This window comes from Peromyscus eremicus, chromosome 5, assembly GCF_949786415.1.
Source record: "Peromyscus eremicus chromosome 5, PerEre_H2_v1, whole genome shotgun sequence".
Taxonomy (NCBI): Eukaryota; Metazoa; Chordata; class Mammalia; order Rodentia; family Cricetidae; genus Peromyscus; species Peromyscus eremicus.
In genome coordinates this window covers 77,783,890-77,855,978 of record NC_081420.1, presented here as the reverse complement: position 1 = coordinate 77,855,978, position 72,089 = coordinate 77,783,890, and the positions used below count along the sequence as shown (strand labels likewise).

Genomic DNA, 72,089 nt, shown 5'->3' with positions numbered 1-72,089 from the left:
GAGTGTCATCAGTTTTGGAGATAGTTCTATGCGGTGCCAAGAAAAAGGTATATTTTGGCGTAAAATGTTCTGTAGATATCTGTTAGGTTCATTTGGTTTATAATGACTGTTAGCTCCAATAGTTCTCTGTTTAGTTGTTGTCTGGCTGACCTGTTCATCAGTGAGAGTAGGGTATTGAAGTCTCCCACTATCAATGTGTGAGGGTCAATGTATGATTTAGGCTTTAATAGTGTTTCTTTTACAACTGTTAAGAATTGTAACATCATCTGTGGATTTTTCCTTTGATGAGTATGAATTGTCCTTTACATCTCTTTTTATTAATTTTGGTTTGAATGACTACACCAGCTTGTTTCTTAGGTACATGTGCTTGAATTTTTTTTCTCTTTACTCTGAGGTAATGTCTATCTTTGATGTTGAGGTGTGTTTCTTGTATGCAGTGGAAGGATGGATCCTGTTTTCACATCCATTCTGTTAGTCTGTGTCTTTTTATTGGGGACTTGAGACCATTGATATTGAGAGAGATCAATGACCAATGATTATTAGTTTCTGTTTCTTTTTTAAGGTGGTGCTGGTGTGTGTGTGTGTGTGTGTGTGTGTGTGTGTGTGTGACTAAGTGTGTGTGTGTGTGTGTGTGTGCATGCATGCTTCCCTTCTTTTGATTTCACTGGTGTGAGATTATTTCTTGCATTCTCATGAGTGTAATTTACATCCTTGGATTGGAGTTTTCCTTCTAGTGCCTTCTTTAGGGTTTGGTTTATGGACAGATATGGTTTAAATTTGACTTTATCATGGAATATCTTGTTTTCTCCATCTATGATGATTGAAAGTTTTGCTGAGTATAGTAATCTGTGTTAGCATCTGTGGTCTCTTCAAGTCTGCAGGATATCTGCCCAGGCCCTTCTAGCTTTTAGAGTCTCCATTGAGAAGTCAGGTATAATTTTAATAGCTCTGCCTTTATATGTTACTTGCTTGTTTCCCTTGCAGCTTTTAATATTCTTTCTTTCTTCTGTATGTTTAGTGTTTTTATTATTATGTGGCAGGGGGACTTCCTTTTCTCATGCAATCTATTTGGTTTTCTGTAAACTTTTTGTCCCTTTATAGGCATGTCTTCTTTACATTAGGAAAACTTTCTTCTATGATTTTGTTGAAAATACTTTCTCAGTTTTTGATTTTGTATTCTTCTCCATTTTATAGTCCTATTATTCTTAAGTTTGGTCTTTTCATAGTGTCCTAGATTTCCTGGATGTTTGGGGTCAGGAATTCTTTAAATTTAACATTTACTTTGACCTATTATCTATTTCCTCTTTTGTATCTTCAACACCAAAGATTCTCTCTTCCATCTCTTGTTTTCTGTTTGTGATGCTTGTGTCTGCAATTCTGCTGGCTTTTTCCATTTCCAGAATCCCCTCAGTTTGTGTTTTTCTTATTGCTTCTATTTCCATTTTCAGATCTTGAACAGTTTTATTCATTTCCTTCAACTGTTTGTTTTTTCTTGGCTTTCTTGACTCTTCTTAAGGTATTTATTCATTTCCTCTTTAAGGACCTCTACCATCTTCATAAAGTTGGTTTTAAGGTTAAAATATTCAGGGCTTTCTGTAGTAGGATAGCTGGGCTCTGATGGTAACATATTGCCTTGGCCACTGTTGACAGTATTCTTAAGCTGTTGTCTAGGCATCTAGGTTTGGGTCTAGGTATCGATTTTTTTAGTTTGTCCTTGTTAGGTGAGTGTTTTGTTCCTCAGTTTCTGTTTCCTCTCTGGTTTTCTGGCAGGTGTAGCCTGTGGTCTAGGAGGGGGTCTCCACCTGAGTTGGGGGCTGGGACTAGGTGAGGAGGGGAAGGGGGATTGCAAGTAGAGTGGGCAGGCACAGAGAGAGTGGGGGAGATCCATATGCAGGTAATCTATCTGGTATGATCTCTGGTCAAGCAGGGGGCCTCTGCCCAATTTGAAGGCTAAGACATGGTGACCTTATTTCATTTTTTTAGGTAGGAGTCTCCTTTAACAGTCTAATATCAGAGGTTGGTTATACAGTTTTTCTGGATGTATCTGTTACCAGGACTCTGAGACATTTATATCATGTCCCTTTAGTGAAAGGGGATAAATTTCTACATTATTGTTATTCAAAGAGGAGGTTAACTGTAACAGACAAAGAAAGCATGGAACCCAGGACAGGGAAGTAGAGAGTTCTCCACCCACAAACACCCCACAAACACATTTAAACTTCTTACCAGGGCAGACTCCTACTGTTGCTTTAGAAGTGACCTGTTCTTTGATAGGAAGGCCTTACAGTATATTCCAGTCAAGTCCCAACAGGTATTTTAAGTACATTTTGATGACTTGATATTCAAGTCCAAATGAGACATTTCGTGTCTTCTTTCTGAAAATAGATGCCTTTGACTTGAGATAGATACAGAGCTGACATCTATAATCTTTGGGCATAGGGACATCAGCACCTGTCACACTAACAGAACATCCAGAAAATTGAACTTCCAAGACTCAGACAAAAAAATCTCACTTCCTACTCCAAACTGTGGCCAACTTTTTTCCACAGTAACAAGATGATTTGGCTTCTATGGCATTGATGTCCATTGGTATGGTAGTATGCAAACTTATCACCTCATATTCAGTTGTCTTTGGATAACAGATACAGCTTTTACACAGTGGACCATAGGTCTCTGCAATTCTATGGATCCCTTGTCTTTCTGTTTCACTTTTCCCAAGTCAGTCAATCAATTCCTTTTCCCAAGGAATCAGAGAATTCTTTGACTTATACGGGAAGTTCAAACGCAACTTCATGCCTCAGTTCACTCTACAGTATTACTACTGGATTGTTGCCTTAAATGGCTGGTTTAATAAGTCCTGTTTTATCCTCTGAATTCCAGGGTGACCACATTTAAGCTTATGTAATGCCCAAAGCATGCAGCAAAGCACTGTGAATGTTGAGCATCTACACCTGCTGAGGCACCGTGAATACTATGGGCATAGGCTGAAAAACACAGAAATGTAGTAAGTCTTGGCAACTGAGTTTATAACTTGGCCAATGGGCCATATCCCAACCATAGCTGTACCTACAGCAACCCCAGATAAACCCATCTCTGATACGAGTCTCTGTGAACCTCTTGTTACTGTTATCCTGGGCCTCCTGATCATGTATGCATCATCGTACTAGACAACTTCTTCCTCAAACTGAAATAACTCTTTATCTCTTCTAATTCTTCATCTAGACCTTCATTAATAGCTTCATGAACTGTCAATTCAATGCCACAGGGGCTGAGTGGTGAAAACACTTCTCCAGCAGCATGGAAAAACTGCCACAGAGGATCCTGCACTGAGTCAGCACTGAGTCCTCTACCTGTTGCCTAAAAAATATTTTGTTTTCTTAAAGAAGCATTAAAAAGTATATTAGAACAGGCAATTTATTATTTGATAATGATCTAATATAAACCAGTTCCTTTGAGGAAAGAGGACACTTTCCATTCTATTCTCAACTACGTTTTCCCTATTTCCAGCTCATAGATTGAATTATACTTGTGTGTTCAATGTGTCTTCAAACACAGCTATTGCTTCATGAGCTAGTAAAATTATTTTGTGTTCTGGGACAGGTCAGAATATGCAGACCAGGCTCATCCTCACTCACTATGGAACCCTGGCTGACTTGCAACTTGTGGGATGATACTTCTGCCCTTGCATCCTGGGTGCTGAGATTTTAGACATGCGCCACCATGCCAGGCAGCAAAGCTATTTTAACAAGGTTGGTCAGGGAGTAGAAAGGAAAGTCTGATCCCTCAATATGCAATATTAGCCTTAAAATCCCTTCAATTAAAATTTATAATAAAGAAAAAACAGAATTATCTAGATCTAGAACAATACACATCAGACATGACCTGACAGAGCTTGGGTTGAGGTTTAAGCTTTATCAAAACCCTTCCCCTGACACATTTAGATTTGTGCATATTGTTGAATATAAATTTAATCTCAAAAGTAAACACAGGGATGGGTAAACCACATGGGAAATCTCAGTGTCACATAGATGAATGTAGTTATGCTAAGTACCAATGTTGCAAATTATCAAAGTGCATTAAAGAAGATGGATAGTTTAATGAAAAGAAAAGGGAATCACAAGTGTTGCTAAACATTGGTAAAGTTTAGGAGATACTGAATATTCACTGGGAAGTGAGTTGACATTTATTCCATTTAACATATTATAATTTACAGTCAAATTTTTCAAGTGTCAGGTAAACTGATCATTTCTATAAATCTGAAGAAGCTTGCTTCATTTTGAAAGATCCTCCTGAGAGATTTACAATATACATTTAAGCAGATTCAACTGTTCAGCATTTGGAGGCTATTTTTTACATAATTATTTTTAAAAAGATATGTTTTTAAATATGCAAAACAAGAGCCTTTCCCTTTCTGTACTTATATATCCCTTTTCTGGGTGGATTAAAACTGAGGTAGGATTTCTTGCCCTCCCAATGACCCTAGTTCCAGAGCGTTAGAATCTAGCTTTGGTGCTGAAACTTGGCATCAACGTCTAAAGCTCAACACCAGCTAATCGCTTTTAGTTTATTTCTAGGCTTCCTGGAGAGCAGTTAGCACATCCATTCTGTGGCTGGGAATGTGATGCCAGGGCCTGTCAGGACACTGCGTCCCTCAGTCCCTCAGGTGACGCAGTTGGACAATCTGTCTTCAGGAGGCAGTGGTGGGCAGTGCCAAAGAGGGAAATTCAGAAATAAAAGAGAAAGAAAAAAAAAATCACTGCTCTGGCATGAGTGGACATCGCTTCACTCTTAGGAAATTCTCTATGGAAGTATGAATTTCTCTGGCCAAAATTGAAATTTCAGTACGGTGGTTTACCACCTTGCTGCATTTCTGTGTGAACACTTTAAGTTAGAATGAAAAGACAATAAACAGATCACTTGGCAGTTAGGCACACATGACAAAGAAGCCGTGGCTTCTGGTCCATCCCCCTCTCTTTGTTTTTCTGGTTTTTCTTTTCCTCTGTGTTTCTTTCTTTTGCATCTTTTTGCTATCTCTCTCCATTGGAACTAACACTAGCAGTAATTCAGAGAGGCCCAACTTTCATGTGCTTCTCTCAAACTCACTTATGCTCTAGTTTCTCACTATTTTCACACTCACTGTGCTCATACTTCCTATGTATTAACATCAGCTATTGTTTGCAATCTTAACACCTATCTCAATGCTTTGGAAAATTTGGAGGTTAAAATATTCTTTAATAAGAGATATTTACTAAAGATTGGATGCTGGTTCTGAATTGTTTAGTAAATAAAAATTTATCAGACATAGATACCCCTTCCCAAGAATTTAATCACATAATTAACCCAGGTAAAGGCAAAATCTAGAAGGAAGATCATGGAAAGGGGATTTGACTGGTTTATTCATCCACAGAATCTCACATCAACATACTGAATCAATCTTGGAGCCTCTGCTCCAAGAAGACACTTCTCAAGTTAGCAGACAATCATTTGGAGTCCCTTAAAGATCTTTTAAAGGGTTGGAAAACTGCTTAAGAAAGATTCCTGTGTAAGAAATATGTTAACTCATCCTTAAAATGCCTCTCCCTCTAAGATGGACTTGTCTTAGATTCTTTGTGGACTGTATGGATATTACTTGCTTAATTTCGTTTTTACTTTCAATTTTCTGAAAAGTCTCTAAAAAAATATGGTCAATGTATAAAATTCCATCTTGAAATTTGACCAGGTCACATCACGCAAGTTTACAAGGCATGTACCCCTGTTTACAAAAAGCAAAGGAAACAAAGTGAACCCAAAATGTGTCATGGAAGCAGAGTATTGATTTCAAAAGACAAAAGACCCCCAATAGGATGGAACAGAAATGTGTTCAGCGCCTGCGCTACCACATTCAGTGTCTTGAGATGAGAGCGGAGAGGTCACCATCACAGAAGTCTGCTTTGGGTACACAGCCTATGACAGGTGAAATGCTGTCATTGTGGAAGAGAATGTCAACACTGACTTTAAGTGAACTGTTTTTATTTAACATTCATTTGAATTTTCTAAAACTACATCTGAAAGAAATCTCAAGTTAATGTGACTGACATTTGCTCACTTGTGAAGTTTGCAGAAGATCAGAAAAAAATAAAAATAAAAAACCTCCTTCTGCTGTTTGGTCTCAAAGCTACAGGTACTTATGTGCATGGTGATGAAACTACTGTCTGCTTTGGCGCAGGACCTGACGAGGCAGTTCCTCGCCTGGAAGAGCCGAGGCACAGCGGGCTTCATGTGCTGTGGTTTGACTGTGCAATGCCTCCCTCCAGCTCATGGCTCCAGAAGCGTGGTGGCAGCTGGCGGCTGGAGGGAAGTGTGGAAGCTGTGGGACAGATGACCTACCTGGCAAGTACAGGCTGTGAGGGGAAGACTTTGAGGGTCATACCCTGTCTCCACTTCTGGACCAAGCTCTCTACCTCCTGCTCAACCAGAGGGGCACAAGCCACGCTTCATGCTTCTGCAGCCATGCTTTCCCCTCAACTGTTGGACTGTACACCCTTAAATGAGACATGATGAGCCCCTCCAAGTTGCTTCAGTCAGTTATGTGGGAGCAGTGTTGACAAAAGGAATACCAAGGGCACTAGGCTTTTATACAACCGGGATGTGGGCGTGTGATGGGTGTGAGGTACCACAGGTCGGCTCATACACTTCTCATATAAAAAACTGATGGTTCAGTCTGCTGCTGGAAACTAGTTCAGGTGGTTCCTATGCATCTTCGGCACATGACCTTGGTGGTATTTTTAGTCTTATTTCTTCATATTCTATACTGTAAAATGCTCTATGCTCATCTTTCTGCTCCAGCTCTGAAATTATCCATTTTATTAACCAGTTTGGACTTCATATATATATGTATAAAGATCATGTAGACCAGATAGCTTAACCAAACATTTGTTCCTCAGGTTCTGCAGACTGGGGTTTCAGAAAATCACCAAGTCACATGGGTAAGAAACACAAGAGGAGTGAAGGAGCAAAAGAGCTACAAAATAGTAATAAAGAAATAATAAAATGGATTAGAGAGGGGTGGTGTAAGTAAGCCCTCAGGTATCTGTAATAATTTCGAATGCAAATGGATAACTGTTCAACAAAAAGAAAAAATTAAAAACAAATTTAACTCTGCTGCCTACAAGACCTATCTGTGCTTATGATACGCATATGCCAACAGTAAGGGATGGGAGCAAATATTTGATGAAAATAGCAACCAGATGAGATCAGAGGTGACCTCTTCATATAAAGTGAACATTAGGTGAACATTGTAAGAAGATAGATTGTCCTTATTTAATGATAAAGGGCACATTCTTCAGTGAGATATATGAATAATAAATGGAACAAATCATAATTATATGGCAAATACTGGAGCAACTAAACATATAAAGCAAGATTGGTGGACATAAAACAAGAAGTGAGAGGCAATATGGTAACAGTGTGGGACTTCAACCCCACCTTCAACATGGCTAACCAGCCATAGAGAACACAAACAAGGGAATGCTTCCCTTACAGTGCACTTTAGACCAAATGGTGCTGGTATGGGAATATGGATGTTTCCTTCCATCAGCAAAGGGGCACACATTCTTTCTACTGTACAAAGAATGTTCAAGACAGACCATATATCAATGCACAATAATAAACATATAATAAACTCAAGATTAAAATGGTGCCTCATATTGTTTCTGATTTCAAACAGTAGGAAACTGGAAATCAATAACAGAGTGAATGTTAGGAAATTCACAATTATATGAAATTAAAACAAAAAAAAACCAAACAAATGTTCCTTTACAGTTAACCAGTGAGTTAAAAAAGAAATCAAAGAAAAGAATGAGCCTGAGGACTGGTTCCACTGTACCCCTGAAAAAGAAGGGCTGGGAGCTTGGGCTTGGTGAAATCTTCGGACACCACACCAAAAGCTGAGGCGAGGAGAGAAGTGTAAACATCAGGAAGTGTGTTCTCCGTTAAATGGGAAAGCTTCTTCCCAGAAGGGAAATAACCAGAACAGAAGGCAACCTGGGATCACCTATCTCAGACGCAGTTAATGTCCAAATTTGTCAACTGTTAGGACTCAAGAGCAGAGTAACAAATAATCCAACGGATGACATGAAAATGATGACAGGTACATGAGAAGGTATTCAACCTTCCAAGCCATCTGGAAATGCAGAGTGAAACCACTGTGAGGACTCTGGGAGAGGGGTGCATGCCTGTGATGCCAGATTCAGCAGTTCAAAGGCAGCCTCAGCTATACAGTGGAATGGATGGGTGTCATCCTGGACTACGAGAGACTCTTTCTCAAAAAACAAACACCTCTCTCCCAAATAAACAAAACAGAAGGAGAGAGTACCTCGCATGGAAGAATGGCTATTTGGGAAAGACATAACATCATAAGTGTGAAGGAGTAGAGAAAAAGAAGCCTAGGACCCTGATATAGAGAATCTAGGTTGGTACAGCACTTTTGGAGACACCGTGGCTTTTCTAGCCCCGATGGATACATCTACAATGCAAGCCCTGTACTTAAGGTTCAGAACCATCTTGAAAGAGAGGGAAGAAAGATTGTAAGGGCCAGAGGACCAGGACACCTGCTGTTACACATGACAGGAAAGCAGCACCCAGAAAATCTCAACAATATGGCTACCTATACAAGACCTACCATAACAACACCACTTGACACGCCAGTGTGCTGGAGGAGATCTCACAAAGCACAACCCCTAGATGAGAAACTACAGGCAGTGAATGGCTACTGAGAGAGGTGGGATCAGTTTGCCCCAGCGACAAGCTCCATAACATATTGTCCAATCCCAAGTGACCCATGTACATATGAGAAACACTAAAATAGAGTCAGTAGGTTATATACATATATAATTGACTAGGTTATGAATCTGAGAGGAAGTGGGCAAAACACAGGAGGAGATGGAGGGGGACAGAGAGAGTTATAAATGATGTAAATACAATACTCATGTATGAAATTCTCAGAAAAATTTAAATTAAGTTCAGAGAGAAAGAGAGAAAGAGAGACTGAAAATGGAGCAGCATGTAGCCCCGCAATCCTGCCTCTGAGTTAGCACACAAGCAGAAGTCTCTGAATACAGAGACTGTATTCAGCATTTTTGGAAATGAGTGTGTTATAGCTACACTATACCAAAAAAAAAAAAAGTGCCACTAAAAACAGCTGCACATTCCCACTATAGAAACCATCTTATTTAATCTTACAATATCATGTGACAAACACAATATATACACAATAGAGACTGGAGAGATGGTCCCCTGAAAAGAATGTTCGCCTTGTAAGCACAAGGCCCTGAGTCTGAGCCTCCAAATTAATATATAAAAATGCCAGATGCAGAGCACACCCTTGGAATCCCAGCGCTGGGTAGGCAGAGACAAGCTAGTCCCTGAGGCTCATGCCCTCCCATCTGCCCGCCCACCTGCCTTCCTGCCAAGATGGTCATGGATTCACTCTCTGAAACTGTAAGCCTCCATTAAACACTTTCTTCTATAAGTTGCCTTGGTCATAGTGCTGTGTCACAGCAGTAGAAAGGTCACTAAGACACCATGTATGCAAAATTACAATATTATACATAAGCGTTTTACTCCCCAATAAACCCCATCTTCACCTATACAACACTGTGCCTAGTTCCACTCCTAATAAAACATCTTCATCAAAATAGAGGACAAATGATCACCTCTATCCTGAAATATCTAGACTTAATTGGGATTAATTTTACCTTTCCAGACATATCGTTAGAATCAAACCTTTGTACATGTTTGCATGCGAATGAAGAAAGTATTTACTCAATATCATGATCTTAGTAAATAATCTATGCTAAGTTACTGCATCTGTCTAAAATGCTCTCCCAGTCATAAAATCTTGGAACATCACTGCCCGTTCTTTAAAAGTCACATTAGATGTCACTACTGCCCAGAAAAAGGCCCCCTAGGTGTATGGTACAAGACACAGAAATGCCCAGTTAAGTTCCCTGTGTAGTGTCCATCATCTTATTTATCCCTCTGTTGTTTTATTTATGTCTGCTTGTGTCATTACTAGAATGTGATCACCTTGAAGACAGCACACAATATTCTCTACTATCAGCACGTCTTCAGTGTCTGGCTCGGGCACGCAACAGTGACATCTCAGTGACTGGGAACTGAGGGGGCAATAGAGATGACACATAAGGTGAAGGTGACGGGGACAGAATGTGTGGTGCCCACATGCCTACTTCTGACTTCAGCTGCCAAATGTTCACCTGTACGATAGCTGAGGCTTCTCTGCGGCTAAAACTAGTAAAGCTCGTCTTCCTCCAGAGTTCAAAAGACCCCCAGCAACTAACGACCACTGGACTGCCAGGTCCAGATGGGTCAGGAAACTGAGTTCTCTCACAGCCATTTCAGTGTCTGAACTATGTTAATCTACTAAATTTAGAAGGACAGCCACTGAGCATGCCTGTACCACCTGACCTTCCTGAATAAACAGTTATTTCTAAAGAGTCCTTGGCCCAATGGAGAATGGAGAGTGGTTGAGCCGCTGGGACCCTCTGCCCTCAAATCCAATCTGGTCCTGACTTTCAAACTCTCAACACACTAGTTGGCCGCAAATATTAAGTACAAGCAGCAACATATTGAATGGAAAGTATCATCACGGATATCCCCTCCCCGCCCCCCGTGGACACCCACACCCATCCCCACTCAAATACATTTATAAACATTATAAGAATCACTTATTTCAGCCAGGCAGTGGTAGTGCACACCTTTGATCCCGGCACTCGGGAGGCAGAGGCAGGCAGATTTCTGTGAGTTCGAAGCCATCCTGGTCTACAAAGAGAGCTCCAGGACAGCCAGGACTACACAGAGAAACCCTGTCTCAATCAATGAAGAGCTACTCATTTCTTAAACCACCCTTAGCAATTGTGATAAAATTCTTTCACAGATTTCTCTTCCCTTTTATCCCTCACAAATGGAATAGATTAGAAGTGGACATTTCAGAACCAGTAAGAGAGAGAACTGCTGTGGGATGGTCTGTATTTCAAATGTGTTGCTAATTAGTCAATAAATAAAACACTGATTGGCCATTGGCTAGGCAGGAAGTGTAGGCAGGACAAGGAGGAGAATAAAGCTGGGAAGTGGAAGGCTGAGTCAGAGAGACACTGCCAGCCGCCACCATGACAAACAGCATATGAAGATGCCGGTAAGCCACGAGCCACGTGGCAAGGTATAGATTAATGGAAATGGATTAATTTAAGCTGTAAGAACAGTTAGCAAGAAGCCTGCCATGGCCATACAGTTTGTAACCAATATAAGTCTCTGTGTTTACTTGGTTGGGTCTGAGTGGCTGTGGGACTGGCAGGTGAGAGAGATTTGTCCTGACTGTGGGCCAGGCAGGAAAACTCTAGCTACAGAGAACAGTTCATGGTATAACCCATGCAGCTGCCTTTTGTTTAACTGCAAAATTAATGTGATAGCAATCTGGCAGGCTGTGTAACCAGTTTTTACAGAAAACCCTGAACTTTGGAAGGTCTGTCAGAAACAAACCCAGAATGTATGTGCTGAAGTTAATTCTAGCTGCTGAAGTACTCTCCGAGAGCTTCAGTGTCCCGATGAAATTAGTAAATATTCATTGGATTACCATACTTTCATCCTAGGTATCAGAGGTAAACCAAATATACAAGCGTATTCGGCCAGAAAAAGACAGTGCATAGTCACCAAGAGGTGAAGATGTAACAGGTCCTAATCTAGACGTCAGTCACATAAAAAGATGAATGCTATTTTCACTCTCACAATGGATGCTGAAAGGCCATGCACCTAAGTGAAGAGTGGCAGTCACCAGTGATGAAGAAAGGGGGGGGGGGCGTGCAGATGGATGGACTTAGTTCATGCATAATATGTGCATGTATTGAAATATCATACCAAACTCCAAAGATGGATCTAATTAATACATGCCTGTCAAAAAATAAAACCATAAGGAAGTTACTCTAGATGCACAGTATCTTTGACCTTCAAAGAGTCCCCAGTGGACTGGGGTCAAATACACACACAATTTATCTGTGATGAATTACCCTGGCATTGACTTTGGTAGCAATTATACATTATATGTCAAAGCAAACTTTGCAGAGAGGGTTTTGTTATTTTGTTTTGTTTTCAATGTCAATATGGCTGTTCTTTGTTGTCATCTTGATGACATCTGGCACTAAGTAAAATCCAGATGTGGAGGGTACACCTGTGAGGGATTTTTGTTTAATTTGAAGTAGGAAGATCCACTGCTAGTCCAGATCTTTAAGGTAGAAAGATAGGGCTTTAATCAAGATCTTTTGAGCTGGGAAAAGACACATCTTTAATCCAGATCTTGACAGGGAAGACACACCTTTAATCTTGGCCTGTGAATCGATTTGAGCCAGTTTACTGACCCAGAACACTATGAATGAAGGTTCCCCTGAGAACGGACCTGGATAAAACATATGGCTTAGTGAGGGTTTCGTTGCTGTGAGACGACACCATGACCACAGCAACTCTTATAAGGAAAAGATTTGCAGCTGGCTTACAGGTTAGGAGATTCAGTCCATTATCATCATGGCAGGAAGCGTAGTAGCACGCAGGCAGACATGGCTCTGGAGAAAGAGCTGAGAGTTCTACATCAAAACTGGCAGACTGCAGGAAGAGACACTGGGCCTGGCTTGAGCATTTGGAACCTCAAAGCCCACCCCCAGTGACACACTTCCTCCAACAAGGCCACACCTCCTAGTAGTGTCACTCCCTGGTGACCAAGCATTCAAACACATGGGTCTAGGGGGCCATTCCTAGTCAAACCACCACACACCTGAAACTTTTACTGTTTGGATTTCTCTAGTGCTTCCACAGAAAGGCTTACAGCCTTTTACAAGGGTCACTGTACACCAGGGGAAAAGGAAACAATCAGATTTTCCCGAGTCCCTTAGATATCGGTTCTGAATTCATGCTGATTCTAGGAGATTCCAAGAAACATTGTCACCCTCCAGTTAAAATAAGGGCTTACTGTCAGGTGACTAGCGGCATTTTGGCTGATGTCCAACTCACAGTAGATGCAGTCAGTCCCCAAACTCATCCTGTGTTTATTTCCGCAGTCCCAGAATGCATAATTGGGTAGGTATACTTAGAAGTTGGCAGGATTCTCACGTTAGTTCCCTGACCTGTAGAGTGAGGGCTATTATGATTGGAAAGGCTAAATGAGAGCCTTTAGAGTCACCGCTGCCAATGAAAACAGTGAATCAAGCACACTTATCACATCCCTGGAGGAACTGCAGAAATTAGTGCTATCATCAAGAACTTGAAAGATGCAGGGATGGTGGTTCCCGCCACATTTTCCTTTAACTCTCCTGTCTGGCCAGCGCAGAAGACAGGTGGATCATGGAGAAGGGCAGTGGACTATCGAAAATTCAGTGAGGTGGTGACTCTGTTTGCAGCTGCTGTACCAGATGTGGTGTCCTTACTTGAACAAGCCAGTCAGCAGCACCGCTCCATGGCCTCTGCCTCAGCTCCTGCCTCCTGGTTCCTGCCCTGTTTGCCCTGACCTGCTTCCTTCAATGATGGACTACAATGTGGATGTGTAAGCCAAATAAGCCCTTTCCTCCCCAAGTTGCTTCTGTCATAGTGTTTCATCACAGAGATAGTAACACTAAGACGGTACACTTTGTACACCCTCCATTCCCCATCTCCCACCAAAAAAAAAAAAATATTTCTTGGCATGTTTTCTGAGTCTGACTTTTATAAACTACATCAGTTATAATAGAGGGAGAATAATTCTCTTAAGTAAAAATACCACACTTTTCTATTTTCCCCCTAATAAGCCCTTTCCTCCCCCTTCTTTTCCCTTCCCTTCCCCTCCCTCCTCTTCCCCTCCATCTCCTCCTTTCCCTCACCTTTCTTCTTTCCATGTGTCCCAGACTCATCTCCAACCTCCACTCTGTAGGCCAAGCTCTTTCATCCACCTGTTAAATATTAATATCAGGCATACCATATTCATCATACCAAGCTGAAATACTTTTCTGAACTAGGAAAGACTTTAAAAACAATATGATGAGACAAGAGATTAATAAAAGATCTGATATGGAGAAATTAGAGAAAAAGTAATGTCATATTTGGCCTAGAATGGAGAAACCATAAACATATGGGGAAAAGCCTGTCTTTATTGCTTTTCATTGTAGATAAGGGTCTCATGTAGTCCAGGCTGGCCTTGAATTCAGCATGTAGCAAAAGATGAACTCCACCTCCCAAGTACTGGAATTAGAGGCCTGTGTAACTACACCTAGGGCTTCATGAATGCTGGGCAAGCACGTTACCAAGTGAGCCTCAGCCATCACTCCTGTCAACTTTACTTCAGAATACACTAGTCCCCCGTCTTCCGGTAGCAAAGAATTAAATAATTGTTTCACTGTTTTTAGCTATGAAGGCAAGAACTTTTAGGCTACAATTGTTTTAGTATAAAGAACTAGAAAACCTCTTTGTTTAAAACATGAAAAATACTAACAGGTTAGATGGCTTTTTCCCTTCAACAGTTATATCTGTTTTATTTCGTTTTCACTCACATGTGAGCTGTGTGAGTGTTAAAACTGCTCTAACACAAATACTGCTCGGCTTTACACAATAGCATAGTTCTTTTCTTTGAAAGGAGCAAAGCCTAGAGTCCAGGAACCATTCCCTGCTGTGTGCTGTTCCTACAGTTTCATTTGCTCCAGGTCGACTGCCAGGGTGAGACTCTACACAGACTATCCTGCCAAGCTCCAAAGCACAGTAGACCTTCTGTAAGATTCTTGGAAACCAAAGGCACCAGGAGCTCAGGGTGTCCAGCGTTTGTACATTGTAGCCAGGCCCTGAAATTCTCCTGTCTCCAGAAAAGGCTAAGTAACCACCAGCTGAATAAACCGTTTTAAGCCAACAATGAAACTTCACCCAGTTCTATGAAGATACAGTGGGAGTCTCCAGAGTGGGCATGGAGTATACACTCATACAGGAATCAGAAGACCCAGGTAGGGGTCATGAATATTTTGACAAACACATAGGCTAAATTGAGAAACCACAAACTGGAGTTTCAGTTAAAAGAATAAAATAAAAACATGCTTGAGGGGTTGAGAAGACAGTTCAGTCAGCAGGATCCTTGACACATGAGAACCTGAGTCTAATCACTAAAGTCTAAAGAATCAGAAGCTCCACAAAAACAAACAGAAAACTTGCCACACAGGCACACACTTGTCACCCCAGAGCTTGGGAGGTAAGGACTAGAATACACCTGGAGCTCATATAGCAGAATTAGCAAGCCCCAGGTCAATGAGAGACCGTATATTTAAAAAAAAAAAAAAAAAAAAAAAACTAAGGAGAGGGTATCTCTAGAGGATTGGCACCTGAGAGTAGAACATACAACTACATGTACACACACACACACACACACACACACACACACACACACACACACACACACAGAAAAAGCATCTTTGAGCATTCATTTATGCGAGACAATTCTTTCAGGGTCAAGTGAACACTCTTGGGTATCCCTCATAGTCTCTAAAAACATTTGATACTTTTGATAATACCTTCTTGTTGGCTGAAGGCAATGAAAAAATATAGAGGTACTCATCTTTTGTTACCAGAAGAAATTCCCAGCATCCCTCCCATGCTCTCTAATTATATTCATATGTTGTAGCTGTTAATTCTACAGTGGTCAATTGCAATTCAGGTTCTGATTTCAGATGAGATTCACAAAATCCAACCCAGTGAATGTGGAGCCTTCTTTATGCAAGAGGATATTAGTGCCTGTGGTCAAGGTCAAAGTTGAAGCTAGCAGTAGCGGTGGCTGAGCTGTCCTGGGGACCTCTGAGTCAGTCTGGCTTTCTTCCTGCCATTGCTAAAGCAGTAGTCAAAAAGACACAAGCCAGGTGCTGCTGTGGAATAATCCTTCTGTACACTGTGAAGATGTGTTGCTCTCACTGTTGGTAAAGAGTTGACTGGCCAATAGCTAGGCAGGAAGAGGTGAAGTGAAAGAGCCAGACCGAGAGGACACTGGGAAGAAGGAGAACAGGGTCATGAGGAGTTGCCAGTGGATGAAGAGGAAGCAGGAGATGAACATGCGGTGCTGAAAAAAGATACCACCACGTGGTGGAGCGCAGATAAGAAATATGGGTTAATTCAAGTTGTAAGAGCTAGTTAGTAACAAGTGTTTATAATTAATAAGTCTCAGTGTGGTTATCGGGGAGCCAGCGGTCCCGACAAATAACTCAGTCTACAAAGTACATGTTTTTGTGGAGAAGCAGAAGTAGAAGCACATCAAATCATAGACAGCATGAGATCTGAGAAAATTAGCTTCACAAAAACAGTATTTACCAAATGCTTGGAGAATGTCACATGGCTATAGAAGACAGGAAAGCATTTATTCTAACACAGGAAGCCTAACTGTATACTATTGTTCCAAATACTATATGCATACTTTTTACAGCTGAATGGGTCCCCATGTGCCTCAGTTTCCTTCTCTGTGAAGCATGTAAATCAGACCCCCAGGAGTTTAACGGATCCTCAGCTGCTTCTCTCACTAGCAAAGTGTATCTTCAGGGGACTGGGGATGTGGCTCCGAAGATAAAGCCCCCGCCTAGCATGAAGGAAGCCCTGGGTTTGATCCCCAAAACCACATAAAACTTTGTGTTTTAGCACATAACTCTACTCCAAACTCTAAAGGAGGCGGAGGCAGGAGAATTCTTGGCTAAATATTGGGTTGGAGGCCAACCTTTCACTACACAAGATTCTGAATTAAAAAAAAAAAATGCATCCTTGATTATTTCCAAACATAGCCTCCTTTTCAAGACATCTGAAGTTTCATCTCCTTCTGTGAGAAGGTTCTTGAAGGCTGATCACCATGCTGCTCTGCCAGCCCCCCAAATCTCTAATTTCTCCCTCACATCGCCTATGTCCAAATGTCCACGAAAAGCTGGTTAAGAAAATGCCTATGCACAAAATGGAGTTGTCAGGGCTGTGGGAAGGTGCAGCTTTCCAGGACCCCCATGCCCTTTCTCTCCCCTTTCCTTCCCTTCTCCACATGGCTTGGCTGCTGCAACTTGAGACACATAGTTGCTCCTGTCTGCTCTCTGCGTGAGATGAGGTGAGGAGGGGAGCCGAGACTGCCAGGCACTGGATTGATGGTGTGTGGAAGCCCAGAGCCAGACCTGTTGGCAGCCCGAGCTTCCCCACGGGGATCCCACATAATACACTTTCCAGATTTCTGGGCCTCTGTCCAGCCACACACTTCTATGGATTCAGCCCTCCCTTCACGAGAAAGGTGCCGAGGGGGAGGAGGAGGTGAGGGTCTATGTGTGTGTTTGTTTGCTGGTTTTCTGCCTTAATAAATGTGTCCGACATATGAGACTGTAAGAAGGAGCCACAGGGAAGACAGTTTGATGAGCTCCTTCCATCAAGACTCCCTTGTCCCCTTCCAGATCGGTCATTAACACTGGACAAGGGCAAGACTAAAAGGGTGATATGTCTTCAAGGTGACAGCCGTGAGTAGGGTTATATGAGTGCTGCAGAAATACCACTGAAGGAAGCTAGTCCAGAGTCAAGCTCTCTGACAGAAACAATAACTCTTTTGAGTCTTGACCATTGCCTCCATCTAGAAACCCAAAACTCCTGCTCATGCTTCCTTTCAGAGTTCCAGAAGGCCTTGCAGCTAGGGAAATTCCCCAAGATACAGGACTAGGCTATGTTCTCAGGGTCTTATCTTTCCTAACATTTTCTCTTGGGGTATTTCCTTTCTCTCCTCCAAAATTCTGTAAATAAAAGCTCAAGTCGAAGCTTGAGAGATGGCTCAGTCAATAAGGCCCTTACTACACAAGTGTGAAGACCTGAGATCAGATCCCCAGCACCCAAGGAAAGTCAGTTATGAGGATATGCAGCTACAATCAGTGCTGGGAGATGTGCAAAGGCGGCAGAAACAGATGCATCCCTGGAGTGCATTGGCCAACCAACCTAGTTGAACCAATAGGCTCCAGGTTCAGTGAGAAAACCCACCTCCACAAAATAAGGTGAAAAGCTATTAAAGAAGACATACAACATTAACTTCTAGTCTCCACACATACACTCGTGCATGGAAGAGCATGCCTACACACACAGACACACACACACACACACACACACACACACACACCACAAAAAAAAGCTAATAAATGAAAAAAGTGAGAATAATTTGAAGTAATGGGAAGAACTCGTTCTATTTGTTCTCAGAGATCATTGGAAGGAATCTGTTTAAACAGAAATACATGACAATATAAGATTAAACCCATGTGTAAATATACATATATCTAAATGAGTGCCCCCAACAAACTGAGGTCTCCTACCTCAAGGAGTTTGACTTAGCACATGCTTATTTCTTACCCCTTCTTGGATGTCCTAAAGGGGACAACAAATGAATTGCAAGTGATGAGCCCATAATGACAAAGACAACAAGAGAGAAGGGTTCTGTGGGAAGACGGAAAACAGATGAGAACACAGAGTGGCTCCAACCAGACCTAAGACACTGAAGAGCCACCAAGAGAGATGGAGACTGATCTCAGCCTGTTGTCCAACAGGACTCAGAGGAGATCATGGGGAGGGAATGAACACTGCAAAAAACTAAAGCTTCATCCTAAAGCCTTGGCGAAGCCAGGAGTTCATCAGCCAGATGGTGTTAGGATGGTTCATCCCAAAGTCAAATACTCTGTGTACTTCTTTCCACACATGAATTTTGGAAAACTGGGCACTTATGATAAAGGTTGACTTTCTATGAAAAGCATTCATGCATTGGAAGTCTTGAGCACCTCAGTTGCAAAGGTGAATTCCTTGCTCACTCATTGCTTGCCTGTCTCTATTCTTATCCAATCTTATTCTCTCAATGTAAAACATAGAGAAACAACCAAAAATCACCACTCCTTGAAGAAAGCCTCAAGTCCACATGATGAAGGCCCCAGAAGAGGCAGATAATCACGGATCTGAAGGGGTTTTAAGAAATAGCACCTCTGGTTAGTTTCAATAATTACAATGGAATGTTACAAAATCAATGATAAAAATCAAACATGGAAACTTTGATTGAAAAAAAAAAGCCTAGAATCAGAAACTGCTATGATTGATTAAACAAAAAAATTAAGTCACAGGGGAAAAAAATCCAAGATTATCTCTAAGAACTTACAATCAAACTATTGATTCAAGGAACTCAATATCTAACTAGCTAATTTCCAAAATAGAATCATGAAAAAGACATGAAATTGGGAGGATGCAAGTTGGAGGGGGTAGAGAAAGTTGGAGGGGTGAAATAGAGAGTAGATATGTTCATATTCCATTGTATATGTGTATGAAATTCTCAAAAATACAATAATAAAAATAATAATAATAGTGAGGTTTTGAAAAAATAATGGAAAAATATTTCTCAACTGAAAGAACATCTCTGTTTTCTTATTTAAAAGACATATTAACTATTATGTAGGGAAATTTTTAAAAGAAAAACAGAAAATATGAATTATTAAAGTATTGAACATATCAAAACAAGATTCTAAGAAAAGCAAAACCATTATAAAAATAAGAGTCAGTACAGCATCTTTTTTTTTTAATGTCCTAGAAAAAAGAAAATAGATTTAAGACATCAAAATTATCAAGTATGGGTATGAATTAAACATTTATTATATAAGATGTTTATACATTTCATCAAAGATTCATATCTTTTATAGCCCTGACATCCTCCACGGGGAAGGCTGCATTGCTCAAATAGGGAAGAATGGAAAACACGAAAGAATGGGGACTTTGGATGCAGCAAGAGTTGGTTGGAACTGCCTGGGATCAGTTTTTAAAATGGTCAGCTGTTCAGGAGACCTACATGTTAACCTTTTCAAATTTGAACTAGAAGCACTTCAAGAAGGAGGAGTTTCAACATCGGAAAATAATGGAGTAAATAAGAAAGGTTATACTTCGTAAAAACTTAGATGATATTAGCGCTAAGTATGGTACCATTTCAACCTTCTAAAGGAGAACTGGAGCGCGATCCCAAATGACAGGGAAAACAAGAGTATTTCCAAGAAACATACAATCTAAATGTGACCAAAGTGAACAGCTGCCAGATAATAAAGATGGGGAAATACTATTTTCTTTAAGGTTAGAAAAACCAGGGTTTGGCACACGGCATTAGTGTCAAAACACCACAATTTCAGGGCAGTAAAGATATTAATAGCATACCACTTGGCCTGTTGGTGAACAACAGGCACCCTATACAGAACAATGTAAACAGCCTTAGCTGTGGGATTTTGAAATCAAAAACAAAGAACTTAGTTTTAGTTATAAAACAGAAATGAAAGGTGACAGAATTTTGGAGGTAGAATTTGAATAGAGTCCCAGAGAACACTCAGGGAGTTAATCTCATTTTAAAAAGCCACAAGTGGAAAGATGCCCTGGAATGTTGATGAATTAAACTTTCAAGGTACAATTGGCAGTTACAATGGGGTCTCTGTAAAGAACTGAAATCAGTTACATAACAGTCAAAATGTAACAAAAGAGGGAGAAGTTGGGAGGTTGAGTAAACAGAGTTCTTGGCTATTAGAAATCTTAAGTGCAGGTGACAAAAATATTGAAAACATAATTGTATCTAAGAATATCTTCTTTTGTGTGGGCGAGGGATGGCCCTGTGGCATTCATGTGCCTGCTCTCTTGATGGATGGATGTGCAGAGGCCTGAAGCTGACATAGGGTGCCAACCTGATGGCTCTCCATATTACTCTATGAGACAGGATCTCTCACTGAACCTAGAAATCACTGATTGGGCTAGACTGGCTAGTCAGCAAGCCTGGGGAACCTGGGTCTCCATCCCCAGTGCGGGGATTACAAGCACATGCCAACTTGCCTGGCGTCTTATGGGGATCCAAACACAGAACTTGATGTTTCCACTGTGAGCACTTTACTCACTGAGCCTATCCATTCCCAGAATCTGTTCTTTACAGACAGGAAGCAGAAGAGACTTGCTCACTCAGCTCTTTTTCCTAATTTCATTTTTTTATACTTCACAGTATAACTTCTTTTCTAAGAAAATGTAAACATAAACAGAGCAGTAGTGTTTCTATATGTTTAAAATTGCGGTTTCAGCATGACCCATTCACTGGATTATTCTTCATCTCCCATCCATTTCCAACACACACACACACACACACACACACACACACACACACACACACACACCAGCACAGTCAAACAAGCAAACACAGATATGGAATAGAATATTTAGCCATGTGAAATTAGCCACAGGAAAATTTCTCAGCTGCCTAATTTTATTTTTGCTCTTGTCAGCTTTACAGCTGTCAATCATCAGTAGAACAATTCCAAATATTCCAACATCCTCTTTCACATGATGGATTCCTTTCCATTTTAATGACTCCCAAGAGAGACAGTAGGCTTTTTAATAGATATACAAAAAAAAAAATCACAAAATATGTTTTCTTTTAGTCACACTTCCTCTTTTCTCCTAATGCTTTTTTCTCATGACTAATATAGCCACACTTAGTTTTTCTTTCACCTTCCTAAGGGGCGTTAGTGAAAATCTAATCCCATTGCTGGAAAGGAATGCAAACCCCTGGTTGACAGGAGTAGGTATCATGTAAATAATAAAGTGAATATATTTGTTTCACAATCGCCTTCATAGTTGTCATTGATAATTTGTGTATTTTTTTGTAGTCTTGTCTACATTTGGGCTTGTCTTGAAGGTTCCCCCTTCATGCCCTTAGCTAAGTCAGATTTATATATATTTCCAGTGTGTGGGCTGTTAACTCTTAAGCACTGTAGATTCTGAAAAGTGCTTTGGTCACATGCTATTATGGAGTATTCTTTCCAGGAATATAAAAGGAAACAAGTAAACAAACAGAAAATGAAGACTGATACAGACTTTATTTTACTTCTTTTGGTTAATTAGCTTAATGTTCTCATAGTTGTCTAACAGAAAAAAGTCATTTCTTTTCTAGTCTGACTTTTAGTTGCTTCCTGCTTCTTAAAGTGAGTAGTGAGCAGAACTCCCTGAGAGCTCCATGTGCCTCCCATGCCCATTAAGAGAAGGTGTCTCCAAAGAACAGCAGGCCACTGAGGGGTGCTCAGCGTGCGAGAAACCGTCTTCCCCAGGGAAGCACACACCAAGTGGTTATCCAATACCGAAGGGTCAGCCCTGCAAACACACACAGATGTAACCCTGTATAATTATATGTGTATAAATATATACATGAAACAGCAATCAATGAAAAAGATGCCATGAATATGAAAAAGAGCAAGGAGGGATACATAGGGCAACTTAGAGGAAAGGGAAGGGAGAAATGACATAATTATATTATAATCTCAAAAACAGAATTAAAATAATAAAGAGGTGTCTCACTGTCTTGACTCCCTGGGTCCAGAACATTGATTTTCAAATAGGTTGAAATACAATGTCATAATTATGGTTCCCTAGTAAATTATTCAAAAGAAAATTAAGCCTGAAATCCATGTAGATTATAGTCCAATTTGTTGTTTTTCTCCCTCACGTTTTTTAACCTGGTAATTATTTTTAAAACCGCTAGGCATTTCTCCACACTCATTTAATTGAAAACATTATACCTCATTGTAGAGAATCTTAGGGTGGGAAGATTAGTCTCTGTTGTTTTTTTAAAACAAATTAGAACATCGTATAAAATGCAGATCATGATTTGGTGCAAATACATGGAGTGTAAAGCTTGTAAAGCTGGACATAAATTTTGTTTTTGTTTTGTTTTGTTTTGTTTTGTTTTGTTTTGTTTTGTTTTGTTTTGTTTTGTTTTTCATCTCTAACTTAAAAGACTGGTCGTCTCCTCCCTGGACGGCAGCGACAGACCACTAGGCAGCTTCCACCTAGCAGTCTGGTTGCAAATGGCACTCACACCTCAGACAATGCTGCCATGTCAACTCACTATGACACAAAAACAATTTCACTGAGCCACTAATTGAAAACTCAGCTTCCCATGCTGGGGACCCTGTCCCAGTCTCCAAAACAAAACAGAGAAGGCCCTGAACAATGTGTGCCCAACTTTCTCAGTCACTGGTCTCTTTCATTCACAACTGATCTCTGGAGTTCTGTTTATGTCGTCCACAATCTCACTCGGCACAGGGCAGCTCTGCTCTCATTCTGGTCTCTCCCCTGAAATGGCATCAACAGCCTCCGTGCCATTCAGTTCAATGAATATCATCCTTCCTGCTGTACTTCTGATTTTCTTGAGGCAGCTTCTGCCTGCACTTTCTCTACTACCCTTTGCATATGTCCTGTTGTCTCCTGAAGATTCACCCAAGCCCAAACAACCACTGGAGTCAGGAGCACCTTGTGGTTTGTTCTTGAACAATCTGCATAAGGTTTCCTCCTGTCTCTTCCTAGCAGAATCCTTCATGTCTGTGACATTCAGACCACGTATGTGCAAGTAACTTATAAATCAGTACTGACACATGAGCCCTGGTCTTTGGCTAATCTTAGTGTAGCTTCTAGGGATAATATGCATTCCATTAATACAAATGACTCTAAAATTTAGACTGTCAATCTTATATCCGACAGGTTTCCTACATAAGCTGAAACCTAATTACACTCAACTTCTCTCTTTGAATATCTGTGTCACAAAATATTGACTTAAATCTTGTTGCTTATTTATCTATTTATTTCCCCACTGTGCTGCGGATGAAATTCAGAGTTCTGTACATACTACCAGGAACTTGACCACTGAGCCAAACCCTACTCTAATTTTGAATGCCAGGTTCCCATTTCCCTTGACTGAAATCTCTGAGGGAAGGTCTGAGCTTGTGCTGTTTACCACGGTGTGTCCTGAGCCTCACAAAACTGACAGAGAGCAGAGCCTTTACCCACTGCTCTTGAGCAGGAGGAGAATATCAAACTGGCTTTGCATCTCCACCTGATTCAAACTTATGGGTCTCTTTCACTTCATAACCAGATCTCTCAAGTCCTGGACTGAAATGTCACCAATGACACTATGGCCCCAATTCATATTAAGAAGATAATTGAGCTGGGTGCTGGTGGCTGTGGCGGCGGCGGTCGGCGCACACCTATTCCCAGCACTCGGGAGGCAGACCCAGGCAGATCTCTGTGAGTTCAAGGTCAGCCTGGTCTACAGAGTGAGTTCCAGGACAGGCACCAAAACTACACAGAGAAACCCTGTCGCAGAAAAAAAGAAAAAAAAAAAAAACAGAAAGAAAAGAATAGATTTTAAAAAAAATTGACCAACTATTGGGTTGAAATTCAGATTTGTCTTTAATTTAAGCAGTTTAGGGGCTGAAGAGATGGCTCAGTGGTTAAGAGCACTGTCTGCCCTTCCAGACAACCCAGTTCAATTCCCAGCACCCACTAGGAGACTCATAACAATCTGTAACTCCAGTTCCATAGTATCCAACCTTCCTTTGTCCTATGCAGGAACCAGGCAAACATACAGTGCACAGATACACATGCCAGCAAAACACTCATCAAAATAAAATAAAGTAAATGAAACTAAAAAAACCTAAAGCATTTTACTTCAAAATTGGTTTGAAGGCTTTGTTATATATACACAGGAAATTTTAAAATGCATGTGTATTTGGAAAAACTCATTTGTAAACACTCATTGGAAACACTACACATGCACAAAGCTCTTGCCCAGATGATTTTGAAACATATTTATGGATGATTTTGAAACAGTTTTATCCCAAATTCTTAATGTGGATTTTTTTCTCTTTCCAAATGCAATGAAATGTGTGTCTTATTTGAAAGCTTTTGGCTCTTCACGGAATATTTCATAATTTCCATTTTACCTATATTCACCCATCCCTACCCTCCACCACCTTGTTAATTCCATTATATTAGCCTTCATTTGTAAATAACTTCAATTCTAAGTTTGGGTGACACCATGTGAGCATTGGAAGCACATTGTATTTCACACATTAGGATTTTGCTACATTAAAGAAGATAACCTACTGCAAACAATCTCTGCTTTTAGTGTAGTGTAAACAACCCTCCGGAATCATAGCTAATAAAGATTCAGAGTTATTGCCAAGTTCAGTGTCACTGAAACTTCAGGGATAGTACTGAATTCATGGCCAATCACCATGCAGCACAAGATGTTCCTGTGCCCTTTTTAACACTTAACTTACATTAAAATGCAACTCTAGAAGACTCAAGAAGTATTCCTGTGTATTAATGAATTCTACTTGTCCATAAAGATGACAATCTATGTAGATTTAGGAACCATCAGTAAACATCTGTACTTCTACCATCTCAGGAAGTCTACCACATACTTAAACAGGAATCTCCCTGCCAAGCGCTCTTGGCTTTCCTCCTGTCCATTCTTCCTACATGAGAAATGCAGTGATGCTAACCAAAGGGAGTAAGAACTCAAGACCTCAGGCTTTTTCGAGAAGCATGGCCCCACAAATTCTCTCTGTAGCGTGACTCAGCTTAACAAGTTACTCAGAATTTTCCTCTGCTCTTATGCTGGGCCGTTTGTCTACATTTAACCCTTTCCAAATTCAATGGGGACAGTCTGAAATGTTCTCTGCTTTGCCAATTGTTTTTGCTTGCTTTAAAAAAATGAAAGAATTAGCCAGGCATGGTAGTTCAAGCCTTTACTCCCAGTACTTGGGAGACAGAGAAAGGTGGCTGTCTGAATTCAAGGCCACCCAGGTCCACAAAGGGAGTTCCAGGACAGCCAAAGCAACACAGAGGAACCTGTAAAGCAAATTCTAATTGGTCTTAATAATAAAAACCTGGAGTCAGACATCAGGGTGAAAGCTGAAAGATCAGTGAAGCAGAACAGCCAGCCACTAGAGAGACTTCTTACCTCTAGGTATCCTCAGACAGGAAGGGCAGAGATCCTGTCTCCACTCCATCTTATCACTTCCTCTCTCCACTCAGCCTTGGAACTTCCTGTTCCTTCCTCCCAAGTGCTGGGATCAAAGGCATGAGATCCCAGATGCTGGAATTAAAGGTGTGTCCCACCAATGCCTGTCCTCTAGTGGCTAGCTCCACACTCTGATCTCTCCATGCAAGCTTTATTTGTTAGAGCACAAACAAAATATCACCACGGAACCCTGTCTTGAAAAAAAAATAAAAGATAAATATTGCATAATGTTATTGTATTGAATGTCATTTGTTGAGTTTCATTTCAATAGTGTTAAATTACTATCTATACCTTTCCTTCTTTGTGCTGTAGACTCCTTATAGAAAGAGAATCTGCTATATTCATTCTATATGTAGCACATATTTTTATGTCACATAAGGGGACATATCTTCAATCACGGATGTAGCTTAGAGGGAAAGCACTTGCCTATCACACACAAGGCCCTGGAGATGATTCCTCAGACCAGCAAAAATAAAAATAAAAATAAAAATAAAAACACACCAAACAAATTTTGGTTGCTTGAGTGATACGAAAAACAACAAGAAAAAAATCTAAACTCAGAAATCATGTAGATCAGCCATACAAAGTTACTTATTAAATGTGTTCATTGAGTATTTGGGGAAATAGGGAGAAGGAGCTCCATGCACTGCTGCCTACGTAGGAATTCAACATGTCAAGAGCATGACAGGAAGGTGACTTGTGCCTCAGTGTGCAGTTCAGTCCTCCCTGTGCAGTCCTCCTCTCTCCTCCTCTCCTCCTCCTCTCTCCTCTCTCCTCTCTCCTCTCTCCTCTCTCCTCTCTCCTCTCTCCTCCTCTCCTCCTCCTCTCTCCTCTCTCCTCTCTCCTCTCTCCTCCCTCCTCCTCTCTCCTCCTCCCTCCTCCTCTCCTCCTCCTCCTCCTCCTCCTCTCCTCCTCTCCTCCTCTCCTCTTCCTCCTCTCCTCCTCCTCTCCTCCTCCTCCTCCTCTCTCCTCTCCTCCTCTCCTCCTCTTCCTCCTCTCCTCCTCCTCTCCTCCTCCTCCTCCTCCTCTCTCCTCTCCTCCTCTCCTCCTCCTCTCTTCCTCCTCCTCCTCTCCTCTCTCCTCCTCCTCCTCTCCTCTCTCCTCCTAAATAGGTCTCTGTCTGTGAGAACAAAAGTTGCAGAGATGCTTGTTTGAACTAAAATTGTTAACTGCAAAAAGTTTTGGTTGTGAAAAGTCTCTTCATATTTTGAAGTGTGAAAGCCTGATACCAGAATTTATTTCTTGTTTGAACTTTTTGAACTTAAAATGAGATAAAACTACAAAAAGATTTTGGTTATGGATTTCTTCATATTTGGAAGGCTAGTACCAGAATTTATCATTTGAATTTTGGGACTTAAGAAATGAAATGAACAATAGAGATTTCATTGCAATGGGACAATTTTGAGTTTACTTATAGTTAATGACCTAGGAACTGTTTTCTGGTATTGGGTTAAAAATGGAACTGTTTAAATGAAGAAATTTATTATTTCTACCTAGAATCAAGATGCAGTTTTGTGTATGCATATATGCTTTATTAACTGGTGATTCATGAATTGTTTTGTGGAACTGTTTATGTAAAAATGGAATTACTTATGGAACTGGTTTTGTGTTACAAATGAAACTGTTTAAAGAGAAGTTTGGGTTTTATAACTAGGCTTGAGATTTTGCTTAAAAAATTATAAAAGGGAGAATTAATATTCCTTAGTCTATTTAATTTTTAAAAAAATTCTTTGAGTGGATTAATGTCATGTTTTGTTAGTAAGAAATGCAAATGGGGTATATTAAGAGACTACTTTTAAAGTGTAAAGGGTTTTATTAAGAAACTGCTTTTGGATGTTTTGCTAAGTTTTCAAAGTTAGATTGAGAAGATTGCTTTTCAATATGGGTTTGTAGGAATTGTATGAGTTTGGGTTCCTCTAACTAGGTTTGAGATTTTCTTTTAAATTATAAAGAAAAAGAGGAGTTATGAGTGGAATTAAGGTTGAATTATGTTTGCAGAAAGTATGTTTAACCTATTGATATTAATGCACCCTGGTTTTGTGGAGTTAAGGAAATATTTAAGTTTGATGTGAATACATTGAAGTTTTTCCTGTGTTCTGTTAGCAAGAAAATTCAAATGATTGAGTTAAAGTTGTAAGATGGAGAAAATTGTTAACTATATATAGCACCATATATGCTAATTCAAATGGTTCTGTTAAGAGTTTGCTTTGAGTTGTAAGATTGAGAGAATTGTGACTATGTATAGCAATATTTATGTTAACCTGTTAATGGTAATGATGAAGCTAAGGGATTCTTTGTTTGTAGTCGCCTTAAGAGTTTTTGGTTTAGAAAGGGCTTGAGGCAGCTAAGACTGCTGTAGTCACCTTGGACCTAATTCGAAAGAGAAATGCCATCTATATCATCCTCTACTCCCATACTGGGAGGTGTAACAGCTATAGAGATTGCTGTAAGCCATTAATAGTTATTTTTTTATATATTAAGAAAGGGGGACCTGTGGGAGCCCGTTCTCGGGTTCCTCGTGGCTTTACCCAGCAGGTTCGCATAGAGGATGATGAGGACCACAGGCCTGAGTGCAGGTGTCTGAGATGGTCTGCACTTGGCTGTGCTGGGGGAGGAGGTCTTTTGCTCCACCCCTTGGCGTCTCTATAAAAACTCTGGGGCAGAGACAGTCGGGGCCCATTGGAAAAGGTTCCAGGCCCTCTCAGGCTATCCTTTATTTTCTATCTGTTTATCTCCGCGATATTCTCCGCAATAAATCCTTCTATCTAATATTTCCTGCTGCTCGCACTCAAGAAAACTCTGGGGAACTGTGGGGGTGGTGGGTAAACGCCCCACAAGTGATTCTCTTCTGGACTGAGGGAGGAAGAGCACCCTGTGAATGCTCAAAGCCTGAGTACTGTTCAGGAGATGCTGAGCCAGGGAAGGGAGGAAACAAAGGGGGCGGGACGGGATCCGAGTCATCCTTAGCGACAACTATCCATCCCATTGCTATTTGGCCTCACTGCAAGCCAGGTCATCTTGCATCCCAGCTCCTGTACAATCCTATGGACAACTGTGCTTTACAAACTACATACAGTATAATCACCCAGTCGATGCTTGTATCAACCTGTGAAGGCAACAGTGTAGCATGGTCCCCATGTCCCAGATGGCAAGATCAGAGCTCCTGAGCTACTCTGTCCCTTATGGTCAGCTGTTAGCCATATAGAGCTATCATATATTGATTTGTGCTAGTACAAATTGAAATGTAAGTACAAAATACACGAAAGAATGTAAAATGACTCATTAATCATCTTATATTGATAACATGTTGAAATGATAATGTCTTGGTTCTATTGAGTTAAATAAATACATTCTTGGGTTGTTGTTGTTTTGGTTTTGGTTTTTTGTTTATTTGGGTTTTTTTGTTTGTTTGTTTGTTTGTTTGTTTGTTTGTTTGTGACAGGGTTTCTCTGTGTTTTGGTGCCTGTTCTGGATCTCGCTCTGTAGACCAGACTGGCCTCGAACTCACAGAGATCCACCTGGCTCTGCCTCCTGAGTGCTGAGATTAAAGGCATACACCACCACTGCTTGGCTCAAATAAATACATTCTTTAAAAATTATTATCATTATTATTTTATTATTATTGGAGTGTGTGTGTGTGTACAGGCCAGGGCACATCTGTGGAGGGCAGAGGACAACTTTCCACCTGTTAAGGCAGGGCCTTTCTTGGTTCTGCTGTGCTGCATACTCCAGGCTACATGGAAAGTTTAAAGCCAGTCTGGAATACACAATACCCTGTATCTAAACAAACACACACATAAACACATCAAATGCATTTACTTCCTGATCAAAAAGTGTTGTTTGGGCCGGGTGGTGGTGGCGCACACCTTTAATCCCAGCACTCGGGAGGCAGAGCCAGGCAGATCTCTGTGAATTCGAGGCCAGCCTGGGCTACCAAGTGAGTTCCGGGAAAGGCGCAAAGCTACACGGAGAAACCCTGTCTCGGGGGGGAAAAAAAAAAGTGTTGTTTGTTCTTGGCACACGTTTTAGACTAAACCCAGAGCCCCACACACGTTAAACACACATCTCCCACCCCTGAGCTACACTCCTTAGCTCCTTATTTGTTCTTTCTCTCTTTTTAAGAAACATTTCTTTATTTACTTACTTATTATGTATTGGGGGGGGTAGTACAGGTGTGCCCCAGCACATGTGAAGGTCAGATGGTAACTCACAGGAGTCAGTTCTCTCCTCCTACCACGTAGATCCCAGGGATTCAACACAGCTTGTTGGGCTTGGTGGCAAATGCCTTTTGGACTCATTTTTTTTTTTTTTACATTTTAATTTATTGTTTATTTTGTGTGCGTGTGAGTGGGCACTGGGAGATCAGAAGACACCTGTGGGAGCTGATTCTATTTTTGCACCATGTGGGCCCTGGGAATCGAACTCAGGTACTCATGCTTGGTAGGACCAGCTGAGCCATCTGACTGGCCCCCCTTTTTTTAAAAATTATTAAGGATTTAAATGTGTTTCTCAAGTATATGACTGATGGGGATGCAAATCAGCATAAACTTTCTAGAAAACAACTTGACAATAGAGATTTTAATTTTTTTTTTTTCTTTTTTGGTTTTTCGAGACAGGGTTTCTCTGTGTAGTTTTGGTGCCTGTCCTGGATCTCACTCTGTAGACCAGGCTGGCCTCAAAATCACAGAGATCCGCTTGGCTCTGCCTCCCCTGGAATTAAAGGTATGCGCCACCACCACCACCACCACCACCACCACCACCACCACCCACCCACCCACCCCACCCCCCAACCACCACCCCACCCCCGTCCTTAACATTTTTTCAGTTGCATAGCCTTTTACCTACTACACCATATGTCTCCTAGGGAGGTAATCAAAAATGTGGACCAGGAATTTTTTTTTTTCTTTTTTTGAGACAGGATCTCACTGTATAACTATAGCTAGCTTGGAACTCACTGTGTAGAGCAGCCCTTGAACTCACAAAGACCTGCCTGCCTCTGCTTCTGCCTCCTGAGTGCTGGAATCAAAAGTGTGCACCACCATGCCTGGCATGGATGGAGATCTTTGTACAAAGATGTATGGTATTGTTTATAACCGTGAAATATTCCTAGCAATTAGAGTAATAATCAAATAAATTTTTACATACCAATTTGATCATGCTAACCTAAAAATTGTGTTTGGAATCTTTAATAACAAAGGTTAATGTGCTTTTTATAATGTCAGAGGGGAAAGCACTCAAGAAGGTGTACATCATCATGCTGTGCTATGAACGGCACAGGAAGCACATATAGATCTGCATAAAAATGTGAAAATGCAAAGACATTCTGCTAAATGTTTTTCTTCTGGGATTATGTACAATATACATTTCCTTTACTCTTTCCTGTTTTCTACTGTTCTTAATTTAGCATACATTACTTTCATAATGAGGAGATTAATATTATAAAAACCTTAAACTCTCAATTCAATAAAAAAAATAAGCAAGCACATGCATGTATGACACAGAAAAACAGTGAATTGGCAGAAAAGTGGTCTATAAATACAAAAATCCCCAGTCTCAGTAGTAATCAGGGAAATTAAAATAACAAAGAGATTTTTTAATGATATACCAGTTTAGAAAAAAAAAAAAGGAGAAAATATGTAGTGGCAAAGAAGTAATGAAATGGAGATTGTCTCCTGCACTTTGGGGGACAATTTTCGTCTTGGTGGAGGATGGTGACAACCGTGAAAATGGTAAACGTACATTCTCCCCCATTTGCTAATCCCACTGTTAGGTATGAGCCCACGCGTGTAAGAGGCCTGTATTACCATGCTTAGGGAAGGAAGCATTGCCTACCGCATTTAATAAAAATTAAAAAAAAAAAACCTGGAAACAAGCCACACGTCCACCAGTGGGAGAATTATGGTGAATCCATTTTGTGGAGGAATATTAGGGATGGAGTAGAACCGTATTTTCTGCCATAAAGTCAGGAGGAGGAATAGTCAGACCAGCACAGCAGAATGATCACGTTCAAGAAAAAAATCTCTATCTAGGTATGCGTGTACTTACGTATGCGGATTTGGGAAACTTTTACCTCACAGCTCTCTGAAGGCAGCATAGTGTGCCTGGAGTGGAAGCAGGCCAGCCTGGTCTCCTGAATTCCAGGACAGCCAGGGCTGCATAGAGAAACCCTATCTCAAAAACCAAAATGTAGAGCTGACCTGTAAACGGGCAAGAGGGTCCAAAGGGAAGAGCACAGCAAGGGTAGGTGCCTGTCCATAACTGTCACAGCCCAAAGTGTCCTCTCTGCAATCACCTTGCTTCCGGTCAAGGGCAGAGTCTCCACTAGTCCCTCGTGTGAGCTGTCTGCCCTTCGACCGCAGGCTGGTTGGTGAGATTGGACTCCAGCACAGTTAACGACCCTGCAGAGTGCACAGAGCAACCATTAACCAGGACTTCTAGGCCTGATGGTTTACACCCATAAACCCAGAACTCCGGAGGCAGAGGCAGGAGGATTTCTGTGAGTTCCAGGTCAGCCTGAGCCACATAATTAAACCCCGTCTCGAAAGAATGAAAGAGAGAGAGAGGAAGAGAGAGAGAAGGGGGGCAGCTGGTGTTGCTCATGTCTATAGTGGTCCTTCTACTGTAAACATTCTGGAGTGTTTGGTCTCCTGTAAGCAGGGCTCCACCCTCCTCAAAGGCAGCAGTAATACCCACTGTGACCAATGAGAGCCACTCCCCAGTACCCTCAAAGAGTAAAGCTCAGAATCCTCCCACGCTGCATCACAGCTGGTAGAATGCTTGCTTGCCATGCACAAAGCCCTGGGTTTGATCCCCAGCATGCACCATATAAACCAGGTGTGGTAGTGCTTATTTATAATTCTAGCACTCAGAAGGCAGAGGCAGACAAATCAGAAGTTCAAGGGCATCCTCAGCAATATATGGAGCTTGAGGCTAGCCTGGGATGCATGAGACCCTGTCCAAAATAAACAATAACAACAACAAAATACTAGAAGCTATGTGAAGAAACCAGAAGCATGTGTGCTTCTTAGTGTCATGGCCTTGAATCCTAATCTTGGCACTTAGCACCCAGGTGATCTCAGGCCGGGACATCATCTGCAGCCTCCTCACTAGTATAATAATATGATAGCACTTATGAGCCTCATTGGGTCATTGACAAGATAAACAAGGTAGCATGTGGGACCCAGGCTCCAAAGTTACTCCCCCTGATGGCTTAACAGGGATGGCAATGGAGAGTGCCCACCGAGCCTGACTGTCTGGACCACAGCTAGACACCACTGCATACCTACCTACATGTGCCAAGTACTACTCTAAGCATCTTACATGTACTACCCTTTTTATCCTTTATAACCTTGTTTGTTTCCCTCCCCCATGTAACTAGCCTCACTTCACAGATGGGGAAACTGAGTCTGAAAGCAGGGAAGGAACTCTCCTAAGGTCACAGAGCAGGAAATGGCAAAGCAAAGACATGAGGCCAGGTCTGTGTGTGAGCAAGGTGCATAAGTTTGCTAGGCCTCAGATTTCTGCCTTTACACACACACACACACACACACACACACACACACACACACACACAGAGCCTTGTCAGATGAAGGAAAAACAAGGGGCATTGCACAGCAATGAGGCCCTGAACTGTGTCTGGGCTCCTGGTTCAGCATGGAGAACCCTTGTCTTGTCTCAACATACAAAGCAGCCATCCTACTCAGTGGTAGAGCACTCACATAAATAAATGCCCTGAGTTCAATCCCCAACACCACACAGGTGCATGCATGCACACAAGCACACGAGTGTTTAAACATTCACACACGTTATGACTTCACCATCATAATCAATAAAAATGTTTCAACTTTTCTATACTACTAAAAATTTCTATTATTTAAAACACACACATAAGTAACCCCCCCCAAAAAAAAAAACATACAAAACAAAACTAAAATCTCCGAAGGGCTAGGGATTCAAGGCTTAGGTGCTTAGGCCGATAAGAAGGCACATCTGTGCTGCCCTCTTGGGGCCAGCAGATGGCAGGGTGGGGGCAGAAGGCCAGAAACAGAAGGTCCTAGAAAGCAGCCACCACCTTCACCCTCTCCAGACTTGAAGTTCAGACAGGCCCAGTGGTCACCCAGTGCTACACTGGGCACCCTGTCTCCTCCTGGGCTTTCCGTGAGGGGTAAGCCATCTGATGGACTTTCTTTTTTTACCCAGATCTAGGTAAAGGTCGTTGACAGAGAAGAGGAAGCGGAGCCCGGGGACCCACTCATGCCTCTTATTGGCTGCCAGGAGCTGTGCTTTGGAGACGGGCTAGGGGTCTCCTTGAGAATCTGCTGTGTGAGAGCCGGAGGGACAAAGCCAGCTCACATGTGCACACGCTCACCAGGCTGGGCGCACATGCCCACTGGGGAATGCACAAAAGGCAGTTGGCCAGTGCTCCTGCCCAGGTGACTGTGGCTTTTCTCCCCCAGCCCAAGACCCTGAGGTTCCTTTGCAGACAATAAGAAGTCATCAGATGGTAAACATGCAGCTAGTCATGGAAAGCCTCATGCCCAGAGGTGTCACCGAATATGTGTGGCATTGGATACTAGAGCTAGAGAGAAAGACCACACTGTTCCTTTCTTACCTAATCAAACCTCCCGGTACCGACAGAGGTGAAGGGGGGGGGGCCTCACCGTTATCTCTGCTCTTGTGGCACCTTCTGCTCCCCCCTCCATCCTTCCCTCCCTCCCCTGCCCTCCCTCCATCCCAGCTTTGCTCCCACCTATGAAAAATCAGCAAATAAAAAGTTACATTAACCCCACCCTGACCTCACCAACATAATACACTGCAGGCTGATGCGCTGCCTTTGGAGGCTCACTGGGGAGAGGGGAGAGGGGAGGAGAGGGAAGAGGGGAGGGGAGGAGAGGGGAGAGGGGAGGAGAGGGGAGGTGGGGAGAGGGGAGGAGAGGGGGAGAGGGGAGGAGAGGGGGAGAGGGGAGGAGGGGAGAGGGGAGGGGAGGGGAGAGGGGAGGGGAGAGGGGAGGAGAGGGGAGGAGAGGGAAGAGGAGAGGAGAGGGGAGAGGGGGAGAGGGGAGAGGAGAGGGGAGAGGGGGGAGAGGGGAGAGGAGAGGGGAGAGGAGAAGGGAGAGGGGAGAGGGGGAGAGGAGAGGGGAGAGGGGAGAGGGGAGGAGAGGGGAGAGGAGAGGGGAGAGGGGGGAGAGGGGAGAGGAGAGAGGCTTCATCACCAAGGCTTCAGTCAGCAGCACAGACTGCCTATGTCCATGTGGATCTTGGGTTCACCACTGCATGGAACAGAAGCATGGACTACACACACCAACATGGTGGCTGGTGGCATCTTAGACTATGATGGTCCTTTGAGGGGGTCCTGTCCAGAAAGTGAACCGTTCCTCATCTGGGTCCTCTGTCATTGTTTAGAGCCAGGGTGATTCCACAGCCGAGTGGCATGTTCTGGGACTGAGTCTGCGTCTGCATAAGCTCCAGGCTGCCACACACCACCCCACTGACACTCCTGCGCATTAAATATGTTCCGCTGTCGACCTCAGCCCTCACCTGTCACCACAATTGCGTCTCCAGTTCCGCCTCTCTCCACAGCACATGTACTGCTCTGTTAATCTGTCTTTCTCACGTCTCCATCACATATTTGTTCAACATGGTGGTGCCCGCTGCCCTCGCTGGCAAGACAGAGCGCAGCCTCTTCAAGCAAAAATGTAAGGTCAGTACTTTGATTGAAAATAGTGAATGAAAAAAATTTAAAATACCCATTTTATGATTACCCACATCTTACCTATTTTTCTGACATTATTTCTTACACTATTGCATAATATCCTGCTTGTATTTCATTGGTCACATTGGCCTTGAGTGTACATGAGTTTGTGCCTTTCACCTTGGGGTTGTGGCAAAATTATCTTCTAATTGTTTATGCCATCCAAGTTGATCTTCACAATTTAGGTCCCCAGTTTGAAGACAGGAAACTCTCTCACTTTTGTGACAAAGGAATACAAAGAACACAAAGGAAATGTGTTACTAATTGTAGTCTATCCAAGAGACATCTTTACTGTTTATGATAATAACAGGACCACATCAATTGTGCTCCACAGTTCGCTTATAAATTAAACACACCATCATCACTTTATTCCCCTGTCTAATCTGCTTAAGAAAAGTTTTACTGTAAAATTACCTCTTGGTACCAATTTTATTTTAAAAGGGGTCATAAAGCTACTTTACATCCAAATGGGGCTTTTCCCATCACAATGGCAACTGTAAAAGTGGTTTTCATTCATGACAGTGTTTGTGTGTGACAGTGACATTGATAAAGCCAATGTCACTAAATTAAAGATGCTGGATTAACACTCAGTGGGAGCAAATAAGCATGCAGAAGCGCCTGTCTTGTTCACTCTGTCCAGTTGAGGGTGTGTTATATTTGAAGACGCACCACAGCAAGTTGTAAATGATGTGTGAAAAGATCCTCTGCTCAGCCCAGAAGCAGAGCCTCTGAAGTACTTAAGTGGTTTACCTCAGCCCTGCTGTGTCCGCTGCTGTAGGGCTGGATCACAGGGGGCAAGAACATGACCAGCTCCACATAGGGGAGACCCTGGTGTCACATTCAATTCTTGAATTAGCCATTACACTCTTCAACATCATGTGGGCTATCAAGGGCTAGTACTCTTCAAGTTTAAGACATTGAAACTTGAAATAGGTAAATAACCTACTCCCCTCCCCCCCACACACAAAAAAAAAACAGAAATTTAGCTGCAAAGCCAAAGTCAAACTTCACCCAGACACACTTGCACTGGAGACGGTCCTCTTCTCCTGACAACACATACATTCCAACTGTCTTCTTAGTTCTGATGTGTGGGACAGAGAGTATAGGAGGCAGAGAGCAAACGTGTTCTCCACACTCACACTGACAAGCTCCTATCCAACAAGCTCAGGAAGGCACCCTGGCCTCAGACAGTTAAGCCCTGGGGGACCTTGCCCTGCAGCACTGCACTTGTGGAGTTCCATTGCTTTCCATCTGGCTCTCAGCCTGCATCTGCAGCGTGGGTGCAGCAGAGCCTCCAAGGACGGGCTGCACACCTGACGAGGTGTGTCTTCCTCCTTCTTCAGTTCGTATTTAAGTCAGTGTGTTTACTTTTTTTTAATCCGTCAAATTTGATGCTACTCCCCCATCATCAGAGAGACAGAAGGAAACTTCGCTTCTTTTTTTTTTTTTTGCCTTATTTTTTTGTTTTTTTGGTTTTTGTTTTTCGAGACAGGGTTTCTCTGTAGTTTTGCGCCTTTCCTGGAACTCACTTTGTAGACCAGGCTGGCCTCGAACTCACAGAGATCCGCCTGGCTCTGCCTCCCGAGTGCTGGAATTAAAGGCGTGCACCACCACCGCCCGGCTAAACTTCACTTCTTTATACTGCTCAGCACTTCCTTTCTCTGTCTGCCTGTTTTCCACACCGCCGGCCCTGTTACCTGCTCACTTCACTCTCCTGCCCACCATTTGTCCTCCTCAGCAAAGTCTGTCTGTCCTCCCCGTCACTGCCATGGTGCTTTCCCTGTGAGGCACCAAGAGTGAAGAAAGCCGCCACATGCTGTGCAGTTCACATCTTTGAGTAAACCAAGTCCCTGGCATCAAATCACAAATGAATTATTGGCAAAACCAAACTGAACTTCAGGCCAAAGCAAACCCAGAGCCCATTTGCTATTAGAACTCACCCCTGGGAGGACAGTTTACTTTTTAAATTAAGTGTTTATAGATCACCTTATTTTTGCATCAGAAATGGGAAGGACCAATGCAGAAGAGTGAATGATGTCTGCTCATGCTTACTCCTTTTCTGGACCAGAATGTCACATGTGAAACAGTCAGCATTCCTGTTGGTCACAAGAATGTTACTCTATATAAATGTCTAGTTTTAAAAGCCAAGTCAGTTTTCTAGTCTTCTGTTTTCCAACTTTCTACAATAACTTTGACATATCTTCACCATACTTTTTTAAAAGATTTATTTATTTATTTATTTATTATGTATACAGCATGTATGACCAGAAGAGGGCACCAGATCTCATTACAGATAGTTGTGAGCCACCATGTGGTTGCTGGGACTTGAACTCAGGACCTTTGGAAGAGCAGCCAGTACTCTTAACCTCTGAGCCATCTCTCCAGCCCTCACCATATTTTTTAAAGAACAAAAAGCAAAAAGAAAAGAAAAGAGAAAAGGAAGGAAGGAAAGAAGGAAGAAAGGAAGGAAGGAAGGAAGGAAGGAAGGAAGGAAGGAAGGAAGGAAGGAAGGAAGGAAGGAAAGAAAGAAACAAACAAAGAAAGAAACAAAGAAAAACCCAACAGCAATGGAAACAAAGATGCCTTTAGGACAGAATGCCTCCTCCTGTGTTATAGACTATCAACCTGACTTCAATGGCGGGAGGGAGAAGTTGCCATTTCTGTGTGATCATGCCGGGAAAGGAAAAACCCTGACAGGGACAAAGCTCACAGATATGGCACTTGCCTTCTCTTACCACAGCCCATTGCTTCCTCATGGTTGATAATCAGCAACCTTTGGCTAAATATGGACAGGAGTGTAGCCTAAGAGATCTCAACAATGATATTTCCACCCAGTAAGCCCAGAGATGTCGAGCAAGGCTTCTCCTGATTACCTGACTGGAAATCTCACTGCTTGTCTCCTGGGTGAACCGGAGGCAGTAGCTGAGGTTACACCAAGGACACATGGCCCCACATTACCCAAATGTCTCCCTACTGTGCAAACTAAGGTGTTTATGACCAACAAGAACTTGACCTTTGATGGTTCTTAGATAACTTCATACTCATGAAGTTTCCCCCTTCTAAATTCAAAGCTTACAAAAATACAGATTGCTCAGTAGGGCAGGCTTAAAGTTACTCTGTTATTCTCAGCTTTACACACAGTCAGTGAGAGCGCCGTTTTCAGGGGACGATGGTTCCTGTGCATGGGTGATGTGTTGTACAGAGTTCACTGTTACAGCTGCATACACATTCAATAATCTCCAGATCTTCCTATATAGTTCCAACCAAGGGCAGTCATTTATAAAAATCTGACTAAAACATCCACTAGGACGACTCTGAGGGAGGACCACAACAGTGACGTGACAGCAGAACAATCGTTGTCACCTTTACTGTGTCCTCAGAGCCTTTCAAAGACTGGTCAGACGCTGTATTGTTTTATTTTTTTGTCAAAGGTCCTTGCTTATCATAATTATACACAAGTTCCAGTGGCTAAGTAATCCAGTACTTCCCACGGTTGTGTATAACAGGTGGGAAAGATAACTGAGGTGACCGTCCTATGCAACGAGTTGCATTATACTGTCACTTCCAGTCATATGGGACTTGAGTGAACTAATTTTCTGAGAACCACTGTTTGAGATGAGCTCTCTTCTGCTTTTGGAAAACAGTGATGGACCAAGAGACAAATTTTGCCTTTGTGTTTCTAATTCTCTCTTCTCAGTTGCTTTCTTATAGAAAACTGATCAAATGCATCACAGTGTTTCGTGGGACTTGAATACACAGCCAGTTTTAGCTGAAACTGCTGTCTCCTCTGAGCACTTTACGTCTAGCTGCTGAGCTTGTATTCAGTTGTCAATGGTTCTACCTGGTATTTGCCTTCACCTTGGGAAGTGTGTGTGTGTGTGTGTGTGTGTGTGTGTGTGTGTGTGTGTGTGCACGTGTGCATCTATGTGTGTCTAAACTCTGTTCCGCCCACATCAGCCATCCCAATAGTCACATGACACTAACCAGAATGCTACTGCAGGCTCTCCAGGTCCTGTGTTCAGGATTTGGGCGAGTTCTATGATCTCTCCTCCTCCTGGCAGCTGAATTGTTCTAATCTTGCTGCAGCCCTTGGAAGCACAGGAATCTTTGCTTCAGGCATAATAATGCCACTGAATGGGCTTGTGGCTGTGGGTAACTGTAGTGTGAACCATAAAAGAGTGCCTCATGATGGACTTTTCTTTTGTACCTGTGAGATTCACAAGCTTCTGATTCACAGGTTGCCATTTTCCCATCACCCTTTGCTTCACTTTTCCCACTCTCTTAAGAATGTTCAAAAGTTAGCATCACACATCCAGAAAAAGCTGCTTCCTGATCTAAATGCAGCAAGTTTTAGCATCGTTGATCTTCTTTGTGGGCAATAATTAAGACTTGGCATGGCTCTCATAAGGGAAAAACAGCTTTTTAGAAAGAAATATTTGATATAGCGTAGCATAAACTTGCAACTAAATAGTCTATTTTTATAATCTTAATTTCATAAAAGCATTTCAAAAATAATGACAAGAAGCCAAGGAGGCGGCTTGCCCTTTGTAGAGATAAGACATTCCTTTAGAGTCTAGCCCTTCAAAACACATTTCATCACACATTGTATCCAGGAGGTGGGAGTCTGTAGTGTTGCTGGAGTCATTGATTGTCGTGGGCCTGACATGAGCTTCAGCCTTGGTGAGTGTGGCTGCAGCCTGTTACACTTCCAACACGTAGATACTCCTAACTGATGAAGTCAATCCCTCAGTAAACACACACATTTGACTTGATCTTTATTGATCAGGAAAGAAAAAAACTCTAGCTCCCATTCACTCACCTCAGTCCTGGCCCCCTGTTTTTATTGTGAGCCCAAAGCAGGATTAATGAAAGTCTAGTGCAGCTTCATGATGGAATTGGGTATAATTTTTAATGAGGTAAGGACATTTTCCAACAATAACAAGGACTTTTCCATAAATAGAATGGCACGGCAGAGGGGTTCTTTATACTCTAGCTGGGTTTGGAGCCTGGTCCACTTTCAGATCTTACTGAAATTAATATCACCTGACAGCCTGAGTGGGGTCTGGTGAAGGTGGGCACACTGTGAAAAAAGTGATCATCATTCCTTACAGACAATTGGCATGGGGTGCCTTTTTTATTTAGTGTGTCAATAGCCTTTGGCCGGGGAGAGACAAGGAAAGTATAGAATTATGTTCACTTTCTGGTCCTCGGCACCAAACACTAGTCCTGGAGCAGAGTTAAGGCTGGAAACCTCTGTTGCATTAAACGCTGAACAAATAAACACATATATAGAATTTCAACTTTCAGAAAGGAAACATAACCTCTGTCTATTTAAATACCAAACACAATTCTTGGCGGTTGTGATCTCATATCCAATACAGATCAACGAGACTGCTGCCATTAGCTGCATAGATTTTATGGCTAAAATGAAACTGAGCCACCCGTCTAGGGCACCAGGCCCTGATAAAATAGAGAAGAGTCCTGTGGAAAAGTACTTTTCTGTGGATGTTTCCCTGGTGATGGTTCTACCGCAAACATGATGGGTGGACCAATCTTGCTTACGAACTCAGAAAATTTCAAAATTCAGTTTATATCCAGTAAAAACATTGCCCATTTAGAGCCCGATGTTCCTTCTCTGTGAGGGGGTCAGCAACAGAAAAGGGGCACAATGAATTTCTTGTTTTTCCTGCTGATGACTTTCTCTATTGTGTAATTAGAACAGAAACACTTCATACACTGGAAAATTTATCCAAGAAATGTTAAAATCGACTGGAAAGATGGCTCAGTGCTTAAGAGCACATATTGCTCTTCCAGATGACCCAAGTTTGGTTCCCAGAACACATCTCAGTTACAAGTGCTTGTGACTGTAGTTCCAGGAGATCTTCTGCCCCTTCTGGCTTCTCTGGACACCTGTACTGACATACATATAACCATACACATGCATAGATGCATACATATAACTAAGAGATAAAATAAATCTTTGTGTTTTGTTTGTTTGTTTTACAGAAAGAATACTAGCACCATGTTTTAATTTATTTCAGGTGACACTCTGATTAAGAATGTCAAGCACACATTCTTCCATTGCATTTCTGACCACTTAAATAACTGGGAGGTGATTGCCACATAAATTAATTATATTTACTAAACATCAAAAGCCTCATTACTGCCCATAACTTCAAAAACCTCACAGAAGTTGTCAAAAAGGCACAAGACATTGTGAAAATCTCATTATTTGTTTCTCATATTAAGCTACAAACACTGACTGGTGCTGGAACTGAGTTTAGAGGCAAAATCCCAGGCTCTGACAGTTCCAACAGGTTAGGCTTGGCTACATATCCCAAAATTCCAATCAAAGAAATGAGTAATGGCAAAAAGCAGAGAAAGCAAACTTATTCAGTATGTTCACATTGGGAAAAGGAATATATTAAAGAGTCTAGTTACCTCCAAGTCTGTCTTTGAGGTACTGACAAGAGTTGTAGGCTTGAACAAAAGAGCAGCAGAGATGCATGATGAAGTAGTTCTAGTCAATAGTTCCTTCTGATTCTGCAAGGTGGTCCAAAGAAGTCTTTACTGCTTGAGGTGGATAAGGAGTTTCTCAGAGGGTCATTATTTGCTCAGGGGTGAAGCCTCATCATGGTAGCAGTTTGCCTTCATCTGATAGGGTGGTTTGCCCTTTAAAGTTTGGCTGTTTCTGAAATCCAAGCTGACTATGGGTATAGGGCATAGACTTATCTCTGAGGCACAGCAGTTGGAAAGGCAGTCCTTGAGCAATTATCAAGATTAAGCAGAGTCAAGCAAGGAGTCTGATCTAAGTTGATAGAGATTGACATGGAGTCAAGGTGGGCACAAGCTCCCATCCATCTTGTTTTTGTTCCTGTGGGGTCAGGGAAAGAAGGCGATGCTGTCAGTAAAGCAATGGCAGTTTCTGAGTACTAGTTATAGTGTCAAAAATACAAAAATAAGGGCAAAGGGAAGAAAACAAACTGAGACTTTCTTTACCAGAAGCCAAATACACTAGTTACTGACAGCCACCAAGCTTACTCTGCTATGGTAACAGTTTTAGTATAATAATCTCATGGAAATCAATAATTTGGTCTCACTTAAGACTTATCAACAAAAAGAAAGAAAGAAAGAAAGAAAGAAAGAAAGAAAGAAAGAAAGAAAGAAAGAAAGAAAGAAAGAAAGAAAGAAAGCCAGGAGGTAGTGGCACATGTCTTTAATCCCAGCACTCAGGAGGCAGAGCCAGGCAAATCTCTGTGAGTTCAAGGCCAGCCTGGGCTACAGAGCAAGATCCAGGACAGGCAGCAAAACTACACAGAGAAACCCTGTCTCAAAAACAAACAAACAAAAAAAAAAAACACAAATTAACAGCAACAGACACAACCAAATATGTTATCACACTTATCTGGGAATCATGCAAACCACACACTTCACGTCATCTTTGGAAGGAAACTACATTTATATTAATCATGTTTGTCCCAACTCCTTAAAATATTTAGTCATGTTAGAAATTTGAAATGAACAAATAACCTAAAAATCACCTCCGGTCACATTTATGGTAGAAAAGTATTAAAGATTATGATCTTATATTTATATTTAGGAAAGCTAGTGCATTCTGTGACGAATATGTAAAACTTTTTTCAGGTTCCAAAGTATAGAACATGTGTGAACTTTAACATTATATATTACTTATATATTATTCTTATTTGTATTGAAAACTACTCACATAAAACACAACAATGCACCTGCCCAAAGCATTTATATGCCTATGATTTACATACTCTGTATGTGAATTTTAACATTACACAGAAAATTAACCAAGTGGGAATTTTTTACATTAAGTGTATTATTTAATGTATTTTTACATTAAGTGTATTATTTAATGGCTCCTCCACTGGTGCAGCTTTCTGGAAGGTTTATGGAGGAGGGCAGGAATCACCTCCATCGTCCTCCTGAGCCTGTGCAGACATTGCCAAGGTTGCCGTGCTGGAGAATTTATCTCCCAGAAGCTGGGCTCCTGCCACACAGCCAGGACCAGCCAGCAGAGGGAAAGGTGCCTACCAGGAAATCAACAAGCCAGCCTGGATCTGCCTTAGCAATATTTCTCAGACAAAGAGGTTGCTGATGCCATTAGAGCAAGCCTTGGACCTAAAGGAACAGGCAAAATGATTCAAGATAGAAAAGGCGATGTGACCATTACAAATGATGGTGTCATCATTCTGAAACAAATGTAACCATAGCACCTGGCAGGCATTAGGGTTTTGTTTTTGTTTGTTTGTTTGTTTTTTAGAGATACTATCAATAACTGCAATAATATTAACAACTTTCCTAATATTACAGTCATACCTATTTTGGTAACAATACCATTACTCTCAGCTTTTGAGTTTTTAAGTAAAAGTTCAAAGTATATAATGAAACAAGCCACTGAAGTTATGTAAGTAAAGAGAAACAATGCACAACTCTCATGACACATGATTCTGATTGTCAGAATTTTAAACAACTATGTACAAAATATGTTTCTGGAAAAAAAAATGTGAAAAAGCAGTAAAGAAGCAATGAAATATATTCAAAACTAGTCATTTTAGACAAGTATGTTGGCACATTCTTTTCATCACAACACTGCAGATCTCTTTAAGTTCGAAGCCAGCATGAGCTGCGTAGGGAGCTCCAGTCCAGCCAGGGCGGCGTTGTGAGACATTGTCTCAAACAAATGAAAAAATAAACAAAAATTAAAAACCTAGGCCCTTTTGAAGGACACACAACATCATTAAAACTCTAGATAATTGGACTTTGAGGAAAATAGAAGTTACAGAGAGAAAACTAAAACTATAAAGTATTTTTTAAAAGCTTATGCAGACAAGCTACATGTTTATCAGGCATAAAAAGAGACTTAGGCTGGGCAGTGGTGGCGCACGCCTTTAATCCCAGCACTCGGGAGGCAGAGCCAGGCGGATCTCTGTGAGTTCGAGGCCAGCCTGGGCTACCAAGTGAGTTCCAGGAGAGGCGCAAAGCTAAACAGAGAAACCCTGTCTCGAAAAAAAAAAAAAAAGAGACTTAGATAACTAGAGAAGGTAATTCTAATAAAGGACCAATCCCAGTGAAATGAAGAATCAGAAACTACAACAGCCATTTTGAGAAATGAAGGACACCATGAGATCATGAAGAAAAGTCAAATGGGACATTCAAAGAGGAGAATGGGAAGACCTGGGAGAGACACTACAGGAGAGAAAAAACACTTCCGTGGGAGAAGCACAAACTAAGTAGGACCAATAAACAACAAGAGTCAACATGGCCAGAGATGAGACAGAAACATTAATGACAAAGAAACTTTGAATACTGTGAGCGTCAATAAAAATATCTACAGTTTCAATGACTACAGCGTTCCTAACAGTCACCTGATACCAGGCTACAATGGAGGAAGAAGCTGTGAAATGTTGAATTTCCTGGTGCTTGTGACTTCCGTTTTTGGTGTTCCCAGCAGACCCAGATGACCCATCTCCAGTTTAGGAGCCCAGGAGAAAGCAGGCAACCAGTCACTAACCAGCACTGCCGGAGCTGGTGAAGGGGCCATGCTCTCCTCTGCCCTCTTAGAGGAGTCCTGAGAAGTGAGCTTCCTGTGTGAGAGCAAGGGATTGGCTAACTTGCCCCAGAAAAAAACATTTTCTGAAAATACAGTATGGACTCAATAATTTATGAATTTACAACCAAACACTTAATTGTTTATGCACTCATGATTGCTAATGTGTATTCTCAAGTTTTTTCAACTATCACTGTGGAATGTTCTTAATTATGTATAATGAAATGCCTTAAGCTTTTAATACTCAGAACAGCAGTTAAAGCCAGGGCTCTTAGAGCTCAGCGGTAGAGCAGTTTTCCACTACAGGGCCCAGGTTCACTCCTCAACACTGGGTGGAGGAGGAGTAACAAAGAGAGAAGAAGAGGGATGCAAATAAACATGAAAACTCTGGGAGCACATTTGCCCAGACACAGTTCTAAATGCCGTCCAGAGTCACACATGCGATCTTAAACTAATTTGAAGGAATTCATTTTTCCTTAGGCAGAAGTCTTCTGTTCTCTTGCACTCTCAAGTGCGGTTTGCTATTGTCAAGTTTTTCACCACACTCATGTTCAGCTGCCATATGTGGTCTAAACCTACAACTGAAGAATCTGGGCTGTAGATGGCATCAGGATCTACTGCATGAATTCTAAATGGTCTCATAATAATAATTAAAAAAAAACGGAGCCAGATATTGGGGTAAATGCTGAAAGATCAGAGAGACAAAGGAACAAGCCACTAGAGAAACTTCTCACACTACCGAATCCTCAGGCCGAATGGAAGGTGAGATCCTGTCTCCACAAATCCTCTGACTGAATGCCTCTTGAGTAGTTAGCCAAAAGGCTCAGCTGAAAAGTCTTAGTTCCTGTCTCCTCACGCCTTATATACCTTTCTCCATCCAGCCATATCACTTCCTTCCTAGTGCTGAGATTAAAGGCTTGTGACTCCCAAGTACCAGGATTACAGGTGTGTGCCACCACTCCCTGGCTCTGTTTCTCTCCTAGACGAATCAATCTCACATAGTCCAGGGTGGCTTTGAACTCACAGAGATCCAGACGGATCTCTGCCTCCTGGGTGCTAGGATTAAAGGTGTGTGCCACCACTGCCTGGCCTCTATGTTTAATCTAGTGGCTTGTTGTCCTCTGGTCCTCAGGCAAGCTTTATTTGATACACAATATATCACCACAAGGATCAGCTGCCACCATGGAGTCATGCTATACTCCAAGGGTGGAACAGAGAAAAATGAAGGCTGGCCATGAGAATAAAAGTGACTTGGAGAAGCCAAATTTCCCCTCCTCTGGGGGAAAATAAATTGCATTTTATGGGCACAGCCTCAAGGCAACTCTTGGATACTAAGCAAACTTACATAATAAAAAGATTACTGTGAACAGAAGTGCATTTTAAGAGCTAAAATGGAAGCAGGGGAAAGAAGCGATCTGCGTTATTTTGGGGACCATTACTCATTGCCAAGGGAGCAGAAAGGCTGGTATATGATACTAAATTTTTGGATGGGCAGTGCAGCAACTACTTTATTTAACAATAATTTCCTGAAAGTGAAATGTTATATGGTAACATATTTTTCATGTCCAAACCTTTCATTTATGCAGAATTCTCGGTAAAATTATCTGGTGGGAAATCCATGTTACCACAAGCAACATACTGATGGTGAAAAAAGAAATGTGCCTGTGTGTTTATAACAAAATTGACATGAACTTGATTCCATCTGAATACTATGCACCAAATGCCTGCTGTATGCTAGGGATTGACTGAGTATTATTACAGGATCCCAAGGCCTGGCCCCAAGCTGGTGACAATATGCTCTAAAGTCACTGGACATCAGATGAGGATGTATTAGAGGTTTCCCTAGGAACAGATCCAGTGTAGTGCAGAAAGACAAATGGGTCTCTTTGTAACATTTTTTTATTTAATACAATGTCTTCCCCGCCCCCAATTCCTCCTAGATCCACCCAAACCAGCATCTTGATGAGACTGGCCTATACTCCCAGAGGCTGAGGAGTCCTACAGGGCCAGCTGTAGGCTGGAGATCTAGGGGAAAGCACTACAGCTCAGTTCAAGAAGCAGGAAAGAAACCTCAGAAGAAATGGGGCTGGAGACTCAGCCTCAACAGATGATGATGCCTGAAAGCTGGGGATGGGATCAGGAGTCCGAGACCATGCTAGACACTCATGTCAGGTGTCTATGGGTGATGGAGCAGCAGACCCGGACCCCGATACAGGGGACCAGAACTTGTGTTCCTGAGAGAGCTTTTCCATTCTTTCCATATCTGCTAGCTCCATCCACGTATACTGCCCACAGGACAGAATCACCTCACTCCTTCCTGAGCCACGTCCCGATTTTCTCTGGAAATTCCTTCACAGACACATGCAGAAGCAGATCTCAACTCTTCGAGTGTGTCTCAGAATGCTCCAAGTGACAACCAACTTTAACCATCACAGGAGGTATCATTTGGGAACAAGGTTCTAATGTAACTAGCAGATTTGGGTAGCTGGGGTTTAAGCGGAGGACAACAAATTTCTTCCTGTTTAGAAAACAAAGGAATTAGATTAAAATTAGCAACAAAAAAAAGAAGGGAGATGTTCAGATTAAAATTAGCAAAAAAAAAAAGGGGGGAGGAGATGTTTTCTCTACATTCTATGTGGTTATACCTCGTTTGAACAACTCAGCTTCCTTCCTACTCCAAACCACTGCACTAGCCTGCCTTATTACCAGATATGAACAGCTGCTAGATAAAATGTAATGGATGGACACTCCTTGGTCATACTGTCACAAACAATGGCTTTAGAAGAAGCTTAGCTTGCCAAAACACAGTTTTCACAGCCACAACACATATGCAGAGACTTTTTTCATGTCACATGCACTCATGGCTTCACACTGCTGGGTTCCTTTGGAAAACAGCCCCAAACTGTCCAGCTTTACTCTTCTGACCTTTGGCAGGGCCATAATTTGGCTTCCACGTGTACAGAGGCTTAACAAGTAGTTTATCTGAACAGCTCTGAAAAGCCACAACCAATAATTTAATGTTTTTTTTTTTCTGATGATTATAAGATTCCCATCAGTCTCTTTTAGCAATTGATTCAGACAATTTCAGTTTTCCATATGTGCTGGCTATTGGATCACTTCAGGGAAGAGTTTGAACAAAACAGACATTATAAAACTTGGTCTTTATTGCTAAAAATGGAAAGTCTGAAGATTGGACATTTAACCCTTATTGGCCTCAAATGGAAGCAAATGCAAACCAGAGTGCAGGATGAAAGATGTCCATGATGTCATCACCTGCATGTCCAAGAGCCATTGTGAAATCAGGAACACGGCCTCCAGGCCAGAATACAAAGCCCAAGAGGATGCTTCGGTCTCTTCTTACCAAAGCTCTTTGTTTCTCCCTAATGCCAACTCTGAAGATATTTCCCAACACACAAACATGGGCTTCAGGATATTGATAGGTGGGAAAGAGGAGCGTGAATTCATGGGGTGGAGAGACCAGTGGCTAGACTTCTTCCTGCCTTGCTGTGTGACACATATCTGAGCTTTCTGAGACTTCATTTACAAACTGAAAAACTGATCTCTATGCACTGGCAGTTCCAGAGTCAAGGCAGGCTCCCGGGAGAGCGGTCTCTACTCACTGCAGAATGTACAGTTACTATCTGCAGCAGTACTGGAATGAGCCAGGCTTTCTAACCATTTTGCAGTTAATATTCTACATCCACAAATGGTGCATTCATATTCTTTGATCTATATCATGATAGTCTATTTCAGTCTTGCTTTTGTTTGCTTGTTGTATTGGGGTGGGTATCATGTAGCTGAGTCTCGCCTTGGATTCATTTACAACTGAGGATGACCTTGAACTTCTGATCCTCCTGATTCTACCTCCCAAAGATGTGAACCACCACACCAAATTTTTGCAGTCCTGGAGTTCAAACTTTATGCTTGTCAGGCACCCTACTACTGAGCTATGTCTCCAGCCTCACCAGTGAGCAGAAAAATGGTGGTACCTGAGGAATGCTGGATTTTATTCTGAGTCTTGGAGTTGGGAGCAGCCATGATCACTCTGTGATAAGCTGAAGTACAGCACCAGGAGAAGGGATTTCTAACCCGCAAAAGCAGACTAATGGCATCCCTGTACACATGTGATGAAAACATCCAAGGAGTAGACTGGGCTTGCTGCTAGACAAGGCTGTCTGCTATGGAAAGTTAGTACTGAACATTGAGTGACACATTTCGGGTTCCACGTACTGTGAGAAGCATTAACTAAAAGTTTTAACAGTCCTTCCATCTCCCAAGAGGGCCTGCATGACTAATCCAACAAAGCACGTAGCTCTCCTAAGCCAGCAAAGCCTGCCAGTTTTCTCCTTCTACCCGAGGCTGCCATGTGCCCTGACTAGTACTGGCCAATGCGATGACATGAATGGCAAGAATTGCACCAGGCCTTGCACTTCAGAACATTCGGAAAAGCATGTGCTCAATGCAATGGTAACTTTCCTTTATTCTGTTAAGAAAAATAAGCCTACTAGTCCTGAGAGGAATGAAACATACCTTTCAAAAACAAAGTTGGATGGCTGTGGCCACCTGGAATGTCATTTATTTTTAAATCACATTTCTAATGAAATAAGAGCTGGAAAAGTATGCCTTCTACTCTTGTTCATTCCATCTCCAAAAATGTCCAGTGGTTGTGCATTGTGCATGTCTGTAATCTCCACATATGGGAGGGCTCAGAAGTAGGAGGATCAGGAGTTCAAGGTCATCTATGGTTACATAGCAAATTACCAGGGAACATAAGACCCTGACTCAAAAAAAGGAAGAAAGGAAGGGAGGGATGGAGGGAGGGAGGGGGGGAGAGAGAAAGGGAGGGAGGGGAAAGGCTAGAGGAATGTGTGGCTGGTGTCTATAGTCAGAGGTAGACTGGGACCAGCACATGGAATGGCGAGGTCAGTAGTTTAAAAGGCTCAGCAACTCCCTGGTGAGCCTTAGACGCTGCTGCTCTGTGTCTCATCACCAGCTCTGAGAAATCACAGCCCTGTTCCTCTCAACTTACTGTGCATGAGAATCACTGAGACAGCTCTTTGCTACTTTGGTCGAATAGAAAATGAGGAGTTCAACTACTCACAAAGACATGTAGAGAAGAAAAACATTTTCAAAACATACTAAGGTTGAAGTAATCCTTTCTGATGCTCTTAGATGCCAAGCTTGACATTCTACAACCTTCAGAAGCCAATTTACATTGTAGGCTTGAAACTTACATTTGAGAGAGAGAGAGAGAGAGAGAGAGAGAGAGAGAGAGAGAGAGAAGTTGTTTAAACCAATGGGTCACCTAAGAGACTTAAACAGTGTTAAGAATTAACATTATAAAACTATTTGGAAAAAAAAAACGAAAATATTTGAAAAAATCAAAGTTTTAAGGGTCCAAGTAGCAAAAGAGGTAGAGAACAAATACAAACCATGGACACTTTAGTGAAATTCATCATAATAGTAAGCATTAGTTAGAAAGCAAAAAGTACAGAATTTGAAGCAGTAATTAAATGCCCCAACTGAAACTCACATTTTTATAATGATTTGATATAGTTACTGTAATAACCCTAGTGTAACACTGAAGAGTTGAATATTGGATTTGAGAGTGAAAGGCTTTTCAGTGTTGACAATAGATTGCTATTCAAGATTCTTTGAAATATGTCTTAAACTTGTATCATGAACCTCCAGAACCCTCACTGTCAAACATGCTTCTATGTTCAAGAAAGTATTCTTGAAGGCTAGGAGATGTAATGAGTGTAAAGCACTTACCTAGAATGTGTGAGACCCTGGCTTCTACCCACAGAGCCACAGAGCAAAACAAACATCTATGTTCTTGAGATATCCTGTTCTTATTGCATCCCTAGTAAGCTCATTAATTCAAAGATACCCCCAAATTGTGTTGACCTCTTCTTTTGAGAGGCTCCAGGGTGGAACTATGCTGCTCTGGCTTGATGTACTTGAGGACTTTGTGGTAGGCTTGACTAGCTCCCTGGGAAAGGAGCTGTGGAGTGGCTGGTGACCAGCCTTAGAAGGCTAAGTCCTACACCCATTTCTGTGATGCTGCACCGTCAGCATGAGCTGTCCCTGAGCTGCTTCTTAGGCAGATTGTACACACTACTGCACAGTCATTTCACCTGGCTGATCCTTCAGGAGAATCACTCTGAGACAGGAGCTAAATGTTCCTCGGAACGAAGAGCCCAAGGAGCTCAGAAGCCTCTACTCCTTATGTTACCAGGGTCTTGGGGTGCAGGGTGGTTGTCTAGGAGCCTGCAGAGTTTGTTGTGCTAGAAAGAAGAGCAATGTGGAGAAAAAGAAAGCAACAGACTGAGGAATGCAAACGAACTCCACAGTGGGATAATGAGCAGGAGAAAGAGGAGAAACAAGCCACAGCTGCAGAGAAAGCGCAGCTTCAGACTGGGACAGTGCAGAAAGGGAAACTCAGCCTGCTCTGGAGCACACAGCTGAGCTTAGGCTGGGTGGGAGAGGCCTGGCTCCCTCCCTTCACTGCTTTCCTCCCCTTCTCCTTAAGAAATCTCTGTAGCACAAATTCTAATTGCCCTTAATAATAAAAACCTGGAGTCAGATATCAGGGTAAATGCTGAAAGATCAGAGAAGTAAAGGAGCAGCCACCGTCACCTCTTACCTCTCAGAATCCTCCTGCCAAAAAAGGAGCCAAGCTCCTGTCTCTGCCCGACTTATATTTCTCTCTCTGCCCAGTCATATCACTTCCTGTCTCTTGTCTATACAGACCTACAGACCTCTATGGTTAACTAATGGCTGGCTCCACCCTCTGGTCTTCAGTTTGTTAGAGCACAAAGAAAATATCACCATGGGTCTCACCCAAATACCACCAAACTCTCCCAGAGCAGTTTCTCCTAGCAGCTCTTAGCACTCTTTGTAACAGCTGCAAAGTTCCAGGAAGAGGAGTTTGGGGGTGGAATGAGGAAATGTGTGTGTGTGTGTGTGTGTGTGTGTGTGTGTGTGTGTGTGTGTGCAGGAAGCAAACCTATAGAAGTCACCTCTCTTATAGGGTACTGCTTTCCTAATCTACCTACATTCCAGGATCCACCTTCACTTAGACCACTAAAAATGTAACAATTCAGTACTGGTAGGGCGGGTGACCACCCCACCTGAATCTCACTGAATCTCGTCTCTGGAATGATGGGTCCTCCACCCCCAACTTCACTGACTTGGCCCTCCTCTTCACAGGTTCACTGTTTTGCTTCCTCTCAGAGCACAGCTTGAGACCTCCTTCCTGTCTTCCACCCTGAGGGAGTTCCTCAGGGTGTACATCCTCTGTACATCCCTGCCAGTTGCTTCTCTTAGGAAAATGGAAGAGCTTGCTGCTGAAGAGAGAGGAGAGGGAGAGAGAGAGAGAGAGAGAGAGAGAGAGAGAGAGAGAGAGAGCATTCACAGACTAAAATGTAAAGTCCTGGACCAGAGATGCTTCTCAGGGCTGCCTCATTGGCTTTCCCTCCACAACAGACATCTTGCAAGAACACTCCAGATCCTGGCTTTGACCAACTGTGGTCCTGAGGTAAATGAGACCCCTGTGAGATATCCCTTGTCTCAGTGTTGCCTCACATGCTCTCCACAGCTCATGGCTTCCTAACAACTCGTCAATCCAGGGATCAAAGGCTTGTTGAGGTATGGCTGCTCCTGAACCTGAAAATTCTACAAAGTTGAATAACCAAGTGTTGTTGTGCCTACAGTCATGTTTGCAAACTTCCTTAAAGTGGAAAATCTGAGTGAGTTTTCACTCAGGGGGGGTTTCCCAGCTTCTGGATTCTATTCAGGGGGTCCCTAGTCCCAAGTCTATTATCTGGCCACCTGCACATAGAACAATCCCTCAGTTGATGGTGAAGATGCAGCCTCCTGATCCATGTGCCCAACACCCAGATGGCAGTAACTGAATCTGCAAGATAAATAGCTGAATTTTAATATCCCAAAAGATTCTGCTACTAACTAAACTTTGAAAATCACTATACAATGTAAACTGACTTTTTCATACTACAAATAACATCTTCAGTTTGGATTTTGGTAATGAAACACAGTTATTTAAACACAGGACAGTGACAGCAGTAGATGTAGATGTTTCCTTACATTTCTTCATAGCCACTTGCTTTTGGTCTCTCCCTGAGCCTTGACCTCAATCATGAATGTACACTGTCAACACAAAATTTTTCTAAGGAGTACTAGGGAAATCTATTAGAGTAAAATAAGAAAATACATTCATGAATACAGAACAGAGTCGACAGCTGAAGTCATCTTCTAATTTGACCAGGAGCAACTCCACCTAGCAGTTCGATCATACCAGGAAGCAGGGAGAAGGGGCTTGTGACCCTTCTCTCTTTCCTTTTAAGAGGTCACATACAGCCAGGCGGTGATGGTGCACGCCTTTAATCCCAGCACTCGGGAGGCAGAGCCAGGTGGATCTCTGCGAGTTCGAGGCCAACCTGGGCTACCAAGTGAGTCCCAGGAAAGGCGCAAAGCTACACAGAGAAACCCTGTCTCGAAAAACAAAAACAAAAACAAAAACAAAAACAAAAACAAAAAAAAAAAAAACAAGAGGTCACATACAATAGCAAGAAGCACCAAATCCTTCGGGCCCTATAGCCCAAGGTCATGGGTGGAGCAAATACCACTACATTTCCTCCTTTTGTCTAAATAAGAAGGTTCCAAACCTAATGCAAACTGTATACAATAAGAATGATTTAAGTATTGTCTAGGAAAAACAAAGGGTAATAACATAAACAAAAATGAAACTACAACCAACAAGAACAACATCAAACAAGAAACACATGCTAAATGTCCAGAAATATCCAGATCATAGGTAAATGGCAAATTACTGAGATTACTCTAATAGCTGTCCTATCCTGAAGAATCTAACTCTAGTTTCTAAAATATTCTTAGCTAAGATATGAGAGGATTTTAACTGTATCTAGTCTTCAACTCCATCAAAGACCTGAGAAGAAACCTGAGAAAACAGAAAATGCAAGCAAGCAATTTCTGAAATTCTTGCAAGAGTAGACAGAGACAGATGGCAGCATGGACAGTCACCTAAAGTTTCCCAGCATCGTTGGGGCACTCAATTTGGCTACAGGCCTAGAGTATCTGATGGACCATTTTCAGAAGCAGGAATTTTGAAAGACCATCTTACCCCGTCTTGGCAAAGTTCAGTAGTCACTTTTCCTTGCATCCTGCTCGTCCAGAAAGGACAGCATTCATACTTTCAGCAGTCAAGATATGGGCAGTTCTTTGTCCAGTAGTCCATTTTGTGCCAAAAAAAAGACAAATTTCCAAACAGAAATGTCTAAGAAGCCCAGCATTCTCTCGGGATCAGATCAGTGCTGCCAGGAGCAATCGTCAACACAAATTTTTAATTTGCACAAATATGATCACACTGTCTGCAGCCTTCCTATTTGGTTTCTTTGTTTAGCAGTTTTGAGGCCTCCCCTACAGGATGCATGTGTAGCAAACAGTTTGCTTCTTTTTGCAGCTGTTACTTCACTCGGGAGATGAGAACTAATTCAGAGTCCCACAACTGGAAAAGTGCTGAAAGTGGGGGACATTGGCATACTAGCTTTAGATGGAATGCCTTCATCAAAACTCTCCCTTCAGGGCTCAGGGAGCTATGTGAAGAGGAGGCAGAATGATTGTAAGAGCCAGCGGGAATGGAAGACACCAAGTAACCAGGCCCTTCCAGACGAACAGAACTGACACATATGTGAAGTCACATGCACAGAACTTACACACGTCCAAGCTGCATAGGGTCCTAGCACTGAGAGGCGAAGTGACACAAGCTGCCATCCCTAATCCAGAAGCTGTCTCCAAATGAACTGCTCTTAAAGGAAACATGAGTTTTCTCTGATGAAGGTTCATTAGATATACAAACCACTCTTAAGGACAAGCCTCCTGCCCAGTATTCAATGGCCAACACAAAATGAACTCATTGATACTTTTGGAGGGTTTTGTCTCATAATGCTTTGTTTGGGTTTTGTTTGTTGTTTGTTTGTTTTTGGTTTTTGCTTTTCCTTTTTAACCTGAAGATCTCTTGCTTATATATTATGGTTTCCCAATTTTGTGTTTTTATTGGTTTATGTGTGTGCATATGTGTATCTCTGTGTGTGTGTGTGTTTCTTATGCTTTTTCTTTGTTGTTGTTCATTTTTTTCTATTTGTTTACTTGTTTTTTCTTTACTCTGGTTTGCTTTTATTTGCCTGTTTGTTTTCTAAAGAGAGAAAAAAGGCATGGAGTTGGAAGGGTGGGGAGGATTAGGGAAGACATTGTGGGGGGGAACGTGATGAGAACATATTGTATAAAAATTACTTTCAATAAAAAAAAGATAAGTTGAGAACGGTTCCCTTATTGTCTAATCTTTAAATACCAGAGGTAGTGCTGCCATTATTTATTTCTGTAAGCGCTGATCTTCTTAACGCAATGTTTTGAAAATTTGTCATCCTCCAAAACTCACACTACAATGTAATTGCCAAGGCAGTGATGTTGGGAGGTGAGGTCTGTAAAGATGAAGGTACATTGTGGAGGAAGCTTCATCGACAAGCTGGATGCTCTTCCGAAAAGGCTTTCAGGAGTGGGAGGCCTCTTGGTCTTCTTCATTCCCACAGACATGGCAGCGGCTGAGCCTATTGTGGAAATAGACAGAGCCTTTCACCACCAGGCTGCCTGCACCTGGACAGGAACCCCCCAGTGGCCAGAACTGTAAGAAGTACATATCTACTCCTTTCATCTTGCTACATAAAACGTATTTCCTTTCTTTCGAATCACACTGTAATCTTATGGAAGATGATAAGTGATAAGAATATTTTAAATTTTAAAGAACACCGTGTAGCCAAAGACGTATTTAGAGCCCCTCAAATCGGTATAAGTTCGAGTTATTGTTTGTTATAATATGGCTACCTAGTGCCCCAGATAGGAGAAGGAGTGTAATGATGGAAACACCCCAGAGTCTTTGTGTTGGGGATGTAATTCTCAATGCAGCGGTGCTGGGGGGTAGGCTATTCCATGGAGCTCATTCCTGAGGGCTATGTTCTCCTATGTGGATTAACATGGTTACAGCTAGGGGATGTTCACTGTTGTGGAAGTGAGTTTGTTACGAAGGGGAGCTCAGTTATTTGCAGCTCTCATGTTCTCTTGGGTCTCTCATTGTGTGGTGCTTTCTGCCGTGGTATGAAACAGGAAGATGGTCCTCAGCAGATGCAGGCTTTCCAGCCTCCAGGACAACTGAGGCAAATTAATCCTTTTGCATTGTGAATTAACCAGCCGACTACAGCCTATAATAGCAGTACAAACAGAGTAAGACAAGGGGGAAATGACATCAAATATCTATTTACTGTAACTACTTTGTAGAGCTGGTGTAATCTGTGTCATTATTAAAAAGAGGTGGCCTTTGAGACCCCAGCCATTTAATTACTCTGTTTTCTATTCTTCCTTGTGATCTTTGGATTTGTTAGATTTTTCTACATAAAATGCCTTTAAACTTAGTGTCTCTTAGCAACAATTGTTTACTCAGTTCAGAATTCTACAGAGGAGCAGTTTCAAATTGTTTCTTCTGGGCTGTTTCTCTAGTCTCATCTGGCATGGGAAGATGTTGGTTGAGACATGATGTTTCTGCTTTGTGTGATTTCATCCCCCCCTAAACTAGACTTTGCACGGTGTCTGGACAAGAAGAAGTATTCCAGACTTTTCTAGCCTAGTTCCAATGGATCCACCATCATTTCTGCTCAGGTCTGCACATCCACTGAAACAAATCATACGTCTGACATAGATTCAGGAGGTGAAGAAACCGATTGCTCTTTTGATGGGAAGATCTGCAGAGTTACAATTGCCAGCATTTGACTATAGGGAGAAGGGAGGGTCGTGGCTGTTCACTTTATACTACCCCGTCTTCAGTTGCCTTTCCCTAAGAGTCTGAAGGACTTTCCTTGTAGTTTTGAGTCACATCATTTCTGAGACCATCATTAACTCGGATCCTTCTTTGGGCTTAGGAGTCCTTCAAACCCCTCAATTTCAGGGCTTTTCAGTTGTCACCAGAGCCCTTCTTTTGGGGACCCTATTGGTACATGCTGCTTCACCAATCCCTGGACTCCATCCACCACCTTGAGCACTGACCTAGGAAGCAGGAGAGGCAGACATTCCGTAGTCCTCCCTAATCTCAATCTTCTTGCTCTCGTCACCTCATTATTAGGGGCTCTTGTTTTCAGTGTCATTGATGCTTCTGGTCCATTGGTCTTGCTTCTTATTCATAGTCTTCTGCTTCTTTCCAACCTGTATCACTTATAGATGCAGTTAGTTGGATCATTCTCCTGATTCTATCCCCAACACTTTTCAAAATGAAATATCTAGAATTTTGTAGTTCAGGTCCTATTCCTTAAAGAGTTGTGTCCCTCATCCCCCCAAAGATTAGCCTAGACTGATACTCATGGTGGCTGGGATGGAAAGATTCAAGACTTTTGCTGCCAAGATTCCAAACTGAGCCATAGCCATTCCCAAGCCCAGCACCTAGCAGAACACTAGAGATGAACTGAGGCCTGCTTCCATTGAGCTTCCATTGAGGTGGGCTGCACAGGTGGAGCCCTGGCCTGCTGTCCTCTTGCCATGGCTACCTCTGCCATGGAGGTTGCTGTTGTTTAGGGAATATGGAACCCTTACAAGTGCCCTTTACTTATTGTGATGTTTTAGCTCAGGCCAGGACCTTAGTAGCAAAGTTAGGAAAGGCTAAACATACTTACAAAGGGAATGTTTTAAAAAGGAACTTTCAAAATTAGTTTTGACAAATCAACTTAAACTATTCTAAGAAAATTTGAGAGTTACAACTTCAACCCCCTAAGCCTCCTGCCATGTTGGTGGCTCTTTACCATCTAGAATGAGCTAGGCAATCAAAGTAAATCCTTACATCCCTCCTTTGCCAACAGCCACCTTTAGCTTCTTAGAGACATGAACAATATCCTAACAACCTATAAGAAGCTATGAGCATGAGTGCATTTCCATTCACTGAGGCCAGGTGGTAAAATGTATCAATTGTCTAGAGGGACAAAATGAGAATCCATGTTAGTTGAGTCATAAATGGGTGTGTCAACACCTTCTGTCTGACGAAACTTTCTAATTTTACATGTGTAAAACCCTGTAGAGAACTGTGGTGGTTTGAAAGAAAATGTCCCCCAAAGGGACTGGCACTCTTAGCAGCCGTGGCCTTGTTGAAGAAAGTACGGTCTTGTTGGAGGAAATATGTCACCATGGAGGCGGGCTTTGAGATCTCTTTCTCAAGCGTCACTCAGTGTTATTACAGTCAGTCGACTTCCTGTTGCCTAGAAGATGCAGCACTCTCAACTCCAGCACCACATCTGCTTGCACGCTGCCATGCTCCCCTTCACGATTTAATGGACTGAACCTCTGAAACTGTAGGCAAGTCACCCTCAATTAACTGTTTCCCTTAGAAGAGTTGCCATGGTCATGTGTCTTTTCACAGCAATGGATAACCCTAACTAAGAAGGGAATGCTCTTCCTTTGCATTCTTTCTCATCATAACTGTCACAGAGAGTTCTTTTCTCTTTGGAAAAGAAGTCTGCTGTGTCCTTTATCTCAGAGTTTATAATTTTAATATTGCTATGAACAAATAAATCTCCTATGATACAGGAGAACAGTAGGCTGGCAAACATGAGTCCTGTGTGGGTCCCAGAACTAATAAACTCTGCTCACAGTCTCAACTCACAGCTTCCAGCTTCTTCTTCTTTTTTATTGTCTTCTCTTCCTCTACCACAGTGACAGATCCAGGACAGCCATGCATCACTTTTTCTTTTTGTTTTTTAAGATTTTTTTTTAATTTTTACTTAGATTTTATATATGTTTTTAATTGAAGTAGAATTATATCATCTCCCTTTCCTCCCCCCATCCCCTCTCAGCTACCTAATCAAAGAAAAAAAGGCTATCCGCTTAAGAATGTCATGGGGGTACACGGGAGGCATGCTTCATTTCTTAAAACACACTCTTTTCTTGCTTTGGGATGCCTGTATTAGTTGTACCCCTACATATTAAATTCTAAAACAGAATTTTTTTAAAAAAAAAAAGGGGGGGGCTCAGTTGGCATCTACCATGCAAGCATGAGGTACTGAGTTAGGATTTTCAACACCCATGGAACAGCTAAACATGGCAGCACACCTTTAAACCCAGGACGGGGTAGGAAAGGGATGATGGCAAGTAGGTCTCTGGAGATCACTGGCCACTCAGCCTATCCAATCATTGAGCTCCAAGTTAAGTGAGAGGCCATCTTAACAACTGAGCTAGAAAATACCCACTAGCGAACCCTTAGAAGGCGGAGGAAGCACATTACCAGGGGTGAGTTGGAGAGTTTATAGGCTGCCCCGCTTCCAGTCACTCCCTGCCCCCTTTGTGTGATTGAGAAGTGATCTCTCAGCTTTCTGCTTAGGCTGCCTTGGCCAGGCTTCTTCCCCAGCCATGGTGGAATTTCCTGGAGCCTGAAGTGCCATTCTAATTAGTCTTAACAATAAAACCCAGAGTTAGATATTAGGGTAAAAGCTGAAAGATCAGAGAAGCAGAGCAGCCACTAGAAACGTCTTACCTCTACGAATCCTCAGACTGAAAGTGGGGAGGTGGGCAAGATCCTGTTTCCACCTGCCTTATATTCCTGTTTCTACCTCCCTAGTGCTGGGATTAAAGGCATGCACCACCACTGCCTGGCCTCTGTGATTAATTAGTGGCTAGCTCTACCCTCTGATCTCTAGGCAAGCTTATTTCTCAGAACACAAACTATCATACAATAGGAGCCCAAAGAAACTCACTGTTCCTTAAGTTGATTTTATGTTATGGTATTTATCCCAGAAAAAAAAAAAAGTAGCTAATACAATCTCTCTTTTTGTCATGTTAGTTAAGAGTGCAAGTCAACCATTGTATCTAACTAGTTGTGTGCTCCTGATTAGCATAAATACTGTCTCTTTGTTGTGTCTCACCTGGCAAGTGGGAAAACTAATGACAGCTGTCTGCTATGTTTGTGTATGAGAAGTCCCCAAAAGGTTCATGTATTGAAAGCTTGGCCCCTCCCAATCAGGTGGATCAAATACTGAGAGGTGACTGGATTATGAGGTCTCAGACCTAATCAATGGATTACTCTATTGATGGTTTCCTCACTTCAAGGTTATTGTGATGTGGTGGGAGTTGGGGCCTTGTTGTCAGATGAGTATTGAATGGATGGATTTGCTATCATATCATTGCTCCTACCCTTCATCTAAAAGAAAGAGATGAGAGAAACATTCAGAAAAATAAAATGGGAATGCCTAGAGTAACAGCTTTGCTTTATTGCCCATTCTTCTTTCCTTGATTTCACCACTGAGGATTGAGTTATGATTTATCATAGGGTGGATCCCAAGAGAGAAACCCAGTGTTGGAAATGGAAAGAGGGTGGAGGGAGAGCTCAAGGTCCAAGTCTCAAATAAGGGTGATGGAAGGCAGGAAGGTGAGAGGCTGACAGTGTCCCAGTTACAAAGACCTCCAAACTGGTAGGTGACATACTATAACAGTCCAGCTTAGAGAAATTACTGGAAAGGCTGGAAACTTTACAGGGTAGATCAATGATTGGCATGTTTGCAATGACAATATTATAGTGCTTTTCAAGATTTAATGATATTGAAATTGCTGTTCCATGTCATTTAAAATGTGCCAAAGCCAAAATTCTCATTCTGCCCCCCAATCTCTCTCTCTCTCTCTCTCTCTCTCTCTCTCTCTCTCTCTCTCTCTCTCTCAATCTCTCTCTCCCTTCCCTCTCTCTTTCTCTTTCTGTCCTTCTCTACCTCTTCCCTTCCTTACTCTATTCTTATGTTCTTAAATTTAAAAGTCTTGAAGAGGACTACAGTTGAACAGTGGATCGTAGTTGGCTTGCATCATCACCTGGCTTCTACTGCCACCAAGTGTCCAAAAGTAATCATGCCTTAAAGGGAAACAAATGACCACCAGTGAAGCTCATATTTATTGAAGAGTTGTTTGTGATGAGTTTTTATATTTTGTGACTAAAGAGGCTTCATACCAAACACCATTCATTCATTGCATACTCTTTGTAGAACTAAGTACTCTTACAAGTATTGTATACCTCTAGTATTAGAGAGACTGTTTAAGGTCAGCCAACTTTTTCATGTGTAATACTCTGATTGTGAACAGTATTTCAGGAGGGCTGAAGAGACAGCAACCACATCGTCCTTTGCCAATACCCTGATTTCCACTGTTGGAACTGTCAGTGATCAGTATGTTGAATTAAGCAGGGTTTACCCAAAAAGTTCCAGATTTGGAACCCAGAAGACATTTATGTGGTGCTAGCATTTGTAGGTTCTTGAATTCTAGAATATCTTGAGGAAATGTTTCCTTCCTGTAACACAAATACCATGACACCTCTACCAGAATTCTTTCTTCAGTCCCCCACACAGAACAGTGCCTCCCTTCTTTGACAATTGTGCCCCTGCTTCAATGCCAGGTTCAAAAATTCCCTCACACCACTTTTTTAAGCATGTATTTATACATCTACACTTAGATTATCTTTTGTGCTTTTGCCACACAATGTATTTTCTACTTGACAACATGTGTCAACTTGATCATGTCCACAAAGTTCTTACTATGTAGATGACAGTTTTCTTCTTTTTCTGTCACGTTCTCTCAAATTATATTGACTGGGAATAATCTGAAAAATTAGATAAACCTGAACTAAAAGTATAGTTTTGGAAACATTTTTGGCAATCTGACATTACTAAATATTCTTACTACATTTTACAAAAGTAAATAATCATTCATTATGACTAGTATGAAAAGCACTAAATTATCCAAGCCAGGTTTGTTGGTACCTATCTATCTCTAATCCCAGCACTGGGTAAACTGAGAAAGGAACATGGATTCAAGCCAGCCCAAGCTCCATATAAGATCATATCCCCAGCCACCCCCAAATCTTCAGGTTATACTGAAGATAATAAGTAAATTTGAAGATAGGAGTGGAAATATTTGTGGTAGAGAAAACATATTCTGTGAAATAATAGTAGAAATATCCCAAGATTCAAGGAAATATATGGGCAGGCTGGTAGAAAAGACATTTAGAATTACAACAGTCACGTCTGGAAAAGAACCTCACTACATCATGTTATAATCAAAAAATTCCCCCCCCCTTTTTTTTCTTGAAGCAGGGTTTTCACATGGAGCTGTGGCTGAACTGGTCCTCACTATGTAGACCAAACTGGCCTTGAACTCACAGAGATCCATGTATTTGTGCCTCCAGCCCAGTGGAGGGATTAGAGGTGTATGCCATCACACCTGGCCACACAGTAAATATAACTTTAATGCCTGTCACTAAAGTGAAAATGCCAAGAACCCAGAACCAGAAGTACCTTAGAGAGAAGGTTCAAGAGAGAAGTACCAGCTCTCATGCCCTCATCCCCATCCTTGTAGCAGACCACTTGCAGGGCCTGTCTTCACCATCTGCCTTCATTCCCTGGGGACTCTACAGATATTCTTAGAAGACCTAGGCTTCCTCCCTCACCCTATCCCCTGACATCAGTCAACAATACCCAGAGGCCCTCTCTACCTGGGAACACACTGGCCACACCAACCTGAAAATCAGATAGGTGCGTTTCACTCTCCTTGTCCTCCATTTCCAATTCTCCAATCTCATCCCCAGCCCTGTAGCAGACCATCTGCAGAAGCCTGTCTTCTCTTGATACTTCCACTCCCTGGGGACTCCATAGAACCTCATGGTAGACCTAGTGTTCCTCCCTCCTGTGAACCCTCTCACCTCCCCCAGCTTATCCTCATTCTTTTTTATCATCCCCCAATACCTAGAAAGGCATTCTACACAGGAACCCAGACACAATCTCTATTATACAACCCACACCCACACATTTTTCCAAGGTCCAAAGAGAGCAACAGAAACCAAGGAATGGGACACCCACCCAACAAATTAAAGACCAGATAATATAATCACCTAGAATTACAACAATCTCCAAAACAGATGCTTGGATACCAGTTTAAAAACACAATCAAATATAGACAGAACACTATTTCTCCACCAGAACACATCAACTCTACTACAGTAGCCCCTGAGAAATGCAATGTCACTGAAGCACAAGACAAAGACTTCAAAATAGCTAGTATGAATAAGTTCAAGGACCTTAAAAAGGATATAAGAAAACAAACAAACAAACAGTGGAATGAAATGAAGAAAAATGTTCAAGACATGAAAGTAGAAATAGAATCACTAAAAAAAACCCAAAATGAAGTAAAACTGGAAATGAAAATTTCAGAAAGTTCAATAAAATCCTCAGCAGTAAGCCTCACCAACAGAGTACAAATGATGGAAGAGAGTCTCAGGCATTGAAGACAAGATTGAACAAATGGATACACTAATCAAAGAAAATATTCAGTCTAAAAAAGTACCCAGGCACAAAACATCAAGGAAATCTGGGATACTGTGAAAAGATCAAATCTAAGAAGAGTGGGACTAGAGGAAGGAGAAGAAACCAAGGACAAACTCACAAAAAATACTTTCAATAAAACCATAGAAGAAAAATTCCATAACCTAAATAAGAAGGTGCCAATCAAGATGCAATAAGTATACAGAAAACCAAATAGACTGAACTAGAAAAGAAATTCCCCACAACATATAATAATCAAAGCACTAAATCTACCAAGCACAGAAAGTTCATTAAAGTCTGCAAAAAAAAAAAAAGACCAAAAAACATGGAAAGGCAGACCTGTTAGAATAACACTTAACTCTCAGTGGAGACATGTTGAGATAATCTTTTTGTACACTGTGAAGATGTGTCTCTGTTTTACTTCATCTGCCTAAGGCACCTCTTAGTTGTTTTAATAAAAAGCTGAACAGCCAATAGCTAGGCAGAAGAGGGTAGATGGGACTTCTGGGCAGAGACAGGAACTCTGGAAAAGAATCTGAGGTACGGGAGATTTACCAGCCAGACTCAGAGGATGTCAGACATATAGTACTGAGGAGAGGTACTGAGCCACATGGCAGAATATAGAATACTATAAACAGGTTAATTTAAGTTTTAAGAGCTAGTTGAGAATAAGGCCAAGCTTTCATAATTTATAAAAAAGTCTCCATGTCATTATTGGGGAGCTGGAAGTCCAAAGAAAGACCTCTTATATTTGGCACCCAACATGGGACATGTAGATCCAAACATCATAGGGCCCCAGAAAGCTAAGAAAAGTTCCAAAAAAGGAGCTGGATGTGGTTTCCTAGAAACTGCAGTCTCTTAGGCTCCAGGCTGGTGCCCACAGGTGTGAGGCTTAACTCTAACAGACATGGGGGGCATGGAGCCTGTCACCAGTGCTAAGCAGAGCCACAGGAGGAGCCTATAGACACACAGGGGTGGCCTGGCCCTTTAAGGCTTGGCTCACATAGTCAGAAAAGGATTGCAGGTATTCAGAAAGTCAGATCCAGATGGAGAAAACCTCTAAACAGGTACAGTATGCTTGGAAATGTGCATAGGTGCTGAAGAAAGAAAAGAAAATGGCTATAGACAGGCACAGAGAAAAATAATTTGAAAATAATAAAGTTAAGTCTTTAATTAAATAGTAAAATAATATAAAAAGAACAAGCCACTTAAGGATAGGAAATATCATAACACAGGGTGTTTGGACCCTATGTGGTATTTTACTAACTTTAAATTTTTACATGCTAATAAGTATGAGAGACATTGGAAAAAACTGCTGAATTAAACCAGTCTATATATTTTAAGGAAGTCTTAACTTCAGAATGGAAGTCAGGAAATGTGTTGTGTTGAGAGAAAGGTTATGCCTTTCTTTCCACAGGAAATGAAAAGCTGGATTCCTTCAAAATTAATAAATGTCAGACTTGACTGGGGAAAACCTCCTGAAAAATCTTGGCTACAAACATGAAGGAACAAACCAAGAAAAACTACAAAACAGGTGACATATATGCTGATCCTTCTACATGGGAACAGCTTGAGACTGGATGAAACATGATAAATCTTGTTGGCTACAGAGTCCTCATGACTTATTATTACATGCCATCCTTTCATATGGCATGGGTAGAGATTTATATTACACTTTGGCTCTGCAGTCCAAATGGACTTATAAAGTTAACAGATGACCTTCACCTGCTCAAACATAAAACAACAAAAAAATCATCTTTAACTGACTTGAGCACACTGTACATTCCATACTTGTGTTAATGCAGATATGTATGTTTCCAGTTTATATTTTCAGAGCAAGGGGACCAGACACCGATAAAAATGGGTGGCCCAGATTTTCCAGCCTCTCAGAGTGCCTCTGTTGCAGTTTCCTCAGAGTTCTGCACCCAGGACAACTTCAAAGCAGTTAACTAAAATGGTCCGGCCTCACAGACTACTCTAGCCAGGAATTCACTTAAGCCCTGCACTTTTCTGTCACACAGACCTGGACAACAAATGATACAGCTAGCTCTCCTAGGACTTGACCATTAGCCCACATTTCTCAGGATCCCTAGAGATGCTGTGGCCCCCAACTACTAATAGCTCCTTAGGGGTAAGGCCTCATAAGCCCTTCCCAGATCCCAGCTGGAATGTTGACTCCCTTCATCTTGTACAAACAACCAGCTCCCCTGCGAGTACCCCAGTACAGCCACCATTCTTTTCCAGGAGACAGCTTTCGCAGCAATCCTGTCCAGCCTTCAGCTTTTGCATTCCTTCCCACTCCATCTTCTCTGATGTTCCATGAGTTTGGGGTGGGAGATTGATATGGATGTCCTATATAATAAATGACAGACCAACTAGTAACCAGACTTAGCCCTTAACATTTGCTGAAAGCTACACCATTTGAATATTAATTCCTATGAAGAAACACACATTGGACTTCTTTTATTATGATTATTATTCACTTTTTATTATTTTAAATACATTTTTTATTAAAATATAATTATATCATTCCCTTTTCCCCTTTCCTTCCTTCTACTCTCCCATATCACACATCTTTTTCTTTATTATTGTTTACACATATATGTGTGTATGTGTACAGATATATAAATACAACCTGCCCAGTCTGTTTTGTTGTTTGTGTGGATTCAGTTTTAGGGTATCCAATTAGGGTGCTTTTCCCTGGGAGAGGCAATTCCAAACTGTAATCTAAATAGCTATGTTTATATCCATAAACAAACACTGTTCCCATCATTAATCAGAGAAGTGTCTCTTTACAGTGAACAGCAAGGGACACAGAGATGAATAGTTTCTCAAGACGTTTAGAATAAACTATTGTAGCATGAATCTTAAAGAGTCTTATTAATAAAATCAAACCTGAGGCCAGTTATTGGGGTGAACACTGGAAGATCAGAGAGACAGAACAAGCCACAGCTAACCTCACCTGGCCAACTTCTCAGCTGATCTTGCTTCCTCGGACTGGAAGCCTCTGTGTCCTCATATCCGAATGCTCTCAGCTGAACTGTGCTGCTCAAAACCTAAAAGCTTAACCAGCCAAATGCTTAACCAGCCAAATGCTTCTAGTTTCTGGTCCTCACGCCTTATATACCTTTCTGCTTTCTACCATCACTCCCTGGGATTAAAGGCTCGCTTTCTGGGATTAAAGGCGTGAGTCACCATGCTTGGCTGTATCCTTGAACACATGGATTTCTGCCTCTGGAATGCTAGGATTAAAGGCGTGTGCTACCACTGCCTATCCTCTATGTTTAATATTGTGGCTGTTCTGTCTCTGACCCCAGATAAGTTTATTAGGGTGCACAATATTTTGGGGAACACAATACCACCACAAACTATAGTTTAATGTTGAGCTGTAAACATTTATACCATCACCTCTTGGTTTCAGAAAATATTACAAGGGGGTGAAAAGACTGGAAAACTGAAACATGGAGGGAAGGGATGTAAAATGCTATAAGTAACCAAGTTTACCTGACATAGACATTGCAGATATGATCTCAAAGCAGCTGTGGTTATTTGTACATCTTGAATAAGACCTCCTGGGTCTCACTGGGATTTGTGGGGATTCCAGATGATGCCACACAAGATCAGACATCTATGATCTATGACACTATCCACTTGCACACCTCCAGGCTCATACTGGGAACCACAGAGGCTCTGATCCCATGTGAGATCACAGCCCCACAACATGCAACACCAATGCTCATGCCCAGTCTACACATACAGAGACTTGATGAAAGATTAGAGCTACTCAGATCAGAAGCAACACAAAACTGTGCTCCCAACACCTAAATACCCCATAGACCTTTCCTGAGGTCAGAGGCTGTGTTCCCCCTTGGAAAATGAGGATCACCTCAGCTATTTCACTCATGAGCTAACCAAACTCTAAACATCATGTAGCTAGGCCAAGAACAGCTATGCTAAGAAAACATCAATCATTTATCCTGTCATTCAGGTTTACCCAGAAGGACACAACTTCAAAATAATTCTAGTGTGCAAATCCCAGTGCAGACCACAAGGAATAAAAAGAAGCAAGCTAATTTGTCTCCTCCAAACTTACCAACTCTAGTAATGGCCCCTAATTGGACCCACTTAGACAAATAATCCAAAAGTGCATTTATAAATACGTTCAAAGCATTCAAAGAGGGGTCAGTGGTATTACTCAAGGGTAAAAACATTTGCATGCATGCTCATGTGTTGTAGAATATTATTTAAGGTGTGTTGCTTTTGTTTATGTTGCATTTGTTTAACTCTGTGAAACTGTGTTACTGTGACTGTGTAAAACACCTGATGGTCTAATAAAGAACTGAACAGCCAATAGCAAGGCAGGAGAAAGGATAGGTGGGGCTGGCAGGCAGAAAGAATATATAGAAGGAGAAATCTGGGAAAGAAAAGAAGTGGCCAGTGAAGGAGGGGGACTCCAGGGGCCAGCCACCCAGCTACACAGCAAGCCACGGAATAAGAAATAATGAAAGACACACAGAAATAGAGAGAGATAAAAGCCCAGAGGCAAAAGATAAAAGGGATAATTTAAGTTAAGGAAAGCTGGCTAGCAAAAAGCCAAACAAAGGCCAGGGATTTCTAATTAAGAATAAGCCTCCATGTGTGTTTTATTTGGGAGCTGGGTGGCAGGCCCTCCAAAAGAACAAAAACAAACAACACCACTCATGACCTGAGTTCTATCCTCAGAACCATGCTGGAAGAAGAGAACTGACTCACCAGTGTCCTCTGATACCCACATGACCACACATGCACATATGGAAACACAGGGAGACATACCATATACAAACATACAAATACACCATATTTAAAATAACAACAGCAAAAGGAATTTAAAGAGGACATGGATAAACTCTTGAATGAACTTAAAAAGGATAGGAATAAACTTCTGAATGAATTCTTAGAGAACATATACAAAACAGCTTAAGGAAATAAGGAAATTAAGATACAAAAATAGAATTAGATAAAGAGATAAAAAAAAAAACTGAAGAAAACCCAAACTGAAACCGAACTAGAAATTAAAATTTCAATACATCAAATAAAGAGCTCTGTGTTACATGAGGACCACGTATCAGATCTTAAAGATAAGGTAGAACAATATTGGATTCATCAAAGGAAAAGAAAATATTTCAAAATGCATGACTAGAACACAGGAATCGGTATATTATGAGCACAGAAGAAGAACTTCATGACAAAGGCATAGAAAATATTTTCAATAAAATAAAAGGTGCAAGTCTAGGGAAGAAGATGCCCATCCAGGTACAAGAGACACAGAGAACACCAAATAGACATGACAGCGAATTCCCCATGTCATATGACAGTCAGAACGTTGACTATATAGAACAAAGCCAGCATGGTGAAAGCTGTGAGGGAGAAGGGCTGAGCCCCACACAGAGCTAGGCCTGCCAAAATAGCAGCGGCTTCATGGAAACTCAAAAACCCAGAAGGATTTAGAAAGATGCATTACAAGTTCTGAAAGTCTATAGCTGCCAGCCCAGACTATGATACACTGCAAAACTATCTACCATAACCCAAGGAAATAGCAAAACCTTTAGTGACAAAAACCCCTAAAGGGATTTCTGACTAATAAGCTAGCTCTACAAACGGTGCTGAAAGGAATACATGGGATTGAAGAGGAAAAACACACCCAAAAGTCTACAAGAGAAAAAACACCGCCAGGACAACTGTTAAGCTAAAACTTACTAAGGCCAAACAGTGCAAAATCAGCAAATGACAGGAAATACTAGATATCTTTAAACAGTAACTCTAAGTATTAATGATCTCAAATCACCATTTGAAAACACAAACTACCAGATTGGACAAACCAACCAAACAACCAACCAAAGATCCCTTTGGGCCAGTATTGCAATGAATAACACATCGAGGGGTGGATCAGAAAACAGAACCCCCGTTGTTGTTGCTCCCAAGAAACACATCTCTCCATCAAAAACAGACAGTATCTTAGGGTCAAAGTATAGACAAACGTATTCCAAGAAAATGGAGCCAGAAAACAAGCGGGGGGGGGGGGAGGCACTACCCTAATATCTGGCAAAATGGACTTCAAACTAAAACTTGTCAAAACAGATGAAAGCGGCCAGCTCGTGCTAATAAAGGGAACAATTCATCAAGAGAGCTTTACAATTCTAAACATATGTGATCCCAACTGAATAAAAGCTAGAAGTCAACAACAAAAGAAACCACACAAAATATACTGACTCATGAAGGTTAAACAATATATTACTAAATGATGAATAGGTTATTGAAAGAAATCAAGAAGGAAATAAAATGAGTTTAGAATTGAGTGAAAATAAAAACACAACATACCAAACTATGGGATACAATGAAGGCAATTCCAAGTGGGACACTTAAAGGTCTAAATGTGTACAATAAAAAAAAAGGAGAGAGATCTCAAATAACTTAAGGATGCATCTCATGGTTTTATAAAAAATAAATAAATAAATAAGAACAACAACAAAAAACAGAAAACAAACAAAAAAACAAACAGTAGACAGTAATAATTGAGTTTAGGACATAAATCAATAAAATAGAAATTAAGAAAACCCAAAGAATGAATGAAGAGTGGGGTCTTTAGGGAAAAAAAAGATAACCAAGACTGCAAACCCCTAGTCAAATTAACCAAGAGACAGAAAGCCCAAATTAATTAGAGATAAAAGGAAGACAACAGATAACAATGAAACCCAGAAAATCATAACAACCCTTAAAAATAATAATTCTACCTAAATGGAAAATCTGAGAGAAACTGATATATTTCTACATGCATATGATATGGCAAGCTTAAATCAAAATGAGAAAAAATGATTTAAACAGACCTACAGCAGACAATAAAGCTGACACAGGAGTATTCTCCCAACTAAAACAGCCCAGTACAGACGGGTTCATTGCAGAATTCTACCAAACATTTAAAGAACTAAAATAAAGGCTTCTTAGGCTGGAGAGGTGGCTCAGAAGTTAAGAGCACTGGCTGCTCTTCCAGAGATCCTGAGTTCAATTTCCAGCAGCCACATGGTGGCTCACAATGATCTAAAATGAGATCTGGTGCCCTCTTCTGGTGTATAGGCATACATGCAGGGAGAACACTATATACATAACAAATAAATCTTTAAAAAAAAAAAAAAAAAGAATGCTTCTTTAATTATCCTGTATTTCAGAAAAGGAAGGAGCGCCTCTAGTCTTTCTCTGAAAAGACAGCATTAAACTGACATCAAAACCAGATAAAAATAAATAAAATGAGGACGCTTATGACCAATCCCACTGATAAACACAGATGCAAAAATTGTCAATGAAGTACTTGGAAACTAAATTCACGAACACATGAAAAAGATCACTCACCATGATCATGCTGGTTTTATCCTAATGATGCTGAGATGGATCATCAGACACAAATCAATGAATGAAATAAATCATAGAAATGGACTTAAAGTCAGAAATCACACGATTATCTCAAAAGATCCCAAAAAAGCCTCTGGGAAATCCAACAACATTCCTCCCTTCATAATGTTGTGTTGTTTGAATCCACTGAAAAATACCAAAGACTTAGACTCCATCCAAATTTAAATTAAATGCATTTATTCTTACTGCTAGCAAAGGGACAGCAGCCTCAGAGCCAAATAGCATGCCATGCCAGAGGGGCTAAAGGAAGGGCTTGTGAAGGTGATAGCAAAGGTGGACAATACAATTATCTGTGGAACCCACAGCTGGACAAGAAACTTGATTGACTCCCCTCACTTATTTCTCTTTTCCATAACATAATAATAACAAGATCACTCTATCCAAGTCCCTCAACAAAAAGTGAGTTTGCAAAAGCAAAAGGCCAGTGGTCAAATACCTCACAGCAGGATCACCATTATCCTATTCTTATCTCTCTTGAGGCACTAGGATCTCACTGGAATTCCAGGGCAAAAGTCAACAGCCCTTAAGGGATGCCTGGTCCCATATCAAGGTTATTTAGCCATCGCAGGGGAGTTATATGTAAATAACTCAGGTTATTATTATTACACAGGTCTGAGCACTCTGGGGGAAGTGTCTCTAATGACTGAGGTAGAGCAGGCAGTAACACAGTGCCATCAGGTTAGAGCACAATAATAAAAACCCAAAGAGACTGGAGACGGAGAAAACATACCACGACATAATAAAAGCTGTGTGTGTGTGCACATGCACATGCACATGTGCACATGCACGTAGGTGTGTGTCTGTGTGAAACACACAGCCAATACCACATTAAATGGATTAAAATTAAATGCAATTCCACTAAAATGAAACAAATATGTCCACCTTCTGCACTCTAAATGGAGAAGGGAATACAAGGGATGCAAATAGGACAGAGTCAAAATATCTCTATTTGCAAATGATGATTCTATACAAGAGACTATGAACACTCTAGCAAAAAACTCCCTAGAA

At 41.6% G+C, this 72,089-nt stretch overlaps 2 long non-coding RNA genes and 1 pseudogene across 2 annotated transcripts; all 3 read right to left on the bottom strand.

Moving 5' to 3' along the window:
- Positions 1-2,281: 2,281 nt before the first annotated feature.
- On the bottom strand, positions 2,282-3,091 carry LOC131911077 (pyruvate dehydrogenase E1 component subunit beta, mitochondrial-like; annotated as a pseudogene).
- A 44,009-nt stretch (positions 3,092-47,100) lies between these two features.
- Positions 47,101-54,567, bottom strand: LOC131910574 (uncharacterized). The gene is made up of 2 exons (XR_009379164.1): positions 54,383-54,567; positions 47,101-47,737 (listed from the first exon to the last, which is right to left on the bottom strand). It is a non-coding gene; the product is annotated as an uncharacterized LOC131910574 (long non-coding RNA).
- A 1,144-nt stretch (positions 54,568-55,711) lies between these two features.
- Positions 55,712-57,868, bottom strand: LOC131910573 (uncharacterized). The gene is made up of 2 exons (XR_009379163.1): positions 57,352-57,868; positions 55,712-55,865 (listed from the first exon to the last, which is right to left on the bottom strand). It is a non-coding gene; the product is annotated as an uncharacterized LOC131910573 (long non-coding RNA).
- Between the last annotated feature and the right edge of the window lie 14,221 nt (positions 57,869-72,089).